This window comes from Panthera pardus, unplaced genomic scaffold, assembly GCF_024362965.1.
Source record: "Panthera pardus isolate Hobbes unplaced genomic scaffold, ASM2436296v1 HiC_scaffold_13, whole genome shotgun sequence".
Taxonomy (NCBI): domain Eukaryota; kingdom Metazoa; phylum Chordata; class Mammalia; order Carnivora; family Felidae; genus Panthera; species Panthera pardus.
In genome coordinates, this window is record NW_026526688.1 from 122163662 (window position 1) to 122235750 (window position 72089).

The following is a 72089-nucleotide window of genomic DNA, read 5'->3' on the forward strand; positions in this document are numbered from 1 at the left end:
ACTATAGTAATACCAAAATCTATAAGAACATCATAGAAAAAAGGAAAATTACAGATGAACTGTACAAAAAATAGATGGAAATATGCTAAACAAAATAAATTCAGCACACTATAAAGAAAATAATATATCATGACTAGGTAGATTGACTCAGGAATATAACATCTGTTTAGCATTTGAAAATCAATGTATTTCAGCACATAAAAAAAGAAAAAGTTACATGATGATCTTGACAGATGCAGAAAAGCATATGATAAAACTCAAATTCCAATGATAAAAAACTCTTAGCAAAATATGAATTAAAGAGAACTTTCTTATTCTGATAAAGCCTATCTACGTAGCCTATCAACCTACCGCAAATATCATACTTAATAATGAGTTATTGAAATTGGCAATGACAATTGACAATTATTGAGATTCACAATTTATAGGAGTATAAATACAACTTCAATTCAACTTTTACTGGAAGCCCTACCCAGTGCAAGGATGCAAAAAGAAGAAATAAAATGTTTAAGAATCAGAAAGGGAGATGAGGCACCTGGGTGTCTCAGTCAGTTAAGTGTCTGACTCTTGATATCGGCTCAGGTCATGATCTCAAGATTTGGGAGTTCAAGCCCCATTTCAGCCTCTGTGTTGGCAGCGCAGAGCCTGCTTGGGATGCTGTCTCTCCCTCTCTCTGCCCGTCCCCATCCCATGCTCGCTTGCTCTCTCTCTCAAAATAAATGGATAAATAAACTTAAAAAAAGAAAAGAACCAGGAAGTAAGAAATAAAGCTTTCACTATTCCCAGAGGGTTTATGTGTAGAAAATCTAAAAGAATCTTTTAATTATAAAAATAAGGGAATTTAGAAAGATCGCTAATGCAAAGTCAGTACATTTCTGCATACCAGTGACAAATATAAAATGAAATAAAAAATAAAACTATGTTTCACAGTTATGGAAAGACAATCCAGTGGAACTAATTTAGGAAATCCACAAATAGACCTAAAAATGCATAACAGTTTAGTATATAATAAAGTTGAAATTTTAGTAAATGCTAAAAGGACAGATAATTCAATAATTTGTATTGGGATACTTGATCATATTCCTACCTCATTCCATATATCTAAATAAGTGCCACAGAGATTAAGATTTATATGTATATATTCCATTAGAAGACACATGCTAAAGCTGAAAACAAAGACCTAGAAAAATTTTAAATTCTGATGACAACTTGGAAACTTTTTCAAACTAACCATAAATGGTTAATAAGTTCTCTAGAATGAATTTTTGCATATCAGTAAGAAAAAGACAAATCCTTCAAAGAAAAATAGACAGAGGAAATTAATAAATAATCTATGGAAGAAAAACAAGTGGTCAATAAGTACATAAAAAATTAGTCCTGGTAATTAGGAAAGTTAAAACTAAGACAATCAAACAAATATTTTAAAGACTGAAAAGACTAATTGAGCTGAATGTAGGAACTGGAGATTTTGACATGTTGCTCATAAGTTACGGCATATCCATACAATAAAATATTCTTCAGCACTTAAAAAATCATAGATGGACATTTGCCAACTTGAAAATATCTTCATGGGGCACCTGGCTGGTTCAGTTGGTAGAGCATGTGACTCTTGATCTCAGGACTGTGAGTTTGGGCCCCATGTTGAGTGTAGAGATTATTTAAAAATAAAATCTTCAAAAAAAAAAAAGAAAAAAGAAAACATTTTCACAACTATTGTGATGTGAATTTAAACAGTCCTGAAGAGTGTAAGTCATATAAAATATAAAATTATATGTATAAAAAATTCTGGAAGCAAATAGACCCAGATGTTATTCATGGGTTTCTCTGGGTAGTTGGATTTTGCTCTTTTTATTATCAGCATTTTATGACATTTCTCAATAAATTTAATGTATTATTTCTCAATAAACTTAAGGTCATTCATAAAGAAGACTTTGTGTTGTGTTTATAATTTCTATTAAGGATAATCATTTCTGAGAAAATTATCTGTTGCAAATATTACACTTATCCACAATCGTTCATTAACAAAGAACACTGTCACTGACATTGATTTCACTGGAAATCACATGTAGTGTACACATTCACTTTGGATGTTAAATTTCATTGGCATTCTTTGTAATAAGGCAACTCTTACAAACAAATAATAATACTGTTTTCTTTTTTTTTTATTTTTTTATTTTTTAAATTTTTTTAATATATGAAATTTACTGTCAAATTGGTTTCCATACAACACCCAGTGCTCATCCCAAAAGGTTCCCTCCTCAATACCCATCACCCACCCTCCCCTCCCTCCCACCCCCCATCAACCCTCAGTTTGTTCTCAGTTTTTAACAGTCTCTTATGCTTTGGCTCTCTCCCACTCTAACCTCTTTTTTTTTTTTTTTCCCTTCCCCTCCCCCATGGGTTTCTGTTATGTTTCTCAGGATCCACATAAGAGTGAAACCATATGGTATCTGTCTTTCTCTGTATGGCTTATTTCACTTAGCATCACACTCTCCAGTTCCATCCATGTTGCTACAAAAGGCCATATTTCATTTTTTCTCATTGCCACGTAGTATTCCATTGTGTAAATAAACCACAATTTCTTTATCCATTCATCAGTTGATGGACATTTAGGCTCTTTCCATAATTTGGCTATTGTTGAGAGTGCCGCTATAAACATTGGGGTACAGGTGCCCCTATGCATCAGTACTCCTGTATCCCTTGGATAAATTCCTAGCAGTGCTATTGCTGGGTCATAGGGTAGGTCTATTTTTAATTTTCTGAGGAACCTCCACACTGCTTTCCAGAGCGGCTGCACCAATTTGCATTCCCACCAACAGTGCAAGAGGGTTCCCGTTTCTCCACATCCTCTCCAGCATCTATAGTCTCCTGATTTCTTCATTTTGGCCACTCTGACTGGCATGAGGTGGTATCTGAGTGTGGTTTTGATTTGTATTTCCCTGATAAGGAGTGACGTTGAACATCTTTTCATGTGCCTGTTGGCCATCCGGATGTCTTCTTTAGAGAAGTGTCTATTCATGTTTTCTGCCCATTTCTTCACTGGGTTATTTGTTTTTCGGGTGTGGAGTTTGATGAGCTCTTTATAGATTTTGGATACTAGCCCTTTGTCCGATGTGTCATTTGCAAATATCTTTTCCCATTCCGTTGGTTGCCTTTTAGTTTTGTTGGTTGTTTCCTTTGCTGTGCAGAAGCTTTTTATCTTCATAAGGTCCCAGTAATTCACTTTTGCTTTTAATTCCCTTGCCTTTGGGGATGTGCCGAGTAAGAGATTGCTACGGCTGAGGTCAGAGAGGTCTTTTCCTGCTTTCTCCTCTAAGGTTTTGATGGTTTCCTGTCTCACATTCAGGTCCTTTATCCATTTTGAGTTTATTTTTGTGAATGGTGTGAGAAAGTGGTCTAGTTTCAACCTTCTGCATGTTACTGTCCACTTGTCCCAGCACCATTTGTTAAAGAGACTGTCTTTTTTCCATTGGATGTTCTTTCCTGCTTTGTCAAAGATGAGTTGGCCATACGTTTGTGGGTCTAGTTCTGGGGTTTCTATTCTATTCCATTGGTCTATGTGTCTGTTTTTATGCCAATACCATGCTGTCTTGATGATGACAGCTTTGTAGTAGAGGCTAAAGTCTGGAATTGTGATGCCTCCTGCTTTGGTCTTCTTCTTCAAAATTACTTTGGCTATTCGGGGCCTTTTGTGGTTCCATATGAATTTTAGGATTGCTTGTTCTAGTTTCGAGAAGAATGCTGGTGCAATTTTGATTGGGATTGCATTGAATGTGTAGATAGCTTTGGGTAGTATTGACATTTTGACAATATTTATTCTTCCAATCCATGAGCAGGGAATGTCTTTCCATTTCTTTATATCTTCTTCAATTACCTGCATAAGCTTTCTATAGTTTTCAGCATGCAGATCTTTTACATCTTTGGTTAGATTTATTCCTAGGTATTTTATGCTTCTTGGTGCAATTGTGAATGGGATCAGTTTCTTCATTTGTCTTTCTGTTGCTTCATTGTTAGTGTATAAGAATGCAACTGATTTCTGCACATTGATTTTGTATCCTGCAACTTTGCTGAATTCATGTATCAGTTCTAGCAGACTTTTGGTGGAGTCTATCGGAATAATACTGTTTTCATTAGGCGTATTTTCTCTTAAGCTATGACTGTTTTATTTTGCTGAATAATAAACTTAATAGGTAAATCGTTTTTTGAATTTTGTTGTAGGTAGCAGTATTAACTGAATTGCCCCCCTCCATTTACATGTTGAATCCCTAACCTCCAATGTGACTATATTTGGAATAAGGAAATATGACAGAAGGGTCCTGATTCATAGGATTAGTGTTCATATAAGAGAAGACACAGAGAAGTCTCTCTCTCCAACACATGAGGACACAACAAGAAAGTAGCCATCTACAAGCCAGGAAAAGGGCTCTCACAAGGAACCAAATCAGTCAGCACCTTGATCTTGGATTTCCCAGCCTCCAGAACTGTAAGAAATAAATGTCTGTTGTTTAAAGCACCCTATCTGCAGTATTTTGTTATGGCAACCCATGTAAGATAGGTGGTGAAGTATTTGCTTAGATAAGCGTTGGGCTGGTTCAACAGCTCTTTCACAAGAAATGGCATATTTCAATAGTCTGTTTAATGAATACTGCTTACAGTGAGAAAACAAATACTGTACGTGATTACTGAGGAGGAAATAAGCATTGCCTACAATCTAACATCCATGGGAAACTATTGTAAACCTAGAATTAATTATACTTGCATCTCTGTGTTCCTTTGGCCATCTCCTAAAACTGCTGTTCAAAAACAAAACCTCCCTTTTGAAGAGGACTTTATTATGTTTAACATTATAGCAATAACCATTCAGTCATACAGATTTAGGTTTGACTCTCAGCTTTGCTTCTTTTCCAGCTATGTGACTTTGGGAAAGTTATTTAACCTATCTGAACCCCAGTTTATCTGTAGAATGGAGAAAAAGCATAACTACTTTAAAGTGATGCTGTGAGCACTCAGGGACATGGTGTTCATTAAGTGTGACTGGCACAAGGTCTAGCTCCCTCTCATGACCACCCATTCCTTCCACCTAACCAGAAATAAAAAAGTGCTGCCAACGGTACCTCAATATTAAAATGCATTGATGAAAAATGGGGGTTTGAGCATGGTTTCTTCTTTTCGATTTTAATTCTGCTGCTCTAATTTGAATATTTATATCTTCTTACATAAAGTAATAGTTCTACTGGAAGAACTGCTACCCTCCCCACATCCCTCACAGTATTCTTGTAGGAGGCTAAACGGTGTTCGTGTAACACAACTTTGATCCTTTCACTTTAATACTGAGAACTTTCAGTGGCCTCTTTCCTTTGAAAAAAGAAATACAAACTCTTTAAAATTGTGTTTGAAATACAGGTGACCTTTGAACAACATGGGTTTTACCTGTGTGAGTCCACTTATACAGGTTTTGTTTTTGTTTTTTCAACAAATACAATACAGTACTGTAAATGTATTTTCTTTTCCTTATGGTTTTCTTAACATTATCTTTTCCCTGGATTATTTTGTTATAAGAATACAGTATATAATAGATATAAAAATATGTGTTAGACAGCTGTTTAATGTTCTCAGTAAGGCTTCTGGTCAACCATAGGCTATTAGTAGTTAAATTTGGGGTAGTCAGAAGTCATATGTGGATTTTCAGTCTCCAGCTTCAATCTTCAGCTTCATTCCTATCTAATCTAGTCTTCATCACATGAACAATAACGATGATCATTTTAAGATGCCAAAATGATTATGAGTCCCTCTTCCCCATTTAAAAACATCCAAAGTTTCTCAATAACTCTACATAATAAGTTGTTGTTGTTGTTTTTGTTGTTGTTGTTTTATAGGGACAGATGTGATTAACAGCTTTTATTTTCTATTGTTCTTAAGCAAAATACACCAAGGGCTGGACTCTATTCTGACATATCCTGAATATCTGCAGTAAAAGAGGCACACATGTAATGTACAGAAATCACTTCAAAATTCTCTTTGTTTAGAAAGTCAAATATAATTATCTGTTATCTGTCCATAAAAATTAGCAAGAAGCTTGTCCTTTTGTCCTAAATCAGAGCAGGATGTTGTGATCAGATGCCACTACGAGCCCATATTATTTGCCCTGTTAAAACAATAAAAGGAAACAGAATACTCTCCTCTTCTATCCTTCCTGGAAAGATGATCAGGAAAGGGGCTCAGCTGTAAGCTGCAAGTAAAACTCTTCTGTGGCCCTCTAGTTAATGAGTGAGCTATTCTAGCTCTGGGTCTGATTTTCAGGCAGTTAAAAACTTCTATTTTCAAGGAGCACAGCACCGTCTAAGTAATGATTGGTTTCTACATCAGTGTAAAGAACAATGACAAAGCTCTAAGTGGTTGAAGAATATGATTTATAATCTGTATAAGAAAAAAATCAATTGAATCAGTTTTGTCATCAGACATATGTGTCTTGGCCTTCCACAAAGCTGCTATAGTTCCTCTACTTCCTTAACTTAAATATTTAGATTAGAACTTTTCGTATTAAATAATTAAAGCTTTTGCCTATGAGTACAGTTGAGAGCATGTTACAAATTTCGGTGTATAGTTTTCTAAAAAGTCCATAATTTTATTTTTAATATCTTCTTTGAAACAATAGCTAGTAGTTATTATTTTTTGGTTTGTTGATTTTTGTTCAAATCTGTGCCATTAAATTTTAATGTAATTTGTAGATTATTTGACTTTTACAACTTCTACTATTCAGAATTGATAGTTTTATCTATAGCCAAGTGATGCATTTCATAAGTCTTCCATAAATGTTCAAAAAAAGAGGATAGTCCATATGTAAAGTATATAGCACATATAAATTTACCTTACTTTTTATTATTCAAAATCTTCTTTATGTATGAAGTATATATGTGTATGCATGAATGAGTAATGTGCATTTGAATCACCTGGGCATTTTGTTAGAATGCAGATTTGGATTCAGTAGGTATAGGGTGAGCCCGAGATTCTGCATCTCTAGAAAGCTCCAGGCGAATCCCATGCTGTTCGTCTGTGGACCTCACTTCGAGAAGCAAAGCCTTAAGCCATTGTTCATTAAGATTTTATGACTAGGAAGAAAAAAAAAAGATTTTATGACTAGGTGTCTCGGCATCCTCATGGATTGGGTGGCCCAACCTGTATGCATTCCTCTCCCTTAGATTAGATCAGTACTTCTCGGTTCCTTTTAAGTGTGTCTCTCATTCTCCGAAGTTGTAACTTGTAAAATATCACATTATTTAATGCCAGGATATTTCTTGACAATGCAACTTTCCTTTTATCAATACAAAATGACCCTCTTTGTCAGGTCTGGTGCTACTTTGTATGCATGCTACTCTATATGATGTTTATGAAACCATCTTGATTTCTTTTTCATTTGAATTTGCCCAATGTATGCCTAAAATGTAATATATGCTCAATAAAAATTAAAGTTATTGTCATCTATTCTTTTATTTTTAACCTTTATCACATTAAGAAGTGTTTTTTTAACCCACTCTACAGTTTTTTGATGAGTATCTCAAGTTTGCCCTCCAGAATGTTGATTTGATGTCAGAAGCGTTAATTCTACTATTTACTACTTCCATTTTGAGAAGATTTTTAAACTTGTGTACCTGTAGTTTATTAGTGTATTAGTGTATTTATTAGTGTATTAGTTTCCCATTCATTCAGATAGTATTTTGACCCCAGCCTTTGCCTTAGCTTGATGGCCAGAGCACCTGTTTCATGGAGGCTACACCATTCATACACTTGAGGAGAAATGAAGCAATTGCTTTCTAAAATTATGATGTTTCTTATATAAACTGATTTTCTTTTATATTTGGGAATGTTGTTCCCTATTCTTAAGCTGCAGTATTGTTTTATAAGCCCCACTGTAGATTTTTATTAAATGATTTCTATCCAGACACTGCCTTTTTTCAAAAGATAGGATGAGTGGAACAGTCTTCAGTTTCCATGCTATGTACTTGAGGCTCGTTTTGTAGCTAAAACTAAAGATCTAATTTATGTGCACAGGCCTAGGTCATTTTATGTTGACTGGCAATGCAACTTCCACGCAGTGTGCAGCTCTTACTTGAACAATATAACACATGGGACTAGATATCCTCATAAGCTCTTCCCACACTCTAACTCTACCCACAGTTGCAACACTTCTCCTTAGGTCACTAAGCATGTCAGGATGCTATGTGTTTTCTTCAGGCCCCTTTCATATAATATATTACATTCATGGAAAAGCCTGGACTGAGAAAGGGAGGCAGTAATATTGTAAGATCTGGTAAGGAAGAGTGGAATAATTCTGATAAGCAAAGATAATATTTCATAGTTCAGGAACTATGTAGGTACTCTTTCATTCTAAAAAAAGCCACATAGAAGAGAGATAAAACAAAATACTTATCTGTTTCCTTTGTCGTTAAGATTCCATCTAGTTCAAATGCTGAAGTATGTGGTATGCATCAAAGAATATGCTTCTCAATATAAATGGAAAATATATTCTAACTGTGGCCATCTGAATTTCTACTGTGGACATCATTTTTCATAGTCATTGTTGGTTTTGTTGAGTGAAAGCATAGCACACAGGTGACTTGCCTGTCATGCTGAACCCAAAGATGCAACAACCTTAGAGATCTAAGACACTGTGCTCCGACCCCCATATTAGTGAAGTATACAGGAAATGCATGAAGTTCCCATTCCAGATATTTCATCAACTTTGTGTGACCTGAATAAATTGCATAATCTCAGAGGACCATTGGTTTTATCATATATAAGATAATTTAAACTTAATTAACCCATCCAACCACAGAATATTTGTAACAGAACCTCAAAGTGCAATAGGAGTGTTTTTATTTTTCCTATAGAGTTTTGATGTCAGAAAGACCTTATAGAGCAGAGGTTCTCAACTTTTCAAAAGGCAGGGAACTTAGGATTTACAATGGTCTTTATGGAATATCATGTAATGTCAACATTAAATTCAGAATAACTAATTATGCAATTCTAGATAATAGAATAAACATGTGGAAGCAGGTGTCAAACATTTAAGTTTATGGTAGAAAAAAAAAACATTATATTCTTTTGCCTAATTCTATTTCCTCGCATTATTTTCATGCTCTATACAACAAACTTATACACATACTCTTTTCAATTATCTGTTGTTTTTAGAAGAGTTCACAAACTTAAGATGGACTTTTACTGAACTTCTGTTTTTCAGACTCTTGAGGATATTATTTTATAGGAGGTCATAAAATAAACCCTGTGTTTAAACTTTGTCAGTTAACTAATTATTCCAATTATGGGGTAACATAAATAGGAAGAAACCAGCCAGCTCTGACTCCAGGGCCTTGGCACTTTGCTGAAAGATGTACTGCTTCTGCTCCTCTTTCCAGTCATTGTATGGTGTTCCAAACAGATTCTAATCCCATGAGAACAAGATTATACACGCTCTCTTTCTTTTTTCTTTTCAGGGCAGAGGCTTTGAAACCAAGTTGAAATGTGTAGTGTCATTCTACCTGGAACATGGCCACATGGGATAAGAAATATTTTCTTCTTGTATCTGGTCAGTAGTGCAAACAGGTTGAACACACAAAGGGAAGTCAGAGATCGTTTTTATTTTCATATATGCATGTCTGGGAGGCCTCATCTCCTAAGGACCAAGAGATTTTCAATTATTTTTCATGTGGTAACCCTAAAGTTATTCCAAAGCATTGCAAATCACTGTGAAGCATTGCAAAGCATTCAGCGAGGACATAATAAAGGTCAGATAGCAGCATGTTGCTTTCCAAAGGTGAAAGAAAATATCTTCCTAGGATGAGGGTAAATAGATGTTTCTACTCAACAACCATGCTTTGCAGCTTTGGCCAGAAAAGGGAAATTGGAAAGATGGTGGATACTGGAATTTTCCACTCAGTTCCAAAGCTGGCCTTCTGAATAAGAACTGTTTGCTTCTCTATGGCACCATCTCCTTCTGAGAGCTCCTTCTCAGTTGACCAGAAATATCCACTTGACTGGTGACTAAAGAAATATGAATAAGGATGTTGCTATTCAATTCCTATCATTTAAATAGGGCTTTAAAGTAACACAATAAATTTAAAAGCCAAAGACTTGTAGGCTTTATAGCCAAAGAATTTTCTAAATTCCTTTCTTTCATTTTTTTTAAGCCTAGAGAGGACTCTGATTTCTCACATAACGTTAACACCTATATGCCTTCGGCCCCTGATAGCCAGGCCTTGCTGCATGGTGATACGAGGAGGATGTGATACAGAAGGAAGGGAAGCCCATCCCTATTATAGAGGGCCGTAGGAAGGAAAAGGGAAAGAGGAGATGTGGAAAACAGATCTGAATGTCCCAACTTCTCTCTGGGCTTCCACCAGGACTGGGTGTTAGGACTGCCATGGGAAGAAGGAAGCTGTTGGGTTGTTTGAGTCTCTACAAAGAACCCAAACCACAGGTTGCCCTAACCAAGCTGGGGCAAAACCACATCAGAGTTTAATTTGGCAACAAAGAGTGCTTAGAGAGTTGCCTTCAAATTTGCTTTTCGGGGCAGCTTACCATTTCTGCCTTGCAATAACAAAATCTTCCTTTATTCTTTGTGTAGAGTAGAGCAAGCCTGGGGAGGAAGGATTGAACCATCAGGTAATTTGAGAAGCAGGTGACAGATTGCCTTTTAGGGTCTGGATTGGTGAGATGTAAAGGGATCCCTGGCCTTGGTTTGGGATGGACCATCACAGTAGGAGGCCACACGGAGGACAAAGGTTTTTTTTGTACCAGTGTAACCTAAGGTCAACTGCAAAACTAACCAAACAAGATAAACAAGACTATTCCACAAGGTAAAGACCTCAGCTACAAATGCAGTAGGCAGGCAACAACCAAGCAAACAGGGCACCCTCATGAAGATTGGAGGAATGGAACAAAACCATTGCAAGTTCTGGGGAGCCTATCTTCCCCCAGCCAGGAAGTCATGAAGTCCTCCTTCCCTAAGATGCCCTGGGAGAGAATCAGGAAGACAGGAAGATTCTAGGAAACTGAGCATTTCTTTTTACCAAGTGATAAAGAGCACAACCTTAAAAGATTATTTCAATCATTACAGTGGTCCATGTTTTAATAAGACTAGAAGCTACTTTTTTTGCCTTTTACTTGATAGACTGATGGTTATAGTATAGATTGGGGTTGTTTTAGACATAATTTTTAAAAACATATCCTGACTACATACCTGAGACGTCGTATGCATAAATCTTGTGACCCTGTTACAAATGCTTCTTGAATAAATTCATGGATGAGTGAATGAATGAATCAAATTACACAGAGGGAAAAAAATAATAAAATGCTTAAGATGATTTGTCATCTTCAACAGTAAAGTTCTCCAGAGAGAGAAATACAAAAACCTAGGCAACTACTTTAGCACTGAGGTTATGGTTCTTTCCCCAGTGTTAATCCCAGTAGGGATGAGCCTGAAAAAATTGCCAAGTGGATAATAATTTATTTTCTTATTTCTTTCATGAACATTTGATTTTAATGGAAATCACAAATAATACTATTTATAATTTATGGATACAAATATGTCACAATAACTACCAAATTCACATTTGTGGTGGTCTCTGGTGAAGGAAAGAAATTGCTTTGGTTGGTAAAAGGAAGGACTTTTATTAATTTATTTATTTTTCCTTTCAAATTTTTATTTAAATCAAAGTTAGCTAACCAGGCTCTGAGCTGTCAGCCCAGAGCCCCATGCAGGGCTCGAACTCACCATCCGTGAGATCGTGACCTGAGCCGAAGTCGGATGCTTAACCGACTGAGCCACTCAGATGCCCCTTGTCTGTTTTGTATCTTGAATTCCATATATGAGTGAAATCATATAGTATTTGTCTTTCTCTGCCTGACTTATTTCGCTTTGCATAATACACTCTAGCTCCATCCATGTCATTGCAAATGGAAAGATTTCATTCAAAAGGAAGGACTTTTAATTTGTCCATAATGCTTCTTTTAACAAAAAAGATCTAAAGTAAAACTGACCGAATGTTAACATTGATTAATCCCATTGGTTTTATTCTTTTAACTTTCTGTATTTGAAATTTTTCAAAATTCAAGGAAAAAAAGTAATCTTGAATATCAGAGGAAAGGCGTTGACTTTTCCCATGAAATCCAGGTAAGTTTCCAAGAGGAGGTGACACCTGGGTGTTGAAGGCAAGGTGGGATGTAGCAGGTTTTTACTGGGTGTGGAGGACTTGGGAAAAGGAGATACAGGGTGTTCAAGACCAGGTCATATGTGCACGGGCTCTCTGCTTTTTAAATGTTTATTCAGTGACTTGTGTTTGTCAAACTACCCCTCTCCTGTTACCTTCCTCATCCTTGTCCCTGATTTCAGCTCCTCTATTTCTGGGCTGTGTACATAGTAAGTAGGCTACTATTTGAAAAGTATGTGTCATTTGATGGATTATTTTAGGTCTAGGTAATCTAATAGGGGTTGGGGGAGGAATGACTCAAACATATAAAGTTCAAAATTAAAATAGGGAAATAACCACTAACACAGAGAAAGGAGAATTCTTGGAGGATATTGTGCTGGACTACATGTAAATTCAGTTGAAAACCAGCTGAAATTGGTAGTTTTTTGAGGAAATATAAATCACCAGTTGGACCTCAGAGGAATTAGACAGCCTCAACAGACCAATAATCATGAAAGAAACTGATAAAGAAGAAGTGATATCTATACCCCCCCCACACACACACAACGGATTATTGTTCAGCCATAAAAAAAAACAAAACAATGAAATCTTGCCATTTGCAACAAAATGGATGGATCTAGAAGGTATAATGCTAAATGAAATAAGTCATTCAGAGAAACATACATACCATACACTTTCATTCATATATGAAATTTAAGAAACAAATAAATGAGCAAAGGAAAAAAAAGAGAGAGAGAGAGAGAGAGCGACAAACCAAGAAACAGACTCTAAACTATAGAGAACAAACTGGGAGGGGAGAGGGAGATGGGTTCAATAGGTGATGGGGATTAAAGAGTATACTTATTGGGGAGCCTGGGTGGCTCAGTTGGTTGAGTGTCCGACTTCAGCTCAGGTCATGATCTCACGGTTCATGAGTTCGAGCCCCGCGTCGGGCTCTGTGCTGACAGCTTAGAGCCTGCTTCGGATTCTGTGTGTGTCTCTCTCTGCCCCTCCCCTGCTCATGCTCTGTCTCTCTCTGTCTCAAAAATAAATAAAAACATTAAATAAATAAATAAATGAATTTTTAAAAAGAGTATACTTATCATGATGAAATAAAATAAAATGATAAAAAAAAACTTTAATAGTTAAAATTAGGGACATAAGGTGAATTTTATCAAATGCCTTTACGGGATTTTTAGCATTTATGGAGCTATTTATATGATTTTTCACCTCTTTTCACCTATTACTTTTTAAAAAACAGCCCACTTGCTTGTGTGTTTGTTATTTTTGTTTGTTATTTTTAACATAACACTGGGTGATTCTATTTGTTATTAATTTATGAATTTTGCACCAATATGCATAAAATAGATTTTTTTCCCCCAGTAATTTTTTCTCTTTTTTGGTGCTCTTTGTTGGCGTTGTGCTGGCTTCATAGAATAATTTGGAATCTTTCCTTCTCTATGATCTGATATGGTCGGTGCAGCTTAAATAACATGGAATTAATTATCCCTTCCTTGAAGGTTTGATAAAAATGAAAAATTGATAATAATTTATTTTCAGATCATGTAAATACCCAAATTAAAAGGAGAAAATTGTCAAATTAAATTTAAATGCAACACACAATATGCTCTTCACACAAATCCCTCTTACATCATAAAGACATATACAGGTTGAAAATGGAAAGATGGGGGAAAAGAACATCATCTAAACATTAACCAACCAAGTTGGGATAGCTCTACTTATTTCAGACAAAGTGCACTTTAAAAAAAAGAGTATCACAAGTGATAATGAAGAACGTTGCACAAAGATGAAGGAGGTAATTCATCAAAAATTCTGAGCAATCCTAAACAAGCATATACTTAATCACACTTCAAAGTACATGAATCAATAACTGCTACAACTAAAAGAAGTAGGCAAATCTAATCGCTAAAGCTGAAGAAGTCAGCACTTTCATATACATACTTGATAGAAAAAAGTAGTAAGAAAATCGTATCTGACCAACAAATACTACTGATCAACTTGAGCTAATTGACATTAGTTGACATTCAACAATAAAATAGTACACATTTTTTTTTTCAAATGGCTTGGAGTACTCATCAAGATGAACCTTCTCCTGGACCGTATAATAATACTTCCCAAAAACTTTGAAGTGATTGAAATTATACAGGCTATGTTCTCTGACTACCTGAAATTAAATTAGAAACCAATAATAATATATCTGTAAAACTTCCAAACATTGGAACACTATGAGTCAAGAAAAAAAACCAAGGGAAATAGTAAGATATTTTGAACTGAACGGTAATAAAAACACAGCATATCAAAAGTTGTGAGATGCAGCTAAAACAGAAATTAGATGGAAACTTTATAGCTTTAAATGATAATAATAGAAAATAATAAAGGCTTAAAATCGCTGATACAGGTATCCTTATGAAACTAAAAAATTAAAATCAAATTAAACCCAAAGTAAGTAGAAAAAATATATAGATAAAATTGAGGATCAGTAAAATAACAAAGAAAATGCAGAGAAGTCAATGAAATCAAATGCTAGTTGGAAAAGAACAATATAATTGACAAACCTCTAATTAGATCAATTTTTAAAAGGGCACAAATATAAAATTTAGGAATAAAACAGAAGACAGTAGTACATATACTACAGACATTAAAAGAATGTTAAGAGAATAATATAAACAATTTTATTCCACTAAATTTGACAACTTACATGAAATGGACAAATTCCTTGACAGACACAGATAAAAAAGTTACCAACTGATTCAAGGAAAAAATGGAAAATCTGAAGAGACCTATGACTATTTTTAGAAATTAGAGTCTTAATTAAAATATTCCCACAAAGTAAACTCAATTTCTAGGTGACTCTACTGGTCAATTCAATAAAACACTTAAGGAGAAAAAAAGTAACAATTTTACTCAAATAACTTTAGAAAATAGAGAAAGAGGGACACTTCCCAACTAATCTTACCATTAGTATTACCTTCATAACTAAGCCAGACAAATATTTTACAAGAAAGCTACAGATTTCATGAACGTAGGCACAAAAAATCTGAACAAAATATTAGCAGATCAAACTCAACAATATAGAAAAATGATAAATTATGATCAAGTGGGATTTATTTCAGGAATCCAAATATTCAAATATTAATGTAATTCACCACAGAGTAAGTTTAATTCATAAGAGAATAAAAAAGAAAAGTTGTATGATCATCTCAATAGATGCAAGAAAAACTTTGACAAAATCCAACATCCATGAATGATTAAAAAGCTTTTTGCAAACTATGAAAAACCTAAAGCTAGCAGCATACTTACTGTTAAAACTATATGCCTATTTTGGGGACCAAGGCAAGAAATTCTGCCTTTACCAATTCAACATTGTACTGGAGATCAAAACTAGTGATTAAGGCCAGAAAAATAAACAAAAGTCCTAAATATCAAAGAAGAAGTATTTTATTAAACTGCCTTTATTAACTAATTGCATGACTATATACAGAGAACATCCTAAGAAATGTACCAAAAAGCTTCTAGGATTAGAAATGAATTTAGCAAAGTTAGTGAATACTAGGTCAATAGACAAAAATCAATTATATTTTAATATAGTAGCAATGAAAAATCAGAAAATAAAATCATAATCATTTATAGTATCATTCAGCATATGAAACACTATGGAATAAAATAAACAAAAATAGCGGGGGCTGGCTGGTTTAGTCAGAAGAGCACACGACTTTTGACCTCAGAGTCATGAGTTCAAACTCCACCTAGAGTGTAGAGATTACTTAAATCAATAAAACTTTATAAATAAATAAATAAGTAAAACAAAACATGAATAAGAATCATACACTGAAATCTAAACATTATTGTCATATATTATAGATGATGCTAAGTGAACAGATACACCATGTTTATGGGTTAGATGAGACAAGACTGCTATTGATAACAAATATGTTATCAATTGTAAATTGATTTATAGATTTAATACAGGTTGGTGTTGTTTGTTTATGTGTGTGTGTGTGTGTGTGTGTGTGTGTGTGTTTGTATAGATAAGCTCATTCTAAAACTAGTATGAAAATTCAAAGGAAGAATCACCAAAAGAGTTTTCAAAAATAAGAACTAAGTAGGACAACTCAAGGATTATTGTAAAGCTATAGTAATTAAAATAGTGCAGTATTGGCATAGGATACACAAATAGCAATAGAACATGATAGAGATTCCAGATTCCAAAAATAATAGACCCACACATATGCTATTTTTTTTCTTTTTAACCTTTATTTTTTTTTAAATTTTTTTAAATGTTTATTTGTTTTTGAGAGAGAGAAAGACACAGAGTGTGAGTGGGGGAGGGGCAGGGTGAGAGGGAGACACAGAATCCAAAGCAGGCTCCAGGCTCTGAGCTGTCAAACCAAAACCCAGCATGGGGCTCGAACTCACGAGCTGCGAGATCATGACCTGAGCTGAAGCCGGACACTTAACCAACTGAGCCACCCAGGCACTCCCATATGTTATTTCTTTTTAAAAACAAAGGTGGTAAGGTAATATATGGAAGAAAGGAGAGCTTTTCAATAAACAATACTAGAACAAGTAGTTATCCATATGAAAACAAAAGAACCTCAACACATACCTCCCATCACACACACACAAAAAACCTTGAATTGGATCATAGAGCTAAATGTGAAAGCTAAAACTATCTCATTTCAAGGAGAGTAGATAGGAAAACTCTTTGCATATTTGGGTTACGGAAATAATTCTCAGGACATAAAAAGTATTAATCACAAAAGAGCAAATGGATACAAAAGACTTTCTCCAAATTAAAAACGAATGCTTTTTTTAATAATACCATTAAGGAAGTGAAAACACCAACCACAGAATAGGAGAAAATATTCTTGACACAGATATCTGATGGAGTAGTTATATCCAGAATGCATAAAGGACTCTTACAATTCAATAGTAAAAAGACAGCCAAATAAAAATAGGTACAAGATTTAAATAGTTCACACAAAGGAAATATACAAATGGTCAATATGTACATGAAAAAAATGCTCAAAATTCATCTTGAAGTAAGTGCAAATTTAAACCACATTGAAATTACACTACAGCCAATACACTGGCTAAAATTTAAAAGACTGCCAGTATACGTGGATGAAACTGGAAAGTGTGATGCTAAGTGAAACAAGCCATACAGAGAAAGACAGATACCATATGTTTTCACTCTTATGTGGATCCTGAGAAACTTAACAGAAACCCATGAAGGAGGGGAAGGAAAAAAAAAAAAAAAAAGAGGTTAGAGTGGGAGAGAGCCAAAGCATAAGAGACTCTTAAAAACTGAGAACAAACTGAAGGTTGATGGGGGGTGGGAGGGAGGGGAGGGTGGGTGATGGGTATTGAGGAGGGCACCTTTGGGGATGAGCACTGGGTGTTGTATGGAAACCAATTTGACAATAAATTTCATATATTAATAGTGAAAATAAATAAGTAAATAAATAAATATCACAAAATATTTTCTGGGAAAAAATAAATAAATAAATAAATTATAAAAGACTGCCAGTATCAAATGTTGGTGACTCACATACATTGCCTATGGGACTGTAAGATGGTACAACTACTTTGGCAAACAGTGTGGCCATTTTTCATAAAGTTCAACACTCACCTACCACATGACCAGCAAATCTACTCCTCGATATTTATCCAAAAGAAATGAAAACACTTGTCCACAATGTTTATAGTGGCTGTTTTCATACTGGCCAATATTGTAACAAGTGAAATGTCCATCCCCTAGTAAATGGACGAACAAATTATGGTAAATCCATGCAACAGACCACTGTGGAATAATAAAAAGGAACCAACTATTGATACCCACAAGATACTTACATCTCAAAAACTGAAGAAGCTAATAAACACAAAGGAATTTGTACTGGCATGATTTTATTTGTATGGAATTATAGGATAGGCAAAGCAATCTATATTAACAGAAAGCACATCAGTGGTTGCCTGGGGCTTGGTGTATGTAGGTGAATTGACTGCAAAAGGGGTGAAAGAGGAACTTTGGCGGGGGGGTGGATAGAAATGTTTTATATCTTGTTTGTGGTAGACTTACAGTTCTATTAATGGTCAAGACTCATTGAGTATACACTGAAAATGGATGCATTTTTTGTGTATAAAATTGACATCAATAAAGTTAATTTTAAAATAAATAAGCAAAAACTGCTCAAAAGCCCCCCAGAACCCTCAGACTTGGAAATCACCCACTACTTGAGTGTTGTAAGAGCTTTGGAATGTCCTTGTAAGAAAAGAAGGTACTATGTGTCACATAAATAGCTCATGAACTCGTTTAAACCTTTTCTGCTATTTTTATTTAAGCATGGGGGAGGGGTGGGAGGGTGCCTTTGAACTTTCTCTTATAAAGGAATATACTTCACTCCAACTTTTCTTGATTAGATTCTACTTTCCCAAGGCCTGAATTTAGACTCAGAAGAAATACTTATTCCCTTCTTCCTTTCCCATTCTTCCCTTCTCCTCCCTGCAACTTAGATTCCAGACAAGGCATTCCAGGAAGACATTTACTTTTAACATTAAAGTACACAAACATTAATTCTGTTTTGAGACTACAGCGATCAACCTTAAGACAACTAGATCCTGCCAAGATTACCACAATCCCAGGATTTCCCAGGTGAGTAAACCAGAGTAAACCAGAAACATCACTCTTACATAATAATGATCTTGCTTTTCCTCTGATTTGCTTTAATTGAAAAGAAATTTTTTTTTCCTATTTGCTGATATGGTAAATGCCTTAAATTGCTTACCTGGACGATCTCTCACCTAGCTGTGCAAACCAGGATTTTTAAAATTTCCCCTTAGCATGCAGTTTAGACTAATAAACAAGTTCTGTCTTGGTTGTTTACCCTAGCAGCACATAGAATGGCTTCTGGATTGTAACTCTAAATAAATAAATAAATAAATAAATAAATAAATAAATAAATAAATAAATAAATAGATAGGTAGATAGATAAATAGAAAAAAAGAAAAAGATAAAGAAAAGAACACCTAAATTCACCTTTATGACCCTTAATCTCTTCCAATACCAATTTGATTAAAACTATGGTATAACTACGACTTTCCACTTATTCTCATTCCAATAACTCTATTTGTTCTTATGCAACAATCCATTTCCAGGTTTTAAAATAAAAATTGATCACCACTTTCAAATCTTTCAGTGACCACTTCATTAAGGTTTTGTAATAATCATTTCCTAACAAAATTAAATATTTAACTCTTATGTTGTTTTTGAACATAGACTTTGATTCATTCTAATTCAGCTTCTGAGAGTAATTTTCTTATGAGACTATCAAATTTCAAAAATCACATCAGCCTTTGCTCTAATCCCAGACTAGCTTATATTATTCATAAAGTAGTAAAGGTTAGCTAAGTGATATTCTGTACTACTCTTTTAATTGTTTCAATACAACTGAAACGGGTCACAAGGGTCAAAGCTAGTTGTTAAACAATAAGCTCTAACTCTTGAAACTCTGAAGTTTTCTTTATTCCAAGGAGGCCTTTTGTAGCTGACTAAATCCAGGATGTCCTAGAGCCTCTGTCCTAGTTCACATGCAAGTATAAGTAGGGTGACCACATAATTAATCATCTAAACTAGAACACTTTTGAAAGCAAGGAGTAAGCTATTCATAATCACTCTGGGAACACACATAGTAATTGTCTCTGGCAAACTGAGATGTGTTATTATCCAGCTATAGCTGCTCAAGGTGTAGCACAGGTCTTAACTGGACCATGAACTCATCAATCGTTGTATAAATATCCTTCACAATTTCTCAGGGGACTAACAAGCATGGTAAGCAAAATATCAGGGCTCCTGTTTCCATGAACATAAGATGTCTCAATTCACAGGTGATAGTTTAGGGAAAACTAGCAAAAGTAGAAGCTTTTAATCTTAGAAATAAAATTTTTCATTGCTGGGAGCCAGAAGGGCTCTCAGAGCTGGTACATACTGCTCATCACTACAGGCTTCGGTTCCAACCCACCTCCTGCCCCACCACTGGAACTAAAGATGAAGTGCCACTGCTGGGCTGGTAGGAACTCCCAACCCCCAGGAGGCTCGTGTCATGCCCTGCAAACCCTGACTATGCCAACTGTGCCTTCATTTCAAGAGGATATTTGAAGCTGGAGGGAGCACAAACACAAAGAGATGGAAAAAAGGAAAAAGGGGCATGGGACAGAAAATGAGAGTGGTATATCAAAACATTCAGTATCTGAGTAGTAGGAGTTCCAGAATGAATAAAAGAACAGAGAAGCTAGGGTGGGAAGGGTAGGGAAGGAAGAGCATTAATAAAACAGTTTAAGTAAATTTTCTGGAACTTTAAAGTTAACCCTCATCTTTTTTAATTTTTTTTTAACGTTTTATTTATTTTTGAGACAGAGAGAGACAGAGCATGAACAGGGGAGGAGCAGAGAGAGAGGGAGACACAGAATCTGAAACAGGCTCCAGGCTCTGAGCTGTCAGCACAGAGCCCGACGCGGGGCTCAAACTCACGGACCGTGAGATCATGACCTGAGCCGAAGTCAGACGCTTAACCGACCAAGCCACCCAGGCGCCCCAACCCTCATCTTTTTTTAAAAGCCACGGAATGCCAGTAAAATGGATAAAAATACATCCACCTAGAACTGGTCATTGTAAAATTTCAGACTACCAGGGATAAACAGAACATGCTACAAGCTCCCAAAGACAACACGAAGAAGGAGGGGGAAGAAAGGAGCAGGGAAGGAAGGGGTTTGGAGTGTGTGGTCACAAGCCAGGGGATGTGGCAGCCACCAGAAGCTGGAAAAGGCAAGGAATGGCTTCTCTCTTAGTACCTCTGCTGACACTTGATTTCTGCCCAGTGGTACGGACTTCAGATTTTAGGCCTCCAGAAGTGGGGGAAAATAAATCTCCATTGTTTGAAGCCACCCAGTTGGTGGTAATTTGTTAGAGCAGCCATAGGAATCCAAAAGAGCATGCTGCCCCAGATTCAGAGCACACCCAGGCCATTCTGGAGCATGTCAAAGACTCCAAGTAAGATTTCTCTAAAGACAAAACTGGTGAGATACTTGATGCGTCTATTTGTCCTAAGTGGAGAACTAAACAACTGGAGATGCTTTGGGCATTGAATTAGATGTAAGCATAAAGACAAAATCAAGCTAGTTTTTTACAAATTCTTTTTAAATTTTTAATATTTATTTTTGACAGAGACACAATATGAGTGGGGGAGAGGCAGAGAGAGGGAGACACAGAATCCGAAGCAGGCTCCAGGCTCTGAGCTGTCAGCACAGAGCCTGACGCGGGGCTTGAACCCACGAACCCTGAGATCATGACCTGAGCCAACGTTGGACGCTCAACCGACTGAGCCACCCAGGCGCCCCTATATATTTTTTTAAAGTTTATTTAGTTTGGAGAGAGAGAGAGAGAGATAGCACGATCAGGGGAGGGGCAGAGACAGAGGGAGAGAGAGAGAATCCCAAGCAGGCTCTGCACTGTCAACACAGAGCTTGATGTGGGGCTCAAACTCACAAAACTACGAGATCATGACCTGAGCCAAAACCAAGAGTCAGACTCTTAACCAACTGATCCACCCAAGTGCCCTACTAAGCTAGTTAAAAAACAAAAACAAAAACAAAACAAAACAAAACAAACAAACAAAAAAAAAACGAACAATATTTAATCCTAGGAAAAACAGAATTGTTTAGGTAAAGGGGAAAAAAAAAACCACTGCAAACTAAATGGTTCACCTATATGTAACATTTACATAGTCCTAATAACAAATTATTCTGTTATTCTTTCGGGAAACAAGAGAGAAGTAGAATATTTTTTAAATTTACTCATTTATTTTATAAGCAAACCAGTGAGGGAAAGGACAAAAATCTTTGGTTCATTTATGTATTTATGAATGGAAAAAATTTATAACGCAAATTCACCCATTAAAAAACTTAGGTACAAATTACAACATTACAGATAACCCTTTGTTTTGTTTCACATAGAGACCTTAGAGACTCAATTCATTTCATGAGACCTAAGTACGAGTACTCCAAGTAAATATTACACAAATTGGAAGCATCTTGGATTTTTTATGTATATTTCAATACATAAATTTGTATGCATGCTTTAAACAAATAGTATATTTCAATAATGAGAAAATCTAAACGGAAAGTATGACCAGCACGAGGATTGTAGTTTTCTGGTTTTAATATTAGTCTGACACAGCGTTAGTAACCATGCCGCATGGAAACATGTAATGGTACGGTCTGAATCATGATTTGTTAAATATTCTACACCACTCCCCCAGAATACTTAGGCTGGTCATAAAGTTAACTGTGTAAGTACATAAGCATTATCAGGTATGGACAGCCTCCTGTATTAATTGCTGATTAGCAATACACAAACTGCCTCAAAGACTTATGCCTACAGGTAGACATTCAATTATACCAATAAAACAGCATGTCCTGAAAATATGGGCACGTTTGAAAATATTTTAAGACAACTCTGTTAACCATAATAATCCCACAGTATGACTAATAAGAAGAACCTGCTTTAAAAGCAAAAATGTAATCAGCATAGCGCATGATTGATTCAACACAGTTCCCAGGGAACAGACCAGTCACTTGATTGCAGACTCCTTCATACCAGCCATCATCATTCTTCTTTATCACATAAATGATTGCACCCTCCATAAATGATAGCTCATCGTCCTTGTCTTTCATATAATCATATAGTGCCACAACTTTCTCCATATAATTCTTGGGACCCAAGCAGGATCCCCATCTGCATGTGGATCATTATACTGAACTACTGCAGACTCTTCATCCTCATAATCCACTGGGGGTGGTGGCGGAGGCGGAGACTCATCAAACATGGGAATGTCATCTGGGAGAGGTGGTGGTGGTGGAGTTGGACTATCAGCAATGCTTTCCTAGATCCTGGCCACGAAGCCTGTGAGAGGTTATCTGTGGAGTCAACTGAGGCATAGGGGTAGGGGTGAGAGCAACAGAAATTGAATTCTGAGAATAAAGTGGACCTCCGTTAACATGAGGCTGAGGAGCAGAAAATTGAGCAAAGAGGGAGTTCGTCTGTATCCACCAGAAGACATCGAGGAAGTGGTCGAGTTGTGTCGAGAAATCTGCCTGGTCATTGTGCCGTACTGGGAACTGGGACCTGAGCCTGGGGCTGCTGGTCCAATAGTGGGTGGTGAAATATAGGCATGGCAATGGGGATGCCAATAGTGCTGCTTCCACTGCTTTCTCGACTTCTACTCCCCCCCACTACTTCTACTGTGTGTCCTCGGTGTCTGGTGTAAAGAAGCCGTCCTGCCTGGACTATGCTGACTTCTGAGCCTAGCAGGACTTATCATGTAGTCATTAGGAACTGCTGGGGGTTTAACAGGTTCCAGGGTTTTGTAAGGAGTATTTTGTCCCAGTGTTCCCCGGCCTGACATGGGAGGGCTTGGAGGTTTCTGAGTAGGAAGATTTGTTCTGGACAGTGTGCCAGTTCTTGCAGGCTGGGTATTTCCATGCTTGACACCATGGCCCACAACATCCAGAATTGTATAGTCAATAGGTTTCTGAATACACCTTACAGAGCGCTCCATATGTGCAGGTGCTATTATTTTGTGAGTTCTTGGTGTATTCTTATTTGTTGTCAAAATGCCAATGTCTCTTCAAGACACTTTCTCTTTATGAATGTCCACGGTCTGTGACATATGATTGGTGGAAGGCTCCATTCTCCAAAGCTGAGAGGTTTGGATATCCAGCAACTGGAGTACATTGTTGGCCAGTGCATTTATTTGAGAAGCAAGTCTAGCTATGGATTGGGTTGTGTAGGCTTTGGACTCTTCTAAAGCTTTTCTCTTGTCTGCAGCCTGTATGTAGTTGTTTTCACAGTAGTCCACCACCCGGGTCAGATTCTGGTAACTCTCCATCGGTGCCATCTTGCCACAGGGATCTCCTCCTCTAGTAACATCTACAGCTCTGCCAGTTTCCACCAATTCCACTGCATTGCTTCCTCTCGCATTAAAGAGACAGAAGCAGCAACGTCTGAGGCACTGAGCACCTCACAGCCCAGATACAAACCACCTACTGCCCTCCCGCCTGGTATTGTGGGATGGCCCCCCTCCTCTTCCTCCTCACTCTCTCCACCCCCAGAAGTAGAGCATTTTTGTGGTAATGACTGCCCCAAATTTTCATCCTCCCAAATGGAAAGTTAATAGGAATGTCCAAAGCAAAACCAAGTTAGTAATATATGCATGCTACTTGGAGATGTGGAAATAAAAAAACAAAATAATAAGTTTCGAAAGTTGACAGCAGTGGCTTGTAGGGAAGAGTAAATGTAGGAAAAAGCAGGAAAGCAAGTACAGCTGCTTTTCTTAGGAGGCTTTGTAGAAAAAAGTTTTGCATATGTATATGCATGTATAATTTTGGTAAAAATGAAAATGAAAAATCAAAAACTGGAAAAGTGATGAACACAAAAGAATTGTTTATATTCTAGGACTCTTAAAATACAAAATGAATGAAAATTCTAAAACAAGTTTTGTAGCATCATGCAAATAGGCATATATGGCTGAGCATAACATTTTCAGTGACTGTATCATACAGGGATTCGAAAGGTACAATACTTCAAACGTCTTCAAAGTGCTCTGGAAAACTACTTGAAAACATAATGGGCGGTGTGCAAACCGTGGCAGATCAGGCCTACGTGAAATCTATAATGGAAAAGAGCAAGTGGGTCCTGTTAGTCATCTATTGGTTTCTCTTCTGTTGATGATTCTGGATTCTTTTCCTTTCTTCTCAACCCCCTTTAACATACTCATTCCAGTGCTTTCTATGTCAGCACATGGTAACCATTAAAAAGACTCAGTCTGGGTAAATTAACTCAGTCTGTGTAATACTATGGTTTGCTAGACAGTATGCTTCTGGGAGCACTTTTGGTGCCAAGAACTGTATCAGTGTCCAGTTAGGAAAATAGAAAACTCTGTATTTCAAACAAAGTAGATTTATTACCGAAAACTGGCTGCACAATTGTTGAAAAGCTGAAAGATCACAAAAGGCATGTTAGGGCACAGAGAACATTAACATTCAGCCCCTAGAGGGCTGGGAGAACAAAAAGAAAGTAAGGTTGTCAGCACTGAAACCTTAGTGAGTAGCTAATATTCACTGAAGGTTGTCTATTTGTCAGGCACCCTGAGAAGTGCTTTAAAAGGATTATCTCAGTTTTCCTCAAACAACTCCTCGAGGGGGTACCAACAGTCATCCTCATTTTATAGGTAAGAAAATTAAGGCCAAAGACAGATAAATAATAAATCCAACTGCACACAGCTAGTAAGCATAGGGTCTGCCAAGCCATACCACTGCTCCAAACTCCCTGTTATGACAGGTAGAGGTGAGTGTCTGTGCTGTGACTCATTGTTGTCCAACTTCCCTTCTATGAAAAGAGTGCTAAATCAAACCTATTCCTCTGGCTCAGAGCACTCTCTGTCCAATATCATTTGTGCTGCTTCCTTACTCCTCTTTTCGAACTGCAACATATGGACTAGAAGTTGGAGATTAGCTCACATGAAGGGCAAACAACTCCGAACACCCTATGTGGGATGGAAAGAGAAGAAATATGCAATCTAGGAAAAAAAGAGAGCGAGATTAAAATTTAGGTGTAGGGACATAGTTTACCTAATGAACCCAATATATTAACTGAAATTGGCAAGGTGTAAAGTCAAAGGTTTGGATGCTGGCTCAGTGCGCTTTTCTTCCTGATTTGACTTGGCTTGAGAAAAAGCTGATAGGTGTGGCTTAAAGACCCCAGATCACATGTGTGGAATGGGCAGTTACTCAAGCAAACAAAATATCTGTATAACATATCAGCTTTATCTACTCAAACAGAAGAGTCTATAAGAATTCACCAGTCTCCTGGTCTGCAGAGAAAACGGAACGATGAGCACAGCAGGAAAAGTAAGCAAAAAAAATTTTGTTTCTACTTTTGGAAATATATTCTTACTATATAATTCACAAAGATATAATATTAATGAATAATTTAAAATGCATATATAAATTAGAAACAATGTGTACTGAAATACAAAACAGAGCGTGTGCTTCAATTCTCAATGTATATTAAACTACAGTTAAAAATAGGCTATTCCTAAATATCTTTATCAAGAATGCATAGCATCTGTACTTAATAAAATCTTTACTTCCTGTATTAAATACATGTGCAGTAGTTATAGTCAATCATAAATAGATTTGTAAATCTAACATTCTATGTTTTTAATCAAGGAGTTTTCTTTATAATAAAAAACCATAATTTAAATGTTTTTTGTAATCATATTCTTTTTGGGAACACAGGAAAGTTAGACCTGACAAAAGTTTTATGAGAGGAATTTGATTCAGAGGACTTTGAGATATACTTTGAACCTTCCTATAAAATCTCTTACAAAAGGCACACTGATTTCAAAACTTTAGAACAATCAAGATTAATAAGCAAGCCAGCATCAACATGCAAATTCTGAATTACAAGGGCCCTACTGTGCAGAATCCAGGAAATTTCCATAGAAATCCTGTGGAACAGTATCTTCTCCACACAAAAGTCAACATGGGTTTACAAAATAAAAATAATAGTGATACAGTTTGAATCACTTATTAGCACTGAGAACAGAGATAATCAGTTCTAAGTCTTCCATGGATTCATGCTCATTTGTTCAATGTGCTTAGGTGCACAGAAACGCATGTGGTCATTCAATACAAGCAACTCATATTGTTTAACCTACCTCAATTACAAAAGTCTATGCAACTGTTTCTAGGACATGTGTTATGTTAGGAGTGGATCACACCATACACTATCTTGCTATGATAACTTAAAGATTCCAAGGTTTCTACACACACTGTGTGACACAACACTCCTATATCAATTAGATTGGTTGGAAACCACATGGGTCGCCAGTTGTCAGTTTTCTTATTCCAAATCTCTTTATTTTAATTCATTACTGGTTAGTATTTACAATGGCAAGTTACATTTCAAATGAGGAATAGTTAGGAAAAAGAACAATTAAATATGCCAAAACTAAGCTTAAAAGGAGTTCAGAGAGCAAATGTGCAAACCAAATGTATTAATGAAAACAATAAATCTTTGGGTGCAGCATTAATCACTTTTAGCTTTGTGATAACACCCATTTCTGTTTACCCTTCCTGCATTATAGTCTCCTCAAATGCCAAATGGCAATAATAATACCATTTTATAAGGTGGTGTGAGAATTTAATAAATTAATACTGTAATACACTTGTAACAGTGCCTGGTACATAGAAACAATTCAACAGGGGCACCTGGGTGGCTCAGTCGGTTGAGTGTCCGATTTCGGCTCAGATCATGATCTCACAGTCTGTGAGTTCGAGCCCCGCATCAGGCTCTGTGCTGACAGCGCGGAGCCTGGAGCCTGCTTCGGATTCTGTGTCTACCTCTCTCTCTGCCCCTCCCCTACTCATGCTCTGTCTCTCTCTCTCTCAAAAATAAATAAACTTAAAAAAAAAGATTGTAAAAAGAAATAATTCAACAAATGTTAGTCACTGCTGTTATATTGTTACTGCTATTATTATTTAATCTCTTTTCACTACCATGGAGTAGTAAAAAAATAAAGTTGCATTGATCTTAATTCTCTGGACAGCCAGCTTTGTGACTTTGGGAAAATTAGTCAATTATGGAGTCCATTGAGCCTCAATCTTTTCATCTGTAAAATAAGACCAATAATTCAATAATACTGCCCTGGTAACATCATTGTGAGGTTTAAAGATCAAGTATGTAATTCACCCAAGACAGGACCTTGTAGTCAGGACTTATCTACCCTTAGCGTATTATTTCCAAGAATTTTCATATCTATTGTGGCATTGACCCTGGCAAACACCTTGAAAACTGGGGGGGATTTAACATGAAAATAAATTGTCAAAAGGATAAATCTGCATTGAAAATTTTTTTATCATATTTGCAATTAAGTCAATTCTTTCTAGGAGAAAACTCCCTTAATTTTGTAAGCTTTGCAACAATGAAGACAGCTTTATATTATAATCCCAACCACTAAAAATATGTTTTCAACTTTTATTTTTAAGAACCCCAATGGGTAAACTGTGCTAGCTAGAAATTCAAGCACACCATTCTCCCATTTTTAAATATATACGTACATGTGTACATAGGTGTGTGTGAGTGTGCGTATACAGCTATAACCTCTGAAATTTTTGTTGCAAATCTAATCTGGAAGGAATTTCTACACATAAATCAGACAACAAAACAGCACTGCCAAAGCTAACTTTCAAATGAGTGATGCAAGCAAGTAGCAACCACAAGCAGTAAGGAAAACAAAGTCAAGGGAAGAGAACAGGCAAATAGAGAAAAAAAAAACTCATCCTAGGTAGGGAGGCCAATGTGCAACCGAAATCATAAAGTTAGATTATTTGGGCTTCAGCAGAGAATTGAGCAAGAGGGCAATAGCTTTTATGTGAACAGCACTAAACCTGTCAGCAAAATTATGTTGATTTAGAATTCCACACACCAGCCAACAGTCGCGGGTAAACAACCGAGTTAAGGACATTAGGAAATATCAGGAATAAAGAACCCTTGGCAGACAAAAAGCAACATGAAGATGGCCTGAAAGAATATATTCCATTTTATCTCAATGTCTCATTATAGTTAATCCTGTTTCTCTTTCCTTGTGCGATTGCTTTGCCTGTTTTTTAAAAAGGTATTTTTATTCTCTTTGTAAATCAGAGGTCCTTCCTTCATTTCTATGGGACACTTTAGGGTCCAGACATGAGGGAACATGTTGCACGTAACAAGATGAAAGTCACTATACCTGACTTTAAGAATGGGGAAAAACTAGTAGCATCTTTCTATTCAATTTCCAGGTGATCAAATGCAAAGCAGCTGTGCTGTGGGAGTTAAAGAAACCCTTTTCCATTGAGGAGGTGGAGGTTGCACCCCCTAAGGCCCATGAAGTTCGTATTAAGGTGAAACATTTTTTCCAGTTTTTTAATTTTAGGCTCCAAAAATGGTAAAAGTGGAAATAAGCAAAAATCCGTTAAAAGGCACTTTCTATATGGTGATCCAAACACTTATTGTCAAGAAAGATACAAATACACGTTGTTAAGTTTTTAAAAAGGAACCAGGGTATATACAGTCTAATCCCAATAAAATAAAAAATAATTTACATGTTTCTACAGGAAAAAAGTATAAAGGGACGTACATCAAGATTTCAACATCAATTAGCATCAGCTGGTAGAATTTGAGTGACAACTTTCCTAGTGCTAATCTGCAATTTCTACTTCTATAAAAAGGATACATTCTTGTATATTAAGACTTTATTTCAGAAAAAAAATGTTTCACAGACTATTCCAAATTGTTTGATGAGGAAAAGATAAGTGTCCTATTCTTTTCTGTATCTAATCATCCTCCCTTTCCCATGTAGATGGTGGCCACAGGAATCTGTCGTTCAGATGACCATGTGGTTAGTGGAACAATTATCACGCCTCTCCCTGCGATCTTAGGCCATGAGGCAGCTGGCATTGTGGAAAGTGTTGGAGAAGGTGTGACGACAGTAAAACCAGGTACAGAATTCACACTTCGGGAATTCACAGTTCAAGAACAAGATCATGCAGCCTGGAAAGACCTTGCAGAAGGTCATGGCTGAGCTGGGACTAGAACATAGGTCTCCTCCTTTCTTCCCTCCCTTGCCTGACTCAGACATGTGTGCATTCATGCAATCATGTTTTCTCTCCTTTAGCAAGTGCCTATTAGATGCCAGGCACTGGGTTAGATCCCGGGAACACATAAAGATCAAGTGAGACGCAGTGACTGCCAAGGTTAGAGTTCATAAACAAATAATTTCCATTTGAGTGTTGCTGAGTACTATGTTCTGTCAGGTCCAAAGAGACCTACAAATGGGACAAAATAAGAAAACAAAAGTCTATGTCCTGACCCTCCACATCACTATATGGAAACTGTTGTGTACTGATTTCACAGGATGGGGGCCATGAGGCTTTAACTGAATCTACATGACCTACTCTTAGGTGGGAAGAGACTCATTCACTGATTTCCTCTTCCAGTATGGCCTCCCTTCTTGAACATTAAATGAACAAAACAGACTAGATGGAAGGGAATGAAATAGACCTAGCAGAAGACACCCTGCCATAAACAATATCTGTGTTATTACCTTTAACCATGGTTAAATGTGACCGGTGACAAAGTACTATTTTATCTTTAATATAGATTTTATTCTAATTTTATATTAATATAGATAAATATTTTTAAAGGGTGAATAGATGGAAATTTTATATGGAGATGATAGGCACAGAAATTTTTCAATTAGATGTTATGGCCTGACCATTTTTCTAGGTCTTGTGGCTAGGTAGCATAGGTGATTAAAAATGAAAATTTTGTCTAATTCTAAAAAAATCAATTTACCAATGGATTTGGCCTCCCCCATTACCGAATACTTAATTGACCTGTGAACAGGTCAATTGTCTGGTTTGTGTTTCAGCTCTTAATATTTCCTTTACTCAGAAATAAATTAATAAATGGATGATGGGCATTGAGGAGGGCCCATTGTTGGGATGAGCACTGGGTGTTGTATGTAAATGATGAATCACGGGAATCTATCCCCCAAACCAAGAACACATCGTGTACACTGCATGTTAGTCAACTTGACAATAAATTATATTTAAAAAATAAAAAATAAATTTTTGGTAGAGTTCACCAGTGGAGGGAAAATTAATTAATAATAAACAACACCCTTACTTTTCACCCTGATCCCTTAATCATAGCAGAAAAAAATAGATAATTTACAAATTATCAGCAACAAACATTTGAAAGTCAGTTTTAACCTTTAAGAAAGTGCCTAACTCATTGATGAGGTTTACAAAGGGATTTCTTGAATTCTTCTTTTTCCCATTTTTGTTAGTTTTCCTTAAAAACAAACAAACAAACTTAAAAGCATAGTCACTTTGAAAAGCCAAGAAATGGTTGTTCAAACACTCATTTTTACTTTATTTCAAACTATTACAAAGTAGCAGATTTCCCTGGCATCTAGTGGAAGAATACCAGCCTGCTCACAGCTAAAATTTATGTTTACAGTTACATGAGAACATTTAATTACCGAGGCTTAAATGATATATATAAAACTCTCAAGAATAAAGGCACACAACAAAAGATAACTATTAATATGGCAGAAATATTTTTTAAATCTATGTTGTTTCTGATATTTGCATTTCCTCTTTGAGAATCTTCAGGCACATGGAAACCCAAACCAATAACAATGCTGGCTGGCAATGACCAACAACATAGTGGTGAACCCTATTTCTTGGAGACTTCAAAGACACACCTCTAATACGTATGCATAAGCTTCTGGTTCTTGCTGTATTAATTCCTGGGTAGAAATTTAAGAAGAATTTGTTTTATACCCTCCAGGTGACAAAGTCATTCCACTCTTTACTCCCCAGTGTGGAAAATGCAATGTTTGTAAACACCCAGAAGGCAACTTCTGCGTGAAAAACGAGTAAGTTTCTGATACTCTCCTTACACAGGCAATGGATTTACACATCCGTTATGCTACTGTCTCATGCCCTTGTGTGTCTATGTGTTGCACTGGCCAGTCTGAACATGCCTCGGGGGACCATGCAGGATGGTACCATCAGATTCACCTGCAGAGGGAAGCCCATTTACCATTTCCTTGGCATCAGCACCTTCTCCCAGTACACAGTGGTGGATGAGATCTCAGTGGCCAAGATTGACGAAGCCTCACCACTGGAGAAAGTCTGTCTCATTGGCTGTGGATTTTCTACTGGTTATGGGTCTGCAGTCAAAGTTGCCAAGGTAGGAAAGACAATGGTTGATAAAACCAGTTACACTCAGACTATCAAGAACCAAGAGGAGAGCAATTTCTCACAGGAATCAGAGATCGTTCTTCATAGATTTACTGGTAGATTTTCCTCCTGCTATCACAATAACATTGATAAAATTTAGGGTATCAGTTATGACTGTAAAAATGGCCTCAGAAGGAATTGATGAGCATATCCTAGAAAATTTATTTATCACAGATGAAAATGCTATTGACGCTTAGTTAAGAAAAAGTAAAGATGTAATTTTCAATAATTATTCTACAATTGTTCTTTATATGATTACTAAATTTTAGAGCTGGGAGCTCATTTAGTAATTTATTGTACTGTTAACACCAACATGCATCAGGCATAGTAGGTTCTGCTAACTTTAGAGGCAACAACAGTAAATAAGATGAAGAGATCACCTCTGACTAGCATCTAGCCCATGGATCTTTTACTCTCAGAATTGGGATGAACAGTAGATTCCAAAGCCTTATATAGTGCACCTCCAAACCAAGAGTTACCAACCCACCCACTCTGTGGATCCCTACAAAGGAAGTAATAAAGCTTCAGTAATGCACTTTGCATTAATCCAGTCATTAGGGGATTTCACTGCTACATCTCATCTTCTGCACACACATGTATATACACACAGTTCAGAGGTGGTAGATTTTAAAGAGAAATTCTTTAAACAGAAATTCCTCTTCCCAAAAGTATGGAAATCTAGCAGTATTCCTTCATTTTGTGAAATGGAAACCCGGAGACATAAAGCTATTTGCCCAAGATCTCACAGCTGGTTAGTATGAGAATTGTGATTGGCCTATCTCTCAAAATTCCTGCTGAATCTTAAACCAGGATACATAATTACCTTCACCTTTAGATCACAATTACAAGTCTCAAATTTTTCTAAGTAAGGTAAAAAGTGGTGTTATATCCCAGAGTATAGTTACTTGGGATAGGAGAAATCAACAGCCACACTGAAGGCTGATTACAGCAGACTAGGTTTACTAAACAGTCTCTAGCCAACTAAAACAATTGAAAGCATGAGTTTTCCAAATTCTGTGGCTCTAGCACTGAGTCTCTTATGCAACTGCATCATCTGTTTAAACAGATGGTCTAGCTGAGCCTAGACACAGAGCAGAAACTGAGAGCATTCATAATTATTTTCAACCATTAATAAAATATAGACCAACTTTTGATTGCATTATTGCTCATTAGTATATTTTTTAAAGCAGGGATAAAGACCCAATAAGATCACAGTGATCTCAAGCTATATTATCTTAGTTATCTGTTAAATTTCCCCTGTTCTTGGGCTTTCCTCTAAACTAAGGTTAACTCTTCTATATTTCACAGCTAATTTATGCTCTCATGATACTGGTCATGATGCTGAAAGTTAATGAAACAAATACTTAATTATTGAAGGTTTCACTGAATTATTTTTCAGTCTCCCAGAATAATCTTTTCCACTTATTATTTCATTTCCCAAAACTTTGCATTTCTGTGTTTGATATACTAAAACTGTTGATAGATTTGAGCTACTAGATTCGATTCAAGACGGGAGTCCCTGGCATTTAGGGCACTGGCTCCCAGCCTGAGTTTCTCATTGGAGTCACCTGGGGACTGGGTCCCACCTGCAGAAATTCTGTTGGAATTGGTTATAAGCTGTGACCTAGGCATTGAGATGTTTTGAAGCTCCCCAGGTGAGTCTAATGTCCAGCAACGTTTGAGAACCACTCATCTAGTTCAACCACCTCAATTTAAACATGAAGCAACTGAAGCCAAAAGAGATTTGGCAGAAGGCTGGACGTAAGAGTTCGAACAGCTCCTCATAACAGAAAAGGCATAGCACTTTATATAGCTTAGGCATTTTCTAGCAATCATTTATTTTTATTTTTTTAATGATTATTTTTGAGAGAGAAAGACAGAGTACAAGCAGGGGAGGGACAGAGAGAGGGAGACACAGAATCCAAAGCAGGCTCCAGGCTCTGAGCTGTCAGCACAAATCCCAACATGGGGTTCAAACTCAATGAACAGCGAGATCATGACCTGAGCTGAAGTCAGATGCTTCACCTATTGAGCCACCCAGGTGCCCCAGTGGCAATCATTATTTAATCCATTTTTGCATTTTCTGAAAACACAGGTCACCCAGGGCTCCACCTGTGCCGTGTTTGGCCTTGGAGGAGTCGGTCTGTCTGTTATCATAGGCTGTAAAACAGCAGGAGCGTCCAGGATTATTGGGGTGGACATCAACAAAGACAAATTTGCAAAGGCCAAAGAGGTGGGTGCCACTGAGTGCATCAGCCCTCAGGACTACAAGAAACCAATCCAGGAGGTCCTAAAAGAGATGAGTGGTGGCGGTGTGGATTTTTCATTTGAAGTCATTGGGCGGCTTGACACCATGGTATGTAACATGAAATGCCTTGAGATATCTGCTTCTATATTTCATAGTATACTTTGAGGCAGTAGAATATAAATATTATATATAAATAATATTTTTAAAACTAAGGTGATTTTCCATATCCTGTTGGGTTATTCTACTTATTATTATGAGAAATCTTTAATTCCATCAGCTCAGCAAATCTGTCTCAAGTAATATTTCTCCTTTCGAGAGGAAAGAGGGTTTTTATAAAATTAAACCACTATAATTTTACTTTGTTAATTTTTGGTAAAAAAAATTTCAAACAAGTAAATATGGGTAATATAAATTGTTTTCAAATTGGCAAGTTTGATTTCTTTCTCACATTCATAATGAAATGGTTTATCAATATTTTACATTTTAAGAAACTTCCATTTTCTTTCATATATCATACTTTGGCCAGAGGAATAATGGCCAATTTTAGACCAGTATCATTTTATTAACAGAAAATATTGCATTTTTCCATTTACCATGCTGCCTTATTTTGCCACAGCAGAGAGCACAGTTCCTGGCACATAGTAAGCACCCAGTAACTATGTGTTGGGTTGAATACCTTTGAAACTCAACAATTTTTTCCACCAAAAAAATTTAAGAGATCTATATCTCATAGCACTGTTTATAAATTACATGAGATAATGCATGAAAAATACTTAGCACAGCATGACCTGTCAGATGGTAAGCTCAGTAAATGTTAGCTAGTGTTACTGATATGCAGTGCTGTTTCTGATCTTGCAGTGTTTACATAATCTTTGGAATATACATAACATTACTTTCAATGACAAATATCATCAATTGCAAGGAGGAATACATCTCCAGTTATATATATCCCGCCTACCCAGAACTCCCTAGAACCTTACTGAAAGAAAGTCCCCAGAAACCAACAAATCCCCCTTTTGAGGTTCTCCAGTAAATCCTAGTAGTAATGGTAACATGAGGAACCACCCTAAGAATAAAGCTCTTTGTAGCCTTGACTTGAGACAATATACTCACTTCAGATGACTAAAGTTCTAAGGCTATAGCTTTTCTCCTTATGCCCTTTTTCTGTTGTTTTCCCTCTATTTTCTCCTGTGAAATTAGATTGCTACTTCACTTGAAGGTACCAAATATCCAATAGCCACATGTTCTGAGGTTATCTGGTCTTCTAAACATCATACTCCAAAATCAAAGGGTTAACCATTATATATTGCTAGAGAATCCTCAACAATTCTCTTACTGTAGAATATGATTAAAAACTTGGCTGGATGAAGAAGCTTTCTTTTGAAGTTCCAGAAGACCATCAAGTAGACAAACACACCAATTTTGATGATGTAATTGACCTTAACATCTTGTTTGCCATCAAAACACCTGGTTCAAGTACTGAGTTCAAAATAGCTACTTAAAATAAATAAATAGGTAGATATGTTTGTGATGATGTTTGCCTCTATTATTTTATAAGGAAGAATTAAGCATATACAACAGATTCATTCATCCACTGTTTCATTAAAAAAAATTTTTCTGAGCATTTCCTAAAACCACAACACTATCCTAGGCACAGTGGGGAATGAAGAAGCAAAAGCCATAATCTCTTCCCTGCACACACTCACAATCTAGCTAAATCAATATTACGTGACACCATGCACCATGAGTGTGGACTATCAGAAAATTCACTTTAATGATGCTAAATATTAATTTTATTCCAGCTGGCTGCCTTGTCCTGCTGCCAAGAGTCATATGGTGTAAGCGTCATCGTAGGAGTAGCTCCTTATTCTCAAAATATCTCTATGAACCCCATGTTGCTATTGGGCGGACGTACCTGGAAAGGAGCAGTTTTTGGTGGTATGTAGTTAGGCTTGATGGCTAAATTCTTATGGACCTCAGGAGTTCTTCCCTTTTACAAGTGACAAAGCCAGTTTTTATTTTTTTTTATTATTTTTTTTATTTTTTAATATATGAAATTTACTGTCAAATTGGTTTCCATACAACACCCAGTGCTCATCCCAAAAGGTGCCCTCCTCAATACCCATCACCCACCCTGCCCTCCCTCCCACCCCAAAGCCAGTTTTTAAAAAGCAACATGGTTAGGGGTGCCTGGGTGGCTCATTCAGTTAAGCATCTGACTTCGGCTCAGGTTGTGATCTCATGGTTTGTGAGTTCAAGACCCACGTCGGGCTCTGTGCTGACAGGGCAGAGCCTGAGCCTGCTTCATATTCTGTGTCTCCCTCTCTCTCTCCCTCTGCCCCTCCCCTGCTTGCACTCTGGCTCTCTCTCTTAAAAATAAACATTTAAAAAAATGTTTTTAAAGCAACATGGTTAAATGAACTAGATACGGATATAAGGATGCGCACAGAAGGTTCCAAGACACACCTTTTAGTGTCCCCATAAATTAACTAGAATCTCTCAGTCCCACTTCTTTTATACTCATGACTGTATAAGGCACTGAAATACCTCATAGGACCCAGGAAATCCATAGCAGTCATTCATGTGTGCTGTCATTGCCTAAATTTAGGTAACTGCTAAATTTGCTCCCTAAGGGAATAACCACCCATAGTATAATTTCTCTGTGAGAGAGCTAATAATTAAGGACCCCACTTTATCTAGGTGGATTTTTAAAAAGTCTAACCATGGCAAAAGGATACTGAAACACTATCTGTTATTAACCTCAGTAATTGTAGTCTGTGGGATGTAGCACTTTCTATAAACTTTCATTTCAATTCTACTTGGAAAGCCTCCTCTCCAATTCTCCTCTTAACCTATGGCTGAATCTTAAATGATGTTATTTTCTTTTCAGGCTTTAAGAGTAAAGATTCTGTCCCTAAACTTGTGGCCGATTTTATGGCTAAGAAGTTCTCACTTGATCCATTAATAACCCATGTTTTGCCTCTTGAAAAAATAAATGAAGGATTTGACCTGCTTCGCTCTGGAAAAAGGTAGGTATTAAATTTCTTTTTTATTGTAGGTGTTGGCCAATAGAGAAAGAAGGTGAAAGAATGAAAAAAACATTGGAGTGCCTTGGTTCTCCATTAGTAGTTCAGTCTTAGGATGTAGCACATTTTACATCATATTGTGAGAAATTAAAATAGTTGCTTTGCACTTCCTGTTCTACTGAAACCAAACTATTTTGGTTACAGTAAATCTAGATGATCAGAGCCACCCCAGCTTTATTTACAAGAGAACAGTCACCCTTGCAAAGAAAAAGATTCAGAGTCACAGAGTCTTAATTATAATATGGAGTCACTGCAGCCTCTTTCTGGCCACCTAAAAAGGGTTACCATTAATGGCTATAAATTTAAATTGTATTAAGGACCTACTCATTATGGAAGGAGTTGGAGTTACCTTGGGATTTTTTTGTATACAGATACCACTAATTTTTTTCATTAAAAATTTTTAAAATTTTTTCTTTTTTCAGTTTACAAAGAAGTTTTCACAAAAATTATAGGCATACCTTAGAGATAATGTGGGTTCAATTCCAATAAAAAGAATATTGCAGTAAAGCAAGTCAAACAAAGTTTTTGCTTTTCCAGTGCATATAAAGTTATTTTTACACTATACTGTAGTCTAGTGTGCAATAGCATTATGTCTGAAAAAGTAATGTACATACCTTGATTAAAAAAATATTATCTTGCCGGGGCACCTGGGTGCTCAGTTGGTTAAGCATCCAGCTCTTGATTTCGTCTCAGGTCATGATCTCATGGTTCACAGGATCAAGCCCTGCATCAGAGATTCTCTCTCTCCCTCTCTCTATGCCCCTCCCCCACTCATGCTCTCTCACCCTCTCTCTCTCAAAATAAATAAACATAAAAAATATTGTGTTGCAAAAAAATGCAAACCATCATCTGAGCTTTCAGTGAGTTGTAACCTTTTTGCTGGTGAAAGTCTTGCCCCAGTGTTGCTGGTTGCTGACTAATCGGGGTGGGGGTTGCTGAGGTTTGGGGTGACTATGGCAATTTCTTAAAATAAAACAGCAATAACTGGGTGTTGTATGTAAGCAATGAACCACAGGAATCTACCCCCAAAAGCAAGAATGCACTGTACACACTGTTGGTTAGCCAATTTGACAATAAATTATATTATTTATAAATAAATAAATAAATAAATAAATAAATAAATAAATACAACAATAGTTTGCCATATCCATTGATTCTTCCTTTCACTAGAATACTTAGAGATCATTGTAGTGTTATTAATTGGCATGATTTCAATATCATTGTGTCTCAGAAAATAGGGAGACCCAGGAAAGACAAAGAGACAGGGGAATGCCAGTCGTAGTCAGAACACATACCATATGTATCGATTAAGTTCACCGTCTTACATGGGCACATTAGTGGTAGCCCCAAAACAATTACATAATAACGGGAAAGATCACTGATCACAGATTACCATAACAAATATAACAACAATGAAAAAATTTGAAATATTGTAAGAATTACTAAAATGTGACACAGAGACATGAAGTGAGCAAATGCTGTTGGAAAAATAGTACTGGTAGACTTGCTCAACACAAGGTTGCCACAGACCTTCAATGTGTAAAAAAAAAAAAAGGAGGAATAGAGTGAGGTGTGCCTGTATTGAAAAGGGGACTGCTCTTTTAAATGCTGAAGTCTTACATTTTCTTCAAAGCTGAATGCTCCCTGGACTCCCACATGGAACATGTGGGTTATCCAAATATTAAAACAATTAACATGTTTTATTTCCTGTTTCAGCCTCCGCACCATCCTGACATTTTGAGACCACACAAATGCCTTCCTTTGGAGCAGGTCTTTTGGCTCCTGCACCTTCTGGAACCATCAACCAAACAGCATCATTAACTCTGTTCTTCAGGAATGCAATCAATAAATTACACAGGAGAGCTTTCCAAAAGAAGCAAAAAATGAAATGAAATCCACCTTTTTTTTAAAATCCTTTTTCAAGCAAATGTTTAAAATTCAAGTGAGAGCTAAATGCAATATCAGCTGCATAGTTGAGTCCAGTAAACTTTCCTTCTTACTCATTTTACTCATGTTGAATTGTGGCATCCTTCCCATTGAGGAAAGGTAGGTATTTCTTGCACTTCTTGTATCTTTGCCACCCTCAGTCACTGAAACCCAGGGGAGCAGGTCCTCATTACACTTGCCCCCAGCATACACATGATGAGCTACCACACTTGAACTCTTCTATTTCTACCTGTATTTCCACTGTCTATATTTTCCTTTTTATGAAATGTACCAAAGCCCTAGGGGAAACGCTATCATCTGGGAAAGGATACACTTAGATTTACAAGTAGAGAAGGTCTAAAATTTCTATATGCAGGGAATTTTTTTCTCTTTATTCGTATAATCTTATATTAGTTTCAGATGTACAACATAGTGATTCAACATTTATTTACATTAGGAAGTGATCACAATGATAAGTCTAGCTACCTTCTGTCACCACACAAAGTTGTTACCATATTATTAACTATATTCTAAATTCAAGGAATTTTTTAGGGAAATGTCACATATTTTCATATGATAGAAGGAGGTATATTTATTACTTCTTATACTGTTTGCAATGAATATATAATTATTCTTTTAAAACAGAAGCAATTTCATGCTACATGTGATAAATACGAGATTCAGATATTAAATATGAAAATTGAACTATTCCTAGAACCAAATTCAAAAATCTGTATTTTTTACTCATGAAAGTGCTTTATTGGCTAAATAGTTAATTATTATAATTAACTGAAAATGAGTCATAAGGTAATTTAAAAGTAATAGGGCGGCTTGAAGTGTAGGGATGGGAATGAAACAGCTATGGACACAACATATAACTAAGAAATGGCACAAACATCCAAAGAAATATGTTTTCTAAGTAAACATATGTGCATATACAGATGTGTATTCTATAGAAATTATTTTTAAATTAGAACTTTTCTATTAACTGCCACGTCTTAAATCTAGAATTCTGGAATTTAATTTTTTGAATATGTAAAAGCCTATGGTAGTCATTTGTTCATGCTTTCCCACTCTCAAGGGAAGATTTGCATTTTAAGCTTTATCTCTAAATATACATAAAAAGCTAAAAAGCTTACTCCTTTAAGGGGTGTTGTCTCTCTCCAAAAGTGTTATTTGCTTCCATGTCTACAATTTGTTGATATTGTGGAAAGGACTTAAAACTTAGTGCAAGTGATCTACCACTTAATTGTGACCTTAACTGGAAGTTACTCAACTTCTCTGAGCCCATTTTATCCTTTAAAAAAAAAAAAATTACTCTAAACACAAGGACCACAAAACCTTTTTTTTTTTTTAAGTTTGAAAGATTAATTTAATGCCTTTGGCACACTTTTTACTGTAGAGGACATATGGTATCAGCATTAACGGGTCACCCAAATACAAAGAACTCTAGATTGTGACAACATTAAAGGTTTATCCCAATTCTGCAGAACAGCTTTTTAAAAGATACTATGGGGGCCTCAAAGCTGCGTGCTTCAGATAGAAATTCTCCACAGGTTGAAATGCCAAAATCCAAAATCTATGTGTTGTTGACTCACATACTTTGGTCCATTGTAACAGAGCTTTCACCATCCAAACCAATGATGAAGCACTGTGCATGCACCCCCACCCCCCCACCTCACCAGGTGATTTTGGGTTCCCTATAAGCCAGGTCAGAGCAGATAACACCTTCAACACCCCTGTTTGACAGACTGTTCACAGTTTCAGACCAACCCCTCAGTCATGATGATAGTGGAAGAAGAAAGGGGGTATCACTTTTTTACCAGTGTAGAAATGGGGAGGTGAAAGTAGATTACAAACAAAATGTGAATCAGTGTGATAAAATGATGCCTGTGTCAGCTGGGCTTTCGTTGAACAACAAATCAGCAACTCTTAACAGTCAGCACAATTTACCTAAACACCCCTGAGGTGGACCATCAACTGTGGACTGTCCCCTAATGTCTGTGCACTGGGAATGCATTGAGAGATGATGTACATTTGATAAATCTCCATGAAATAAATTGCCAGAAAATTCTAACTTTTTAACTATGGAAAAAAGATTAAAAATTTTTGCTTAGGTCATGCCCAAATTATGGACTATATTTCTTATTTTTAGAAATCATTCTTTACTTTTAAAATTTTAAAAGAAAAAACTGAGGTACTGATAAAGTCCCCATGTGTGTGTTCTCTTCTGTCCATGCTGCCAGGAAGCCAAATCAAAAGCCACAAAAAAAAAAGTGCTCGAGAATGTGTGTAGATGAGAAAGTGATTTATTTACAGATCAAAGTCTTTCTTTCATGAAGCTACCAAAGTTTTTCATTCTACACCTGAAACTAATATTACACTATATGTTAATTGAAATTTAAATAAAAACTTGGGGGGGGGGGAAGTCACCGTTTTTTTCTTTGTTATGGAACTCAGATTGTAAAAAGGAAAAAAAAAGGTTTTGTTGCATTTTTGATACTGGATTGAGGCTTTTGTCTTCTTTTTTCATATATCTATGTAAAAAAAATTCTGTCCACTCTTTACTATGAGATTAGTATTACATTGTAGGTAAACAAAAATTTGTATTGCTTGATAAACTATTATAAATTTAAAAAGATTTCTCTACCTCAATTAACTGAAAGTAATGGATCAATAAACCTATGAAAGATGCTTTCATTAAAAAAAAATTACTCTACCAGGACAATACAGCTTCATAAAGATTAGACAGGATGATGCTGTGAAAGGGCTCTGTCAACTATGGAGTGCCATGTAAAGGTAGGACATAGTTTAATTGTTTTGTCAAAGAGGCTGAAGGAGATATTTAGGGTGAAGGCGGCCTTCAGAACGTCCCTAAGAAAACACCCTGAAATACTGTGGATCCCATATTACTCAGTGTGCCAATGTTTTATACTGGTGCTGCTGATAAGAGATCCAGAAAAAGAGAGTATGGTTCTAAATTTAAAATCACAAGAGTGGGCATAAAATCCTTCTGGTTTCCCAGAGGCCTGTATTAATCTCCCACCCTCCTTCCTCCCAGGTCATGGGTAGCAAGTAAAGAGTGGGACATAGGTGGGCATGTCAGTATATTCACAGAGTGGCACAGTCCTCCATGGGGTGTCTGGGGAAGTTGGGGGTAGGTGCCTTCTGCATCCAGCACTGGCTATTTGTATTGACATTGATGGAAAAGGAGGCAAGTTGAAATCAAAGTATAAAAATGGAGTGGCTGGTATCCTGATAGGCCTATAATGGTGCATATACTCAGGCTGTACTGCTGGTCTCCAGCAATAAAAATTTTAACTCTAGAAACAAAAATTTCCATATTCACTGGCCTCCCTTAAGAAAATATAACTCTTAATGTATGTACTTACTTTTAGCCAGCCATAACAAGCTCGATCAAAATTAAGAAAATTTTCAGTTTGCAGAGTAATAATTTCATGTTGACGGTTTATCTAATAGCTCTGATAAAATGACACAGTTCCCCCTGAAATATTAAATAAACAAAAAGCAATACAATTGAACTCTTAACTAACCTTTGCCATTTTACAAATCACATAAGCTGGTTTAGTATTAGAAAGAAAGTCATTTGGAAAGATTCATTAGAAAATCACTCAGAAGTTGAAGCAGAGTGAGAGCAAGTCTGTATTTGAAAATTACATTTCTTAGACATTTGACTAGTTAATTCTGTTAAATTATTATTGCACAAATAATCTCTATTAAGTAGTCTTGAAAAATGTTAAAGTCACAATTTTATTGATGTATATTAAGTTCTATTTGTCAAATACCTAGTAATATTCAGGAAACGGGTCAACAAATAAAAAGAGAAACCAAAGTAAGTGGGGAAAGTATAAAGCAGAATTAGAACACAATACTTGGGGCCAAACACTATTTTGATGAGGTTAATGGTGATATATGTGGACTTGGTTTGATCATTTTATTCACTTGGGACCCAGTGTCCAAAAGACCATCTGCACAACCCTATCAGAATCAAGAGAACACAGAAGTTGCTTAATAATTCACTAAGTTACCTCATAAACAATGATAACTAGAGAGAAAAACCATTTGGTTTCCTTGTCTAGACTTAGTCTTTCAGGCAGTTGGTATCTCAACAAATAATTCAGTAGATTTATTAGAAATGAAAGTATGAAAGATCACCAGATAATTGTTACCTAAATATGATGCTTAAAGACTGCCACTCACCCAGAAACCAATAATTTACACTGTTTTTGAACATATTCAATTACCTTAAGGGGTTATAACTACAATTTCAAAGCAAACAAAATTTTAGTTTATTCTAAATTTAAATTATAAACGTCCCAGGAAGGAGTTAAGATGGAGGAGTAGGGAGATCCTAGGCTTGCCTCTTCCCTCAAACACAGCTAGATAAATATCAAAACATTTTGAACACCCAGGAAATCAATCTGAGGACTGAGAGAGCAAAAATGCACAACTGGAGGTGAAAAAAACACCACATTGTGGAAGGCAGGAGCTGCGGAGAGTTGACTTGGGGGAGAGAAGAGCTGTGGGTGCTGCAAATGGGAGGGAGCCCTGATAATGGAGAGAGAAGTGACAGAGAGAGAAAGAATGAAAGTGTGTGGAGGGAACTACATACGAAAAACTCTTCCCCGAGATTGAAGGTAGGGGTCAAGATGGCGGAGCAGCATGGAAATTCTCTGATTCTTTTATCCCTGAAATGCAGCTAGATCAGCACCATACCATTTTGCACACCTAGAAAATTGATCTAAGGACTAACACAACAATCTGCATAACTTGAGCCACAGAACTCAGCAGGTAGGCAGCACAGAGAGGTGAACTGGAAGAGAGAAGCTGCAGAGGGCAGGGAGATATTTTGTTTGCAGAGAGAGGACGGAGTGAGGGGGGAGAGTATAGGAAAAGCCCTCCCCCCAAAAGCAGCTGGAGAGAAAGAAAGAGTGGAAACACCCATAAGGAACTGAACAAGAAAAAGAAAAAAGGAGAAAAGAGAAGGTTTCATTACCATTAGGACTCTATAAGCAGGGAAGCACAGCATCAGAAACTCTGTAGCTCAATACCTGGTGGGGCTCTGGTGGGTACAGTGAATCCCCAGGAGCAGACAGCAAGGTCTGAGGGCCATATGGGGAGAGGCAGTTCCCTGTCAGGAAGACATTTGGCAGAGGCCTTATAGCCTACCCACAGGAAATGGTCCCAATGGACCCCAGATTACAGCCATGTTTGCTGGTGTTAGAACAAAGACACTAGGGTGCGGTGAAGCCTGGTGCCACATGTGTGATTTACCATAGTCCCTGAACCACTGTTGCTATATGATCAAGTGAAATTTTTCAGGGGTGGACTGGCACCCAACCACAGTTTCCGGGCCTCTGCAATGACACAGTCGCATGAGCATTTTGGGGGTGGGCCAGCACCTGGCCATTGCTCAATGAGGCCCTCCCCCAGAGTGTCAGAATGGGTCCAAGCCACAGGGCCCTCAGAAGGGGTTTGGAAACACAGCCCCATCTGAGATAAAATTCAGGAGGTAGGTGCTGCTTGACAGGCTGACAGGTTGGTTGCAGACAGTGTAGAAGTGGGAAGTGGACAGAAGCTGTAAACAAATGAAGGGTGCTTGATTGCCGATTGGCGAGAGCACAGAATTCTTTTTTTTTTTTTAATTTTTTTTAACGTTTATTTGTTTTTGAGACAGAGAGAGACAGAGCATGAATAGGGGAGGGACAGAGAGAGAGGGAGACACAGAATCGGAAGCAGGCTCCAGGCTCTGAGCCATCAGCCCAGAGCCCGACGCGGGGCTTGAACTCACGGACCATGAGATCGTGACCTGAGCTGAAGTCGGAGGCTTAACCAACTGAGCCACCCAGGCGCCCCAAGAGTTCTGATGCTAGAGACTGAGAAGATGGGTGATGCCATTTTCACCCCTCCCATGCATGCACATACATGTGTACACAGCCACATAGATATACCCCAGTAAACTAAGCAGCACCGCCTAGTGGAGAACAGAGCCATTACACCAAGCCCCATCCAGCTGCCTCAAGCAAGCCCTAGAGGACGACTACAAGTCTCCCGCCCTACGTAGTGTACAGACTATAAAGTGCTTCATAGTTTGACTTCTGGAGGGGAAATGGATGTAATTTCCCTCAGATATCATTCTGTTTTATTGTCCATTTATTCTTTTTTTTTCTTATTCTTGGATACAGAAAAGGAAGAAATTCATTTTTATTTTCCATTTTTATAAAAAAGATTTTTCTTATTTCTAATATTTTTTATTTTTTTTGCAAATTTTTAAGTCTATTTTACTTTCTTCATTCCATTTTATTCTATTTTATTGCATACATTTTTTTAAGAATTTTAAACATTTTCTTTTTTTTTCCCTCTTTTTTTCTTTTCTTTCCCTTTCTTCTCTATTCTACCAAGCTTCTTTCAACAACTCGATCAAAACACACCTAGGATATAGCTTCCTTTATTTGATTTTTTTTTCGTGTTGTTTTTAATTTTTTTTAACTTGTTTTTTTTATTCTATTAATTCTTTTTCTTCCTCCAAAATGACGAAATGAAAGAATTCACCCTAAAAGAAAGAACAGAGACAGCCAGGGACTTAAACAACACAGATATAAGTAAGATGTCTGAACCAGAATTTAGGATCACAATACTAAGAATACCAGCATAGATCCCTTTCTGCAAAGATAAAAGAAGTAAAATCTAGTCAGGATGAAATTAAAATTGCAATAACTGAGATGCAATCTCGAATGGATGCCACGGTGGCAAGGATGGATGAAGCAGAGTAGCAAATTAGTGATATAGAGGACAAACTTATGGAGAATAATGAAGCAGAAAAAAAAAGGGAGACTAAGGCAAAAAAGCACGATATAAGATTTAGAGAACTCAGTGACTTATTAAAAAGGAATAACATCCGAATCATAGGGATGCCAGAAGATGAAGAAAGAGAAAAAGGGGTAGAAGGTTTATGTAAGCAAACCATAGCAGAAAAACTTTCCTAACCTGGGAAAGACACAGACATTAAAATCCAGGAAGAACAGAGAACTCCAATTAGATTTAACAAAAACCAACCATCGGCAAGCCATATCATTGTCAAATTCACAAAATACTCAGGCAAGGAAAGAATCATGAAAGCAGCAAGGGAAAAAAAGCCCTTAACCTACAAGGGAGACAGATTAGGTTTGCAGCAGACCTATCCACAGAAACTTGGCAGGCCGGAAAGGAGTGGCAAGATATTTTCAATGTGCTAAATTGAAAAAGTACACAGCCAATAAATCTTTATCCAGCAAGGCTGTAATTCAAAATACAAGGAAAAATAAAGAATTTCCCAGACAAACAAAAACTAAAGGAGTTTGTAACACTAAACCAGCCTGCAATAAATATTAAGGGGGATTCTCTGAAAGGAGAAAAGACAAAATAAAACAAAAAAGACGAAAAGCAACAAAGACTAGAAAGGACCAGAGAACACAACCAGAAACTCCAACTCTACAGGCAACACAATGGCAATAAGTTCAAATCTTTCAGTACTCATTCTAAATGTCAATGGATTAAATGCTCCAATCAAAAGATGTAGGGTAACAGAATGTTAGGTAACAGAATAAGAAAACAATATCCATCTATATGCTGTTTACAAAAGAACCATTTTTTTAAATGTACTCTTATTTTTGAGAGAGAGACAGACAGACAGAGCAAAGCTGGGGAGGACCAGAGAGAGGGGGAGACACCAAATCTGAAGCAGGCTCCAGGCTCTGAGCTGTCAGCATAGAGCGTGATGTGCAGCTGGAAACCACAAACAATGAGGTCATGACCTAAGCTGAAGTTAAATGCTTAACCGACTGAGCCCTCCCAGGCACCCCAAGAGACCTATATTAGGCATAAAGACACCTTCATATTGAAAGTAAGGGATGGCGAACCACCTATGGTGCTAATGGTTGCCAAAAGAAAGCCAGAGTAGCCATACTTATATCAGACAAGCTAGATTTTAAAATAAAGACTGTAACAAGAGATGAAGAAGGGCATTATATCATAATTAAGGCATCTATCTACCAAGAAGATCTAACAATAGTAAATATGTATGCCTCCAACGTGAAACACCCAATATATAAATCAGTTAATCACAAACAAAGAAACTCATTGATAATAATACCATAAGTGTAGGGGACTTCAACACCCCACTTACAACAATGGACAGATCATCTAAGCAGAAAACCAACAAGGAAACAATGGCTTTAAATGACACACTAAGCTGGATGGACTTAACAGATATATTCAGAACGCTTCATCCAAAAGCAGTGGAATATACATTCTTCTCGAATGCACATGGAACATTCTTCAGAATAGATCACATACTGGGACACAAATCAGCCCTCAACAAATACAAAAAGATCGAGATAAAACTGTGCATATTTTCAGACCACAATGCTATGAAACTCCAAATCAACCATAAGAAAAAATTTGGAAAGACAATAAATATTTTGGAGACTAAAGAACATCCTACTGAAGAATGAATGGGTTAACCAAGAAGTTAAAGAGAAAGTTAAAAAGTACATGGAAGTCAATGAAAATGATAACACCACAGCCCAAAACCTCTGGGATGCAGCAAAGGCAGTCATAAGAGGTAAGTATATAGCAATCCAGGCTTTCCTAAAGAAGGAAGAAAGGTCTCAGATACACAACCTAACCTCACACCTTAAAAAGCTGGAAAAAGAACACCAAATAAAAACCCAAAACCAGCAGAATACAGGAAATAATAAAGATTAGAGCAGAAATTAATGCTATCAAAACACTGATCAGAACAGATCAAAGAAACCAGGAGCTGGTTCTTCGAAACAATTAACAAAGTTGATAAACCCCTACCCAGTTTGAACAAAAATAAAAAGGAAAGGACCCAAAAAATACAATCAAGAATGAAAGATGAGAGATCACAACCAACACAGCAGAAATACAAATAATAAGAGAATATTATGAGCAATTGTATGCTAATAAATTGGGTGATCTGAAAGAAATGGACAAATTCCTAGAAACATATAAACTACCAAAACTGAACCAGGAAGAAATAGAAAATTTGAACAGACCCATAACCAGTAAAGAAATTGAATCAATAATCAAAAACCTCCCCAAAAAATCCAGGGCCAGATGGCTTTCCAGGGGAATTCTACCAAACATTTAAAGAAGAGTTAACACCTATTCTTTTGAAGCTGTTCCAAAAAATGGAAATGGAAGGAAAACTTCCAAACTCATTCTATCAGGTCAGGCTGACCTTCATTCCAAACCCTGACAAAGACCCCATTAAAAAGGAAAACTACAGACCAATTTCCCTGATGAATATGGATGCAAAAATTCTCAAGATACTATACAACAGGATCCAACAATACATTAAAAGAATTATTCACCATGATCAAATGGAATTTATACCTGGGATGCAAGTCTGGTTCAATATCCACAAATCAATTAATGTGATACATCATATTAATAAAAGAAAGGACAAGAATACATGATCCTCTCAACAGATGCAGAGAAAGCATTTGGTAAAATACAGCATCATTTCTTGATAAAAAAAAAAAAAACACAAGAAAGTAAGGATAGAAGGATCATATCTCAAGATCATAAAAGCCATATATGAGAGACCCACTGTTAATGTCATCTTCAATGGAAAAAAACTGAGAGCGTTCCCCCTAAGGTCAGGAAGATGACAGGGATGTCCACTCTTACCACTGCTATTCAACATAATATTGGAAGTCCTAGCCTCAGCAATCAGACAATACAAAGGAATAAAAGGTATCCAAATTGGCAAGGAGGAAGTCTACTATTACTCTTTGCAGATGACATAACACTCTACATGGAAAACCCAAAAGATTCCACAAAAAAACTGCTAGAACCGATCCAGGCATTCAGCAAAGTCCCAGGATATAAAATCAATGCACAGAAATTGGTTGCATTTCTATACACCAAAAATGAAACAACAGAAAGAGAAATCAAGGAATCAATCCCATTAACAATTGCACCAAAAACCATAAAATACCTAGGAATAAACATAATCAAAGAGGTGAAAAATCTATACACTGAATACTACAGAAAACCTATGAAAGAAATTGAAGAAGACACAAACACACACACAAAAAGGAAAAATATTCCATGCTTATGGATTGGAAGAACAAATACTGTTAAAATGTCGACACTACCCAAAGCAATCTACATATTCAATGCAATCCCTATCAAAATAACACCAGCATTCTTCACAGAGCTAGCGCAAACAATCCTAAAATTTGTATGGAAACAGAAAAGACCCTGAATCGCCAAAGCAATCCTGAAAAAGAAAGTCAAAGCTGGAGGCATCACAATCCCAGACTTCAAGATGTATTATAAAGCTGTAATCATCAAGACTGTATGGTACTGTCACAAAAACAGACACTTAGATCAATGGTATAGAATACAGAACCCAGAAATGGACCCAGAAATGCATGCCAACTAATCTTTGACAAAGCAGGAAAGAGTATCCAATGGAATAAAGACAGTCTCTTCAGCAAATGGTGTTGGGAAAACTGAACAACGACATGCATAAGAATGAACCTGGACCACTTTCTTACACCATACACAAAAATAAACTCAAAATGGATTAAAGACATAAATATAAGACAGGAAGCCATCAAAATCTTAGAGGGAGAAAGCAGGCAAAAACCTCTTTGACCTTGGCCACAGAAACTTCTTACTCAACACGTCTCCAGAAGCAAGAGAAACAAAAGCAAAACTGAACTATTGGGATCTCATCAAGATTGAAAAAAACAAAAAAACAAAAAACCTTCTGCACAGCAAAGGAAACAATCAGCAAAACTAAAAGACAACTAACAGAATGACAGAAGATATTTGCAAATGACATATCAAATATGTCATATAAAGGGTTAGTATCCAAAATCCATAAAGAGCTTATCAAACTCAACACCGAAGAAAACAAATAATCCAATGAAGAAATGGGCAAAAGACATGAATAGACACTTCAAAAGAAGACATCTAGATGGCTATCAGACACATAAAAAAATGCTCAACATCACTCATCATCAGGGAAATACAAATCAAAACCACAATGAGACACCACCTCACACCTGTCAGAATGGCTAAAATGAACAACTCAGGCAACAACAGATGTTGGTGAGGATGCGGAGAAAGAGGACCTCTTTTGCCCTGCTGGTGGGAATGCAAACTGGTGCAGCCACTCTGGAAAACAGTATGGAGGTTCCTCAAAAAATTAAAAATAGAACTGAGGTAGAACAGCCTCTCAGGGGGCAAGAGACCCAGTGGGCACCATTGAGCTGTCTGTTCACAAACATAGGAATGGGGACACTGACTGAGAGCAGCAAGCCATGACCAGCTTTCTATGGCACTTTACCATAAACTCAGAACCACTATGCAGTCATGCAACCAATTTCTAGAGGAAGCCTGCACTGGTCAAATGCAATGAAAGCTTCCCCCAGAGGATTACCGCAAGTTGGAATCGTGCAGATCTCTAAAATTTGATGTTTTGAAGCCCAGCCCATGCCTGAGATAAAACACAGCAGTGCTGTACCACTAGGTAGGAGGACAGCTCAGATGTAGGCAGAGTGAAGGTGGGGATCTGGTAGAACCTGGAGACACAAGAGAGGTGATTGTTTACTCTTCCGTGAGGGCTTTCTGAAGAGTAGCAGGCATGAGCTCACCACTCTGGGGACGGGACCAGAGACCAGATTGAGGCCATTCCCTCTCCACACCCCTCAGCACTGACCAACTCCAGTGAGCAAACCAGCACCACCAAGTGGAGGTAAGAGCCACTTAGCCTTACCTCACTGTGCCTGGCAGGTGCATCTCCACCAGGGTAAGGCACCCAGAGATTCAGCGCAGCATACTCCACCCACAGAAGACCAGCATAAATCCCTCCTTTCACTATGTCTAGTAATCATACAGTACTGCAAAGCTTCAGCTCCAGAGGAAATAGGATCCAGCTTCCTTTAGGGTTTTTTTTCTGTATTTCTTTTTTTCTTCTTGGGATACAGAAAAAAACAATTTTTTAACTTATTATATACATATTAATTTTTAAATTATATATATACGTATATGTATGTATACATATATGTATATGTATATGTATATAGTCATTACTCCCAGAAACAGGAATATAGCAGGCTTTCCTAACCATCACACAAAAGAAACAGTGACTTTGACAATATGACAAGATAGAAATCACCCCAAAAGAAAGAATAGGAAGAAGTAACTGCCAGGAATTTAATCAATACATACATAAATAAGATGTGTGAACTGGAATTTATAACAATAATTATAAGGATATTAGCTGGGCTTGAAAACAGCATAGAAGACACTAGAAAATTCCTTAGTGCAGAGATAATAGAACTAAAAATTAGTCAGGCAAAATAAAAATGATATAACCAAGATGCAAACACAAATGGATGCCATAACAAGGATGAGCAAGGAGAGGAATCAGTGATACAGAAGATAAAATTATGGAAAATAATGAAGCTGAAAAAAAGAGGGAAAGAAAGGTATTGGATCATGAATGTAGGCTTATGGAGTTCAGTGACTCTTAGAAGCATAACAACATTCATATTATAGGAATCCCAAAAATATGAAGGAGGGGAAAAGGGGCAGAAGGCTTATTTGAGCAAATTATTGCTGAAAACTTCCCTAACGTGTGGAAGGAAACAGATGTCAAAACCCAAGAAGCACAGAGAACTCCCCTTAAATTCAACAAAAGCCAGCCATCACCAAGACATATCATAGTCAAAGTCACAAAATATACAGACCAAGAAAGAATCCTGAAAGCAGCAAAGGGAAAAAAAGTCCTTAACCCACAAGGGAAAACAGATTAGGTTCACAGCAGATCTGTCCACAGAAACTTGGCAGGCTAGAAGGCAATGGCATGATATAGTCAACGTGCTGAATGGAAAAATATGCAGCCAAGAATATTTTATCCAGCAAGTCTTCCATTATGAATAGAAAGAGGGATAATGAGTTTCAAAGACAAACAAACAAAAAAGGAGTTTGTGACCACTAAACATGTCCTGAAAGAAATATTAAAGGGGATGTTTTAAGTGGGGAAAAAAGGAGCAAAAGCAATAAAGACTAGAAAGGAATAGACTACAAAGGAACTCAATTCATATCAATAATCACTCTGAATGTAAATGGACTAACTCCTCCAATCAAAAGGATATACGAATGGATTAAAAAAACAACATCGATCTATATGTTACCTACAAGAGACTCATTTTAGACCTAAAGACACCTGCAGATTGAAAGTGAGGGTATAGAGAACCATCTTTCATGCTAATGGATCTCAAAAGAAAGCCAGCATAGCTACACTTATATCAGACAAACTAGATTTTAAACCAAAGACTGTAACAAGACAGGAAGACAGGCATTATATCAAAATTAAGGGGTCTATCCACTAAGAAGATCTAACAATTGTAAATATTTATGCCCCCAACTTGGAAGAACCCAAATATATAAATGAATAACAAATATAAAGAAACTCATTGATAATAATACAATAAGAATAGGAGACTTCAACACCCCACTTACAACAATGGACACATCATCTAACCAGAAAATCACCTAGGAAACAGTAGCTTTGAATGATGCATTGGACCAGATGGACTTAACAGATATATTCAGAACATTTCATCCTAAAGCAGAATACACATTCTTTTGAGTGTATATGTAACATTCTCCAGAATAGATCACACATGGGGTCATGAATCAGCCCCCAACAAGTACAAAAAGACTGAGGTCATACTATGCATATTTTCAGACCACAACGCTATGAAACTTGAAATCAACCACAAGAAAAAAATTTGAAAATACCATGAATACTTGGAGATTAAAGAACATCCTACTTGGGGCGCCTGGGTGGCTTGGTCGGGTAAGCGTCCAACTTCGGCTCAGGTCATAATCTCATAGTCCGTGAGTTCGAGCCCTGCGTCGGGCTCTTTGCTGACAGCTCAGAGCCTGGAGTCTGTTTCAGATTCTGTGTCTCCCTCTCTCTCTCTGCCCCTCCCCTGTTCATGCTCTGTCTCTCTCTGTCTCAAAAATAAATAAACGTTAAAAAAAAAATTTAAAAAGAACATCCTACTAAAGAATGAATGAGTTAACCAAGAAATTAAAGAGAACATTAAAAGTACATGGAAGCAAATGAAAATGAAAATACAACAGTCCAAAACTTTTGGGATACAGCAAAGGCAGTCCTAAGAGATTAGTATATAGCAATATAGGCCTATCTATAGAAGCAAGAAAGTCTCAGTACACAACCTAACCTTATACCTACAGGAGCTGGAAAAAGAACAGCAAATAAAGCCTAAAATGAGCAGAAGAAGGGAAATATTCAAGACTAGAGCAGAAATAAATGATGTAGAAACAAACAAAAACAGTGGAACAGACTAATGAAACCAGGAGCTGGTTCTTTCAAAGAATTAACAAAATTTATAAGCCATACTTATCAAAAGAAAAGAGAAAGGACCCAAATAAATAAAATCATGAATACAAGAGGAGAGATCACAACCAACACCACAAAAATACAAGCAATTATAAGAAAATATTATGAAAAATTATATTCCAACAAACAGGGCAATCTGGAAGAAATAGACAGATTCCTAGGAATATACAAACTATCAAAACTAAAACAGGAAGAAATAGATAATTTGAACAAACCCATAACCAGGAAAGAAATTGAATCAATAATCAAAAATCTCCTGACAAGCAAAAGTCCAGGGCCAGTTGGCTTCCCAGGGGAATTCCACCAGACATTTAAGGAAAAATTAATACCTATTCTTCTCAAACTGTTCCAAAACATAGAAATGGAAGAAAAACTTCCAAATTCAATCTATAAGGTCAGTATGACCTTGATTCCAAAACCAAAGACCCCACTAAACAGGAGAATTACAGACCAATATCCGTGATGAATCTGTATTCAAAAATTCTCAACAAGATACTAGCAAATTGAACCCAACAATACATTAAAAGAATCACCATGATCAGGTGGGATTAATTCCTGGTCTGCAAGGGTGGTTCAATATTCACAAATCAATTAACATGATACACCACATTAATCAAAGAAAGGATAAGAATCATATGATCCTCTCAATAGATGCACAAAAAGCATTTGACAAAATACAGCATCCATTCTTGATAAAAACTCTCAACAGAGTAGGGATAGAGGGAACATACCTCAACATCACAAAGGCCATATATGAAAGACCCACAACTAATATCATCCTCAATGGGAAAAAACTGAGAGCTTTTCTTCCACAATCAGGAACAAGACAGGGATGTTCATTCTCACTGTTACTATTTAACATTGTACTGGAAGTCTTAGCCTCAGCAATCAGACAACCAAAAGAAATAAAAGGCATCCAAACTGGCAAGGAAGAAGTCAAACTTACACTATTTACAAATGACATGACACTCTATATAGAAAACCTGAAAGACTCTACCAAGACTCTAGAATTAACACATGAATTCAACAAAGTTTCAGGATATAAAATCAACATACAGAAATCTGTTGCATTTCTATACACCAAAAGTGACACAGCAGAAAGAGAAATCAAGGAATCAATCCCATTTATAATTACAACCAAAAACCTTAAGACGCCTAGAAATAAACCTAACCAAAGAGGTAAAAGATCTGCATTCTGAACACTATAGAACACTTATGAAAGAAATGGAAGAGGATACAATGAAATGGAAAAAATTCCATGCTCATGAAGAACATTATTAAACATTATTAAACATTATTAAAATGTCTATACTACTCAAAGCAATCTACACATTTAATGCAATCCCTATCAAAATACCATCAACATTTTTCACAGAGCTAGAACAAACAATCCTAAAATTTGTAACCACAAAAAGCCCCAAATAGCTAAAGCAATCTTGAAAAAGGAAAGCAAAGCTGGAGACATCACAATTCCAAACTTCAAGCTATATTATGAAACCGTAGTCATCAAGACCATATGGTACTGGCATAAAAACAGACAAATAGATCAATGAAATAGAATAGAAAACCCAGAAATGGACCCACAGCAATAGGGCCGACTAATCTTTTACAAAGCAGGAAAGAATATCCAATGGAAAAAAGTATCTTCAATAAACGGTGTTGGGAAAACTAGACAGCAACATGCAAAATGAACCTGGAGCACTTTCTTGCATGATACACAAAAATAAATTCAAAATGGATGAAAGACTTCAATGTGAGACAGGAAACCATCAAAATCCTAGAGGAGAACATGAGCAGCAACCTCTTTGACCTTAGCCAGAACAACTTCTTACTAGACACATTGCCAGAGGAAAAGGAAACAAAAGCAAAAATGAGCTATTGGGACCTAATCAAGATAGAAACCTTCTGCACAGTGAAGGAAACAATCAACAAAACTAAAAGGCAACCAATGGAATGGGAGAAGATATCTGTAAATGACATATCTGATAAAGAGTTAGTATTCAAAATATATAAAGAACTTATTAAACTCAATGTCCAAAAAACAAATAATCCAGTTAAGAAATGGGCAGAAGACATGAATAGGCATTTTTCCAAAGAAGAGATACAGATGGCCAACAGACACATGAAAAAATGCTCAATATCACTCATCATCAGGGAAACATAAAGCATGACCATGATGAGATATAACCTCACACCTGTCAGAATGGCTAAAATTAACAACATAAGAAACGACAACTGTTGGTGAGGATGCGGAAAAAGGAGAATCCCCTTGCAGTGTTGGTGGGAATGCAAACTTGTACAGCCACCATGGAAAACAGTATGGGGCTCCCTTAAAAAGTTAAAAATAGAACTACCTTACAATCCAACAATTTTACCACTAGACATTTATGAAAAGGATACAAAAATACACATTCCAACAGGTACATGTCCCCAATGTTTATAGCAGCATTATCAACCATAGCCAAACTATGGAAAGAACCCAAATGTCAATCGGCTGATGAATGGATAAAGATGAGGTATATATATATACAATGGAATATTACTCAGCTATCGAAAGGAATGAAATCTTTCCATTTGCAATGACGTGGATGGATGTAGAGTGTATTATGCTAAGTGAAATAAATCAGGCAGAGAAAGACAAATACCATACGATTTCACTCATATGTGGAATTTAAGAAACAAAATAGATGAACATATTGGAAGGGGGGAAAAGAGAAAGTGAGGGAAACTAACCATAAGATACTGTTTATAACAGAGAACAAATATGTGGGTTAATGAAGGGAGGTGGGTGGGGATGGGTTAAATGAGTGATGGGTATTAAGGAGGGCACCTGTTTTCTTGAGCACTGGGTGTTGTATGTAAGTGATGAATCACTAAATTCTACTCCTGAAAACTGTTACACTATATGTTAACTAACTATAATCTAAATAAAATTGTGGGAAGAAAAAAAACTACAATGATATATCATCTCACATTTGTCAGAATGGCTAAAATCAACAACACAAGAAACAACAGGGGTTTGCGAGAATATGGAGAAAAGGAACACTCATGCACTGTTGGTGGGAATGCAAACTGGCGCATCCACTGTGGAAGACAGTGTGGAGGTTCCTCAAAAAATTAAAAATAGAACTACCTGACAATCCAGTAATTCTATTACTGGGAATAATACAAAAACACTAATTTGAAAGGATATATGCACCGCCATGTTTATTGCAGCATTATTTACAATAGCCAAATAATGGGAGCATCCCAAGTGTCTATCAATAGATGAATGGATAAAGAAGTGATATATATACACAATAAAATATTATTTAGCCATAAAAAAGAATGAAATCTTGTCATTTGCAATGACATGGATGGAGCTAGAGAGTATTATGCTAAGCAACATAGGTCAGAGAGAGACAAATACCATATGATTTTACTCATATATGAAATTTAAGAAACAAAACAAATGAACAAAGAAGAAAGAGAGAGAGAGTGAGAAACCAAGAAACGACTCTTAGCTATACAGAACAAACTGATGGTTACCAGAATGGTGGTAGTTGGAGGGATGGGTGAAATAGTTGATGAGGATTAAAGAGTACACTTATCGTGATGAGCACTGAGTAATGTACAGAATTGTTGAATCACTATATTGTACACCTGAAACTAATGTAACACTGTATTTTAAGTCTACTGGAGTTAAAACAAAAAGCTTTTTAAAATAATAATAACAATAATAATAATAATAAATGTCCCCTAGGATAACTTATCCCCTAATAAATATTCCAAGTTTCAGAGTGGGTGGGAGAAAGAGATTGAGAAATAACTTGAGGACCATTTCTTTTGAACCTGAATTCAAGCCTCAGTAAGTTAGAAGTGAAAGAAAAGCTGAGTAAAGTCAAGTCCATCATTAATGGAAGGAAATACAAAGGCATTTGGTTTTATGTTTCCAAAATCTTCAAACTCTAATTAATAGCAGAAAGGATTCAGAACTGTCAATGTCCATTTATTTTACATTTGCTACTTTCCCCTCCTTCAGTGACACTCAAGACAAGACACTGAAGAATATGCTGGTTGACTTTTCAGCACAAGAGAGATTTGAAGGCCTTGAGCTATTCTCCATTTCTCCAATAGTTCTGAAGAAAAAGAAGGGAATGAAGAAGGGGTGAAAAAATAACAATTACATCCAAAACTAACACCTAAAGGAGAAACTGCCGATGTCTGACCTAAACTTTGCACTCTGTGATTACACGGACTGTCACCCGGAGGCAAATAAATACATATAACTTAAAAAATTAAGAGGAGTTTGACAAGAGGAAAATTTGGGGGGGTCCTCCCAGAGAGAGGGCTCAGCATGAAAAAGCAGAATGTGTTCAGGGAATTATAATCACTTAGTATTGCTGACCTGCAGACTTCAGAAGGGGAAATGTGTGGGGCCAGGTAATAGTGATTCCTGAATTTCTCAAAAGATCTTTAGATTTTATCCTCTGGGCCATGGGATCTTTACTGAAATTTTCTGAGCAGAGTGGTGATTAGTCAGAACACATTAGAAACTCATTCTTGCAGCCCTGGGGAGGGGGCATTAGAGGTGAGGGCAGTAAGGAGGCTTTCACTATGTAGAGACAAGAGAGAATTTAAAACAGATAAGAGCCTGTTTTAGGGCAGTGTGAAGGGAAAAAGTGCATCAGATAAATGGCATATTCTTAGGAAGTATAGGTGACATGGCAGCAAGACTGAAAAGAGCACAGGATGCATGGTAGATGGAGATGGAATTGAGGCTGATTCCAGTGTCTTTCCTGACAACTGGAAGTGGACAGTAGGCCCCTTCACAAATTTGGGATCTAAGAACAGCATCAGGTATTTGTGGTGAAGATGGTTAAGTTTGGCATTGGACTTGGCAAGTCTGAAGTGCTTCTAAGATATTCAAATAAAGTTGTCTACACAAAGGCTAGAGCTGAGAATTGAGTTCTGAGCTAAATATATAGGTTTGGGGTGAGTCCCATTTTGATAAGTCTCCACAGTGTAAATCCTCTTTTCCTAGCACTGAATTCTCCCATGGTCTCCTCCCTCCAAAAAGTGATTAATGCAGAAGTGTAATTAAGTTCCTCCAGTCAAATACATTCATGAGAGACCATGCTTGAGAACTGCATTTTGTCAAAAGAGTCTGGATATGTAGCATCCATTCCGTTGGTACCGATCACAGCAAGGACAGAAAGGTTCTGGAGCTGGAGTCAGGAGCTGTTCTAGCAGCTCCCTGATTAATACAAAGGCACAATTCCCTTAGCCTTCTAGGTCCTGACATTATTTTTGGAAGCTCAGCCTAGAGTCTGCTAGGTTCTATGAGCTACATACCTCTCTCAAGAAATCCCTTCTGTGTAAACTATCTTGAGAGGATTCTGTTGTCTATAACAATGAGCACTTTGCCAAGTATGGGGTGTTAACTGAATCACTGGGCATAGATAATACAGTCCAGGGAGGGAGTGTAAGGCATTACGAGAATAACAGACGTAGAAACTGAAGGAACATTTCAGGCAGGGAAAAAGTATCAGCTAAGGGCCATTAGGCAGAAGTGTTTGCACTACTATCTGTGGAACCATGAATAGCTCAATTGATTGAGAACTAGAAGATATGACTGAACAGGGAGAGAGAAAATAAACTGTAAAGACACCCTCCATGTCAGGTTTGGCTCCTTTTCTCCAGAAAAAAGCCACTGAAGTTTTAGCAAATATGCCAATCTGGAAAATTAATATAACAGTAGTAAACAGAATAGATTGAGCTGAACAAAGAGATCAATTGGAGAGGATTTCAATGGGACATAAGTGACATAGATGAGAGAGGGATCACAAGAGATAGATGTGAGAAATGCCATAAAGAAAGGGGCATTAAGATGGTGTTTGTTATGACAGAAAATCCAAAGATTACCAGAAGTCTGGAGATGGAGGGAGAAGTGAAGAATAATCCATTGTGCCAAACAGAACATCAAAAAAAAGTTTTTTAAAAGAAATCTTAGAAACATGGATTTTTGAGGTGACAAGAGGTATTCAAAAGATGTCCAGTAAGCAGATGTAAGACTTGAGATCCGAGATGTTATGGGAGATAAGGTGGTCATTCCCCTCAATCCCTGGTTATACCAGGCAGAGGTAATAGTAAAAAGCATGAAAAAAGAAACACTTTCTGAGAGCATAGAAACTGTGCTGGGATGTGTCCCCATCTTTGGGGTGAAAAAAGAGAAGGAAGTTCTGTGAAGAGAAGAGACAAGCAGCAGCCAGTGGAGACATGAAGACAATGAGGAGACACTGGATTATCAAGACCAGAGAGTTGAGGAAAGAGGTCCCCTTTACCTCTGGAAGTGGAAGTTCTAGTAAAGAGAAGGAGAGGAGAAATAAATGGCATAAACAAAGAAACTTGTCAAGAGTTGAGCTACAAAGGAAAAGAGGCAAGTATGGTCAACTTTAAAAGGTTGGACAAGGAGACTAGCAGGATAATAGCAGTAACAACAGGGCCAAGAGGAAATTCCTTCTAGGGAGCAATTGAGAAGAATAATGAGGAAGATCTCTAATATGGGACTGATCTTCCCCATAATTTATACATATGGGGAAATGCTTTTCAAATCCCAAGCATTCTAGAAGGGAACCTCCAAAATATGGTGTATAAACTGGATATTACTTATAGCAGCCATCTTAGTAAATTCACCTTGCAACTTCATGGGTTAACTGATTGTGAATGACTATGAACTGAAACTTTGGACCATGAGATATTAACATATCCAAATTAAAAATTAACAAGTAAGAGGATCGGTTATACTAGTAGTTACCAACTTAGTCCACCTTCCATATGTCTTTTTTTAATTTTTTTTAATGTTTATTTATTTTTGAGACAGAGAGAGACAGAGCATGAATGGAGGAGGGTCAGAGAGAGAGGGAGACACAGAATCTGAAGCAGGCTCCAGGCTCTGAGCTGTCAGCACAGAGCCCGACGCAGGGCTCGAACTCACAGACCGTGAGATCATGACCTGAGCCGAAGTCAGACGCTTAACCGGCTGAGCCACCCAGGCACCCCACCTTCCATATGTTTAACAATATGTTGCAGTTTATACATAAAGAAAATAATACATCCTAGGATAAAAGCACAAAATTTAAACTCTTTTGGTGTTGCTAGGGAATGCTTTCTGCTACCCTAGACAATAGCACCTTCACTGTAAGTCTTGTTAAGGGTAGTATACATTTCATTTTTTTCTTTTTTTTTTTAATATATGAAATTTATTGTCAAATTGGTTTGCCCTCCTCAATACCCATCACCCACCCTCCCCTCCCTCCTACCCCCCATCAACCCTCAGTTTGTTCTCAGTTTTTAACAGTATACATTTCAAACATGAGTCCAGGATGGTGGATGAATAGATGACCAGGTGGAAGGGAAGATGTTGGGAGTCTGGCTATAGATTTTAGATAAGGGGGCAGAGGGAAGCTTACCCATTCCCTTGAGAATCCAGTTACAATAATACAGTGCAACCCACTGACTACCTGTCCCACATGTGGCCTCATGAAGATGCTACAGTGAAGATGCACAATTTTCATTTGTCAACTAAGCATCCTGAATATTACAAATATGTATTAAGAGGGAGATGTTTCACATAAAATAAACCAACCTCCAAGGAAGGACTCTTTTTAACCCTGATTTATGTATACGTAAAAACAGTAAGAGTCTGGGATTTAAAGACACGCAGCTTAAACAAACAACGTGCTCTAAAAAACACTGTCAATACTGATGCTTTTTCTATGAGGGCCACCAGAAAATTCAGAAGAACCATATAAAGCCTTCTTTCTCCCACAATTTTAGCATTTAAACTAACTTTATCAGGAAATGAGCATATTTCAAAGATAAATAGTGAAAACAGTAATAGTCAACCTCCTGGAAGACAGTGGAACCAGAATATGTGTTTACCTCACTTTAAAAACCAAAAAGCTAACTTGTTCCTACCCTCATAGATGACTGACCCTATATAATTTGTTATCCAATGAATATTACAAGCCTTTCAAGACTATTGGCCATCCATCCATCAAGTTTCTAGACGGAAAGATTCAGGCAGTGTTTTTTCCCAGGATTATGGAGCCCAGACCCCAGTGGTCAGTTCTCATAATCATGCCAGATTATCCTTAGGGCCACTGCCCTGAGCATGCTGCAGAAGGTCTGTGGTGACTCTCTCCCAAATATGAAAAGTGACTGTATGAAAAATAAGATGAAATTTTTAAAGAAGATTTTTAAAAAGGAACAAAATTTGCAGATTCAATGGACTATTACTACTTTCACTTTATTATCTTTAGAGGGTGATATGTTTATTCCACTCATGTTACCATTGCTCAAAATATGTTTTTAATCATTGACATAAAAGTCTGCAACATCTGATTTTAAAAATCTGTAGTAATAATGTAAGTAAGAACATGAAATCTGCATTTAAAAAATAATAAGAGAGTTTGAATCTCAACAGGCAGTGCAGATCCCTGCAACTATCTAGTTTGAATCCTAGCAACCATCTAGTACAAATTAGCGAACATCAGTTTTCTCATCTGCAAACTGGGGATAATAAAAACACCTACTTACAGCATCATTATGATAACTAAATGAGACAGTTCATATAAAATACATATTCCCACCCCCAGTAGTCCTTTGTTCCATGGCATATAATAGCTATTGCCTTGCCGGCTCTACCATAGGGCTTGGGAAAGCTATATACTCACTTTCCTAGTCTTTTTTTTCATCTATGAGTGGCCACATGACATACTTCTTACCAATAGAGATGTAACGAAATTTTGGTGATGCCTTCTGAAATGAAGCTGCCCATTTCTGGATGAAGGAAGGAGGTATAATTAGCACTATCCCTATCCCTTTTTTCCTCCTTTCCCCCTCCCTTTGCCTGATTAAACATAGTTGTAAAACCTAGTACTGGGATAGCCATCTTGGGCCCAATGATAACAATCATGGGAAAGTCTAAGGTACTTTCTGAAACACTGGCCTTGACGTTATCATGCTGCTGAACACAGGTAGGAAAATTCTACCTCCAAATTCTCATCACCTGGGAAGAAAATAACCTGTAGGTGTTTAGTGCATCCTGAGTCAGGTTTTCAATTACTTGTCCTTGAATCTATTTCAAACTAATATACTTCTTAGGACTGCTTTAGACTTCTCAATCCCTACACTGAAATTCGAACTTGAGCCTCACTACCTTGTATTCCTCCTTTCTCATGTAAGCCTGGCAAACATAAAATGCCATCATGTTGATGAGAGAAATGAAAAAGTGAATAAACAAAATGAGCTACTAAAATATTTCTGTGAAATATTTCACAAAGGAGTTCAAAAAACTCCTTTACTGTGACAAAGTTTCCCCAATAATGGAAACATAGATATCACAAGACATGGAAGCAAGAGAATTTTTAGTCCTGGCTCCTGAACAGATAGTTCTATAGCTTATATATCAAGTGTTCATGTGTTGCCTTATAAATAACCTTTAATATTCTGTTTAACTTAAAGGTTATGTTGACCTTTAATGGGTTTATTACATTTAATATTATGTTAAATTATTTTGAACATTTACTTAAATCCCTCACTGCAAGGGCTGTGTCTTATGATGCTAAGACCGTGTTTAATGTATATCTGATCTCCCCAGTACTAAACACACTGCAATACAAATGGTAGGGGAGCAGTAAGTGTTGTTTTGCAACTTAATATTTTGCAATTTAGACGTGTGCCATCAGCAATAAATCACACTAATATGTAGTAATGAAATTTCATCATGTCCATTACACTGAGGCTAAAGTGTAAGCTCATGAATGAGTCTTGTTGCCTGTCTGGGCCTACATTTCCATTCAATTTTGCGGTTCTCCACAGATCTTTAAAGATACGATAATTCTTGTGAAATAACCAAAAATTGTTATTTCCCCTAAAACAGTTCCCAAAAGGAATTATATTTTTTTGTAGTTTGGAAGTGAAGAAAAAGTAAAAAATTCTAATTAAATGATAATTCATATATGGAAAATTAGTATTGTATAAAGAAGAAATGACAACTTTGAAAATTTTTCATGTCATTTCATTTCATTTCATTTTTGGAATGAACTAGTCCACTGTCTGGGCAATTGGGAATTGGGAAACAAGAAAAAATTACTCATGAAAGTGTTCTAACCAGTGCCAAAATTAATCATTAAATGAGAAGTAAATCATTAAGAGTCTGAAGGAAGTTACAATATATTCAATTATTTTTCTGCATTTGGGGAGGAAGGAGATTTATATAATAGACTTCTGAAATCTGAAGATTTGATAACTTGGGACCTAGCTGTTACAAATACATAATGCGTATTGCTTCAGAAGTAGAAATTTCTGCAACTCTCTGGGAGAGCAAATGTCTTAGAACTCCCCCTACAATCTGGGAAAGAAATAGAAAAGGAGGGAAGAGCTATAATGCTTCCCCTGAGACAAAATCTCATAACTGACAAACACCCCTTTCCCTTGCCCAATCTGCTAGATATACTGGGGGAGCTGGCAAGGGCAGCTGTGGCAGGGCAAGCTACTAGTAATCTTTGGGGAGAAGGAACCACTGTCCCAAATTGCTGGCAGAGTGCTTAGGATCTCTCGGTTATATTTTCAGAACTATAAAAATTGTTGGTTAAATACTTTACTTAAAACATCTTTATATAAGTGTCAGAAGTAGAAATAAACAATTTTAACATTTAGCCAGTATATAGGATTTTCTAAATTGTTAGACCTTCTTTCTATTCTTGTATCATAAACTTTTCTATTTTAAGCTAAAATTTCCATTTTCAAAAATTTCTTAGCAAGAAGTGTTCTATTGTCAGTTTCTTCAATGCTTGCCCCCTCTGCAAGTCAAAATCTTACCCCAAGTGATTTCCCCATCTCTACTCACCTGTCTCCTTTACGTCACTAAAAAGATTCCAAAAATTCCTTCTCCTCCCTAAATTCTGTTCTTATTAACTGAAAGTGATCCCTTTCTAAACATCTCCCTTGATTACCCATAAAAGTTCCCTCTAAATTTGAGGAAATGTACTTGAAAAATACCCATAATTGTAGGTGATTCATAATTACATGAAACATTTCTCCATAGACGTATTGGTTTTCCACTGCTATGTAACAAATTGCCACAAAATTAGTGGCTTGAAAGAACATCCATGTGTTATTTCATGGCTTCTTTAAGGCAAAAATGTGGGCATGTCAAAAGTGGTCTCTTTGCTCAGGGTCTCTCAAAGTTGAAACCAAGGTGTCAGACAGGCTGAATTCCTTTCTGGAACTTGGAATCCTCTTCTAAAGTTCACATGGTTGTTGACCAAATTCAGTTCCCTGTGGTTAGAGGACTAAGGCTTCCATTCTTTTGTTAGTAGTAGGCCAGGAACAATGTCAGCCTGGCTCCTTCCATATGTTCTTTCATGCTTACAATCTCCTGACTTCCAATCCTCCTCCAGTCTTATGTGATGTAACATAATAATGGCCGTAACTATACCATCACCATTTGTCATATAAAATCACCTAATCGAGGAAGTGACTAGGGATGCCCAGGTGGCTCAGTTGGTTGAGCATCTGACTCTTGATTTCGGCTCAGGTCATGATCTTGCAGTTTGTGAGTTCAAACCCCATGCTGAGAACATGGAGCCTGTTTGGGATTCCCTCACTCCCTCTCTCTCTGGTCCTCCCCAACTTGCTCTCTCTTTCCCTCTCCCTCTGGCCCTTTCCCGCTTGCTCCCTCTCTCCCTCTCCCTCTCTCTACCTCAAAATAAATAAACTTTAAAAAAAAAGAATTTAGAACTAGAAACCAAATATCAAGTTCTTATAAATTATTAAATAATGTGCTTAACAGCAATTTGATTAGCACTCCTCTCTTTAAGACTTTTAAGAATATTGGATAAATCAGCTTTTGCTATGGGGCAAATTGATTAAGTAGTTCAAGTGATTATATTTATTATATTTATATTATATATGATATAAATATGATATATTTATATATTTATGTTTATTATATTTATTATATTCCAAATGCAGAAGTTATTGGCTAGGTCTATAATGGAGAATTTCCCTAGAAAGGAGAAGACACAGGCAGATGGCATGGATATTGAAAAGAGGACTATAAGGGTAACTAAAGCAGGGGGCAAAGAGGATAGAGGAGAAAATGCGTGTGGTATATAAAAATGTATTTATTTAAATCTCTGACTTCTTGTGAGAAATATTCAAATAAAGTTGGAATTTAATTCAGTAATTCCATGAAAGTATTTAAAATCAAATTTAGCACAGAGAAAACTTTTAATCCTGCTATAAATAAAGTCAGAAAGAAAATAATTCATAAGGAAAAATATTTATAACATGTAATTGACAAAGAATTACTATCCCTAATATCTAAGTGTTTTTTTTAAAAAGACAACAAACAGCTCAATAGGAAAATGAGCAATACTGGAAACTCTTAACAGAGAAAATACAAATGGCCATCAAACATATGAAATGATGCCAAACCTTGAGAGTAGTCAATAAAACATAAAAGAAAATGAGTTATTACTGCTCACCTACTAGTTCATACAATTTATAAAAATGTGAATTGTTATAGGTTTCTGAAAAGCAATTGACAATATTTAGGAAAATTTTAAAACATACATGGCCTTCTTCCTAGGAATACTACACCTGGGAATCAACTCACAGAAATAAAAGCATCTGGGTGTAAGGATATAAAGACAAAGTTATTTATTGCAGTCTTGATTGTAGAAGGGGGAAAAAAACTTTAAACAGTACAACTGACAGAAAAAGGAATAATAAGCCCCTATTTTGAATTAGGTAGATACTTATAAAATTTTATTTTTAAGAAGGATGAATATGATGCATCATTACAAATAAATAGCAAAGTACAAAGTAATGTGTACTGTGTGATCCGATTTTTGTGAAAGACAAAACAAAGTAAAAATACTCCCATTTGTTAGTATATAGGCTTATATGAACATGGAGAAAGGTGTAGAAATGTGCAAAACTGGTTGTTTACCTCTGATTGAATCAGGTGAATCAAACAACTATGATTGAAGGAAGGTAGAAAACTAAAGTTACCTTTTTAACTGTAACTGTTTGGTTTTACTTGTTACAATGAGATTTATGACTTTATTACTTATAAATAAACACTGAATAAATACAGATTTCAGTTGCCAACATTCAAATGCAATTGTAAAATAACTTGAAGTGACTGTGATTTTTGTTTTCATATGAGAAAAAACCTTCCGGCCACATAATTGTCTAACCAGTAAAAATTATTCTGAGACGTCTAAATCCTTGAGAAGAATTCAAAACTTTGTACAATTTGAGGGGCACAAAGGTGACTGAGTTGGTTGAACATCTGACTCTTGACTTCGGCTCACGTCATGCATGATCCCAGGGTCATGGGATCGAGCTCTGTGTCAGGCTCCATACTTAGCATGAAGCCTGCTTAAGATTCTCTCTCTCCCTCTGCCTCTCTCCCCCCACCTCCATCTTTCTCTCTCCCTCTCTCTCAAATTAAAAAAAAATTAAATATTAAAAAAAACTTTGTACATTTTGCACTTTACACATTGAGTTGCAGACATGTTTTCTTACTGGATAATTTAGGAACCTGAGATTATCTTAAAGCAGATACATAAGGCTAGATATAAAAAACATTTTTCACAGACCTTAAAAGAAACTATTTAGAGCTATTAAATGTGAGATTATAAAGTCTAATAGATGGTTGACTTATAGTCGTATGAGATTAATGAAAACAAACTTCCTAGAGTTGCCTACATAGTCCTGGATTCTGCCTTTTTTTCCCAAGAGACCTATATTGGGATCTTCAATTACCCTCTTGGACTCCAAAATAGTGGCATTTGGGCATGTACCTTCTACACAAAAAATTGGAAAATCCTTCTCTGAAAAATCTTACCTTCCCAAAGAGAAAAGACTTAAACATACTGACGTTGCAGATTGCCTAAAATAAAAACCACACGATAATTCTATAGTAAACCCCATGGTCAACAATTACCACGCATGTGTCCAGAGCTTCCCAACAGTTTGTTAGTGTCCCATTCTTCAACAGAAACAAATAACCAAGAACCATCAGACATCTGGGGCTATTCTAGCCTTCTAATATGAGAGAGAACAAAGCAAACAAAGATAAAAAAGCTTAGAAGAAATAATTCATGAAAAGAAAGAGTTCAAAAATCTTCCAAAAAGCTGTTATTAACATCCTGGAGGGGACAACAAGATACTGTATGCATGAAATAAGAACAGGTTGCAGTGGAGGAAAAAAGCACCAGACAAAAGTTTTCATAGCAGGAAAAACAAAGCAATAGAAACATAAACGAGGTTGGGGCACCTGGGTGACACAGTCAGTTAAGCATCCAAATCTTGATTGTGGCTTAGGTCATGGTCTCATGATTCATAAGTTTGAGCCCTGCATCTGGCTCTGTGCTAATGGCATGGAGCCTCCTTGGGATTCTTCTCTCCTTCTCTCTGCCCCTCCCCCCACTTCTTCTTCTTCTTCTCCTTCTCCTTTTCTTCTTTCCTTCTTCTTCTTCCTTCTTCTTCCTTCTTCTTCCTTCTTCTTCCTTCTTCTTTCTTCTTCTTCTTCTTCTTCTTCTTCTTCTTCTTCTTCTCTCTCTCTCTCAAAATAAATAATCTTAAAAAAAAAAAATAAAGGAGCTCAAGAAATTTCTCTCTCAATACACCTTTTCTCATGAAGCTACCTGACAAAGTTCTCCCAAAGTGACCAATTAATTCTAGAGAAAGACATGGGATCTAGGAAGCTGATACCCTCACCCTGTTGAGAGTAAATAGGGATTCCCCAGGATGAGGGTGGGGAACCCCCAGAGTGGCAAGTATGACCAGAAGCAAGGTACTGCCAGCTCATACTACAATATGCCAAAGACTCCAACAGAAAAGGTGTCTGGCAATAAAGTTTGTGCTTTATTGTATCTTAAATACTGTATCAGCCCTTGCTTGAAAATGTACTGTGTCTCAAGGAACTTAGATGGAAGGGTAGTTAACATTCGCTGGAAAACTGTGCTACAAAACGCAAATACTGGTTTTAATGATGACAAAGACATTGACGGAAAACATGCAGCCCTAAAATGGGGATAACAGGAGTGCCTGAGTGGCTCAGTCGGTTAAGCATCACTTTGGCTCAGGTCAAGATCTCATGGTTGGTGGCTTCGAGCCCTGTGTCAGGCTCTGTGCTGATAGCTTGGAGACTGGAGCCTGCTTCAGATTCTGTGTCTCCCTCTCTCTCTGCCCATGCCCCACTCACACTCTGTCTCTGTCTCAAAAATAAAATAAAAAGGAGATCCGGGGAAGATGGCGGCGTAGGAGGACGCTGGGCTCACCACAGCGTCCTGCTGATCAATTAGATTCCACCGACACCTGCCTAAATAACCCAGAAAACCGCCAGAAGACTAGCAGAACGGAGTCTCTGGAGCCAAGCGCAGACAAGAGGCCCACAGAAGAGGGTAGAAAGGGCAGAGAGGCGGTAAGAGCTACACAGACTGGCGGACAGAGCCGGGGAGGAGGGGCAACCTGCCAGCAAAGCAGAGCCCCCGAGTCTGGCTTGCAAAAGCAGAGGGGCCAGATGGAGTGTGTTCTGACAGCAAGCGGAACTTGACATCTAGAAGGTTATAAGCTAACAGCTCTGCTCGGAGAACGGGAGGGCTAGAGGACAACGGGAGGGAGAGTTAGTTGTTGAGCCCCGGATGACAGAGCGCAGCTTGGCGGGGAACAAAGGCGCTCGCCAGTGCCATCTCCCTCACCCATCCCCCAGCCAAAATCCCAAAGGGAACCGGTTCCTGCCAGGGAACTTGCTTGCACCACGCAAACACTCAACGCTGTGCTTCTGCGGTTCGATCCCTCCGGCAGGTCGGACTCCCTCCTCGTGCCACAGGCCCCTTCTGAAGCGGATCTCCAAAGGAAAAGCGAGCTGAGCCTGCCCCCCCACCCGGCCCTGTGCACCTTGCTGATCCACCCAGCTAATACGCCAGATCCCCAGCAACACAAGCCTGGCAGTGTGCAAGTAGCCCAGATGGGCCATGCCACCCCACAGTGAATCCCGCCCCTAGAAGAGGGGAAGAGTAAGTACACACCAGTCTGACTGTGGCCCCAGCGGTGGGCTGGGGGCAGACATCAGGTCTGACTGCAGCCCCACCCCCCAATGCAAGTTATTCAAGACAGCACAGGGGAAGTGGCCCGCAGTCCCGCACCACTCCAGGGACTATCCAAAATGACGAAATGGAAGAATTCCCCTCAGAAGAATCTCCAGGAAATAACAACAGCTAACAAACTGATCAAAAGTGATTTAAACAATAAAACGGAAAGTGAATTTAGAATAATAGTCATAAAATATATCACTTGGCTTGAAAACATTATAAAGGACAGCAGAGAATCTATTGCTACAGAGATCAAGGGACTAAGGGACAGCCAGGAGGAGCTGAAAAATGCTATCAATGAGCTGCAAAATAAAATGGAGACAACCACTGCTCGGATTGAAGAGGCAGAGGAGAGAATAGGTGAACTAGAAGATAAAATTATGGAAAAAGAAGAAGCTGAGAAAAAGAGAGATAAAAAAATCCAGGAGTGTGAGGGGAAAATTAGAGAACTAAGTGATGCACTAAAGAGAAACAATCTATGCATAATTGGTATTCCAGAGGAGGAAGAGAGAGGGAAAGGTGCTGAAGGTGTACTTGAAGAAATCATAGCTGAGAACTTCCCTGATCTGGGAAAGGAAAAAGGCATTGAAATCCAAGAGGCACAGAGAACTCCCTTCAGACGTAACTTGAATCGATCTTCTGCACGACATATCATAGTGAAACTGGCAAAATACAAGGATAAAGAGAAAATTCTGAAAGCAGCTAGAGATAAACGTGCTCTAACATATAAAGGGAGACCTATAAGACTCGTGACCGATCTCTCTACTGAAACTGGGCAGGCCAGAAAGGAATGGCAGGAGATCTTCAATGTGAAGAACAGAAAAAATATGCAGCCGAGAATCCTTTATCCAGCAAGTATGTCATTCAGAATAGGAGGAGAGATAAAGGTCTTCCCAAACAAACAAAAACTGAAGGAATTCGTCACCACTAAACCAGCCCTACAAGAGATCCTAAGGGGGATCCTGTGAGACAAAGTACCAGAGACATCGCTACAAGCATGAAACCTACGGACATCACAATGAATCTAAACCCATATCTTTCTATAATAACACTGAATGTATATGGACTAAATGCACCAACCAAAAGACATAGGGTATCAGAATGGATTAAAAAAACAAGACCCATCTATTTGCTGTCTACAAGAGACTCATTTTAGACCTGAGGACACCTTCAGATTGAGAGTGAGGGGATGGAGAACAATTTATCATGCCACTGGAAGTCAGAAGAAAGCTAGAGTAGCCATATGTATATCAGACAAACTAGACTTTTTTTTCAATATATGAAGTTTATTGTCAAATTGGTTTCCATACAACACCCAGTGCTCATCCCAAAAGGTGCCCTCCTCAATACCCATCACCCACTCTCCCCTCCCTCCCACCCCCCATCAACTCTCAGTTTGTTCTCAGTTTTTAAGAGTCTCTTATGCTTTGCTTCTCTCCCACTCTAACCTCCTTTTTTTTTTCCTTCCCCTCCCCCATGGGTTTCTGTTAAGTTTCTCAGGATCCACATAAGAGTGAAACCATATGGTATCTGTCTTTCTCTGTATGGCTTATTTCACTTAGCATAACACTCTCTAGTTCCATCCATATTGCTACAAAGGGCCATATTTCATTCTTTCTCATTGCCACGTAGTACTCCACTGTGTATATAAACCACAATTTCTTTATCCATTCATCAGTTGATGGACCTTTAGGCTCTTTCCTTAATTTGGCTATTGTTGAGAGGGCTGCTATAAACATTGGGGTACAAGTGCCCCTATGCATCAGCACTCCTGTATCCCTTGGGTAAATTCCTAGCAGTGCTATTGCTGGGTCATAGGGTAGGTCTATTTTTAATTTTTTGAGGAACCTCCACACTGTTTTCCAGACTGGCTGCACCAATTTGCATTCCCACCAACAGTGCAAGAGGGTTCCCGTTTCTCCACATCCTCTCCAGCATCTATAGTCTCCTGATTTGTTCATTTTGGCCACTCTGACTGGCGTGAGGTGATATCTGAGTGTGGTTTTGATTTGTATTTCCCTGATGAGGAGCGACGTTGAGCATCTTTTCATGTGCCTGTTGGCCATCTGGATGTCTTTT

At 37.2% G+C, this 72089-nt stretch overlaps 1 protein-coding gene and 1 pseudogene across 2 annotated transcripts; one reads left to right on the top strand and one right to left on the bottom strand.

Moving 5' to 3' along the window:
• Positions 1-18624: 18624 nt before the first annotated feature.
• LOC109247202 (alcohol dehydrogenase E chain) lies at positions 18625-41795 on the top strand. 2 transcript variants are annotated; one of them, XM_019415647.2, is made up of 9 exons: positions 18625-18858; positions 29103-29204; positions 29663-29801; positions 31660-31747; positions 31845-32064; positions 34210-34470; positions 36165-36300; positions 37253-37391; positions 39165-41795. In XM_019415647.2, exons 3-9 carry the CDS (start codon positions 29663-29665, stop codon positions 39187-39189), a joined length of 1008 nt encoding a protein of 335 aa, XP_019271192.1. In that variant the 5' UTR covers positions 18625-18858; positions 29103-29204; the 3' UTR covers positions 39190-41795. The 2 variants fall into 2 exon arrangements, with proteins under 2 accessions (XP_019271192.1, XP_053757363.1); XM_053901388.1 differs by lacking the exon at positions 18625-18858 and adding an exon at positions 26040-26168.
• On the bottom strand, positions 22072-25919 carry LOC109247198 (abl interactor 1-like; annotated as a pseudogene).
• Positions 41796-72089: the final 30294 nt, after the last annotated feature.

Excerpts from the sequence above, each read along its gene's own strand:
- LOC109247202 (XM_053901388.1), top strand. Across the intron at positions 32,065-34,209 it reads CTGCAGTCAAAGTTGCCAAG|GTCACCCAGGGCTCCACCTG; the intron begins GTAGGAAAGACA and ends CTGAAAACACAG. Across the intron at positions 37,392-39,164 it reads CTGCTTCGCTCTGGAAAAAG|CCTCCGCACCATCCTGACAT; the intron begins GTAGGTATTAAA and ends TTCCTGTTTCAG.